The sequence below is a fragment of the Carassius auratus genome, unplaced genomic scaffold, assembly GCF_003368295.1.
Source record: "Carassius auratus strain Wakin unplaced genomic scaffold, ASM336829v1 scaf_tig00215205, whole genome shotgun sequence".
Lineage (NCBI taxonomy): Eukaryota > Metazoa > Chordata > Actinopteri > Cypriniformes > Cyprinidae > Carassius > Carassius auratus.
In genome coordinates this window covers 77,943-148,593 of record NW_020527982.1, presented here as the reverse complement: position 1 = coordinate 148,593, position 70,651 = coordinate 77,943, and the positions used below count along the sequence as shown (strand labels likewise).

Sequence of the window (70,651 nt, the reverse complement as noted above, 5' to 3'; positions counted from 1 at the left end):
ACCAAAAAAAAAAAAAAAAACATGCCTCTTGGATGCAGTCCATATAACTTTTGCACTATATTTAAAGTCTTTTGTAAACAATGGCTGTATGGGAAATAACCTAAACTTGAACACTGTATTCACTGAAGTCATGGCCAATTCATTTTCATTCTGCTAAAAACATCTGCTTTGTGTTCCATATGAGTTTTGAAGTAAATTACATTATGGGTTGCATTATCGTTTTATTTAAAGCCGTTGTGGGTCACACTTTAGTTTGGGGACCAATTCTCACTGTTAATTAACTATTAACTATGAATTTTGTCTCCATAAACTCCTGATTTGCTTATTATTAATTATCTATACAATATGGTCATACAGAATAAGGCATTAATATGTTCTTTAAAAGTATTAATAAACAGACAATTTGCATGCTAATAAGTAACTTAATACTAGTGGTGGGCCGTTATCTGCATTAACGTGCTGCGTTAACGGGAGACTCTTATCGGGCGATACGTAGTAAAAGGGTAGTAAAAAACCTTATTTTGGGCCAAAGTCATCAATAATTTTCAGCGATTTTTATCATATTTTACTGCTGTTTCTATACATGCAGTTTTTATGTTCCAGTAACCAGTGAAAGTGCAATTCTGACTCTCTGCTCATTCATTTAGATATGAGCCTGGTCTTGTTAGTCTGAAATAGCTGCCCGGAGGCGTTGTCAAGATGGCGGCCGAGTGGCACGACTTGCCTAAAAGGAGGGGTCAGCCTTAATAGATGTTCAGGACAGTTGACGGGCCACTGATGCGCATTGTTATGAAAGCTTATCTTTTTCATGTGTTTTTAAGCCTTACCGCTTGTCGATTTAAACATTAAAGCATCCAAACACAAGACGCGGAAAAGCTTAACAGTGTAGCTGGTTACTCGTGCACTGTGTTCAGTGCGCACGCAGAGATAGAGTCACATATCACGGACAGCGACACGGAACCAAGCTCTCTTCTGCGAAGTTCTCCTCGAAGTCCCTCCTGCTCCTGAACGAACAAATACAAATCGCAGTTTGAACAGACAAAAAGATGTGAAAGAGCCCAATTCAGTACTCAAGGTGTTCTGGTGTTCAGGGCTCACGCAGAGAAAGGCGTCTCAAAACGCTTGAACACCGAATTTGCTTATTTTTGCTCTTGTGCAGACAAATACATGTCAAAATATCCACCTTGGAAATTATGCTCGAAAAAACTGTCAGTTATTTCTCAAGTGAGAGTAAACAGTTGAGGAAAAAAATGGGATGTGTATTATATTGGATGCGTTCATCGTCTCTTAAAGTGACCGCGCCTAATTTAGCTACTGGCTGCTGTAATGTTAACCCAAGAAAATTAAAATCACTCACTGCTCTTGACTGAATTACTTTGTAGTTTTAACAGTCAAACCAAAAATTATTCAGACACCAGATATAATTTTTATATATATAGCAAAACTGTAATCATGTGAGAAATGTTGAAGGTGTCTGAATAAATGTAGGTTTGATTGTATATTTCATTTTTACATTGAAGACTATCCAGTGCTATTTTACAATTAATTATTTGGTTTCTGTACCTTGACACATACAAACTTGAAAAAAAAACTTAAACATTGTGTAAATAGCACAAATAAATAAAAATACACAAACATACAAATTAAACAATTTCAAACAGGGCCCACTGGTACAACCTTCACCGGGGCCCCGCTGACCACAGCTACGGCCCTGCTCACGCCTGTTCAACACATACTCCGTCTGCAGTGCGTATGCAGTCCGTGATGCAGCACGGACTTGATGTGCTTTCACACAGGGCGCTTTTGCAGTTTGCTACTCGGTACATAAAACGATCGCTGCACTGCTGCCAACGCAACGCTCCTGGAACGCAACTGGTATCCAATAACATGGGTGTGTAAAAAAATATGCAACGCATACGCACTGCAGACGGAGTATGTGTGAAACAGGCGTATGGTTGTTTGCACCTTGTGCAATGTGGAATTAGTTTACAGCTTTTTAAAGCACTTTGTGATGCGTTTTGAAAACAGGAGATGAGCCCCTTTTCTAATGCACCACCTAGCTTGATAAAACCCTTCTCAAAGACTTACTGTTTGTCAATTTTATTTTGGTAGCATACATATTCTGAATGCCTACGGCAGAATTCGAATGAGCCATTTAAATCTAGATTAATCTAGATTAATTTCAAGATCACAGTGAGATTAATCTAGATTAAAAAAAATTATCTATGCCCACCACTACTTAATACTGAGAATTGGTCCCTAAACTAAAGTGCTACCCGGTTATGTTTAGAACTTTTAAAAAAGAGAAACAGGAAATTCATAAACTCACTGATGAAAACACGACTGTCAGATAGAAAATATGTGGATTGTAAAGCTCTCGTACATAAAGCTCATGAGTTCATGTAGTTGGCTGCTCCTTCAAGAGAAAACAGACAAGTGGAGAGGCAAAGCATGCAAATACTGCTTAGAGGATTACAGAGCAATGAATTGGGCCAGTGTGTTGTAAGTGAAAACATTTTCTCCCATGTGCTTACCGAGGGCCACCCCAGAGTGTTTCTGTGCATGTATGTGCTTGCATGCATGCATGTACGGATGCCAGATCACATGTGTGAATGCTTCAGTTCAAGAGTAAGTGCAGGAAATTGCACTGAAAAGGACTACGGTCCACCTTGTTACCCTGATTTTTTTTGTTCACTCAAAAGCTTCTTTCAAATCCAGTGCTTTTGCATTTTTACTAATTGCCCTATGCAGTGACAGAGTGAGTAAGTTTTTGGGGTCACAACATCAGTGTTTACCCCCTCTGCTCTGGTATGCTGTAACATCATTATATCATTATGGTTACTTTTTGATTTAAATGTTAGCATATGGGTGAAAAGTGCCGCCGATAAAAATAAAAAAAACTCTATCTTAGGCAGGAAAAAATAATCTTAGGCAGTTAGAGTAAAACACTTTGAAAAAGACTCACCTGTGTTGCTCTTTTGGCAGCATAGTTGTGGCAGAGGAAACTTAATCCAATTTAAGGTGACCGCTTATTTCCTCTGTGTCATCTTCTGCACTGGAAACTCAACTTGCAGATCTTGTTTATGACAAACCTGTCACACAAATTGTTATAACTTATGACCTTTTAGACCTTCCCCACACAAGAATCTCTAATCATTGGGTGTACAAGGTTTGTGTCTTTCAAATAATTCTCAGAGATTTCAGATCCACACAGGTATGCTAACAAAAAAACTGTTTAAAAAGTTTGAGGCAAAAGCAATACTTTGACAATTCACACCTGAAATCACTGCTGTTGTGAAGGCTTGTGACCGCCAGTCAGACATCTCAAACAATGAATGTAAAATTAACTCCTTTGTGCATCTGTCAGCATACCCTCTTACCTTGTGTTGGGTTCATGCAGGGTGTTGGCCTTATTAGTCAGTTATAGAACCTAAATTCTACTGAGAATTGCATTTAAATCTATAAATCTCATTTACTTATGAATCTGCAAATGCAGTATTGTTGTTGTGACATTACAGTCTGTGGAGGGAAATCTCCTGACCTCTACTTTGATTCACTGTAATGTTTTCTAAACACATTTTCCGAAGTACATTTCCACACATTGCCTCCCAGTGTCCTCACATCAAACTTTTAGTCTGCAAAACATGCTCAACTTTTCACAATGTGAAACATAGGCTACTAGTTTAATAAAACAAATTAGGCATCGCCTAGGATTAACTAAGAGCACGTACTAATTTTGGGAAAAGTGTCCTCATGGAGGCTACTCTAGTATCCATCTTCTAGACTACATTACCATAAATAATAACCTTGTAACTCCTACATTTTATATAAACAAAAGTTTGTAATACTTGCAGATGCACCCTTCAAAGATTCGCGCCGTTCAGGACATCCCACACAGACTACAATGTTACCTTTCCTCCCCATCCTCAACTCAACCATCCCTGTACGGCAATTAGCCGTGCGGTTGTGTAGTTAAAACTCAATAAATGTAGGCTTAGCTCATAATCCTATACTATGACAAAAAGCAGTGGCGAAAATCACGAGGATGTTACCTCAAACGCCAGAGAGCCGATGATGCAGAGCGCTGGTGTGTGGATCGCGCGAGCCCAGCGGCGTTCGTGTGAAAGCGCGCTACTGGAGTGCATTACTTTACACCCATCGATAACAGTCGACAGAAAAACCACCAGAAAAGTCACTTAAACCTCCGGCATCATATGATCAATGCTTTATGCGATAAAAGATATCGTGTTTTATTTTCGTATAAGTGAAATACATTCTTGAATAAATAGGCTATTACCAATAATAGGCCTAATAAAAATTATATATTTTTTTTTACTTGCGCGAACGTGTAACAGGGAATAAAAATCAGATCTGCAGTGTAAATGCAGTCTTAAACTTGGCCTTGAAAAACTTAGTTTTTGTATAATATAGACTGGTGAACATGAATGCAACCGAAAAATTAATTTGGTAAATGTTCAAGGAATATTTCATAAATGCAAACATATGGAAGGCGAGGAAAAGAAGCACTTACCATATTTCGTGTAACGATATTAGTCACTTTATACCAGGTTTCACTTGTGAAGACTTGATTTGGACAGACGCCTCCTCGTGCGCGTGACAGTTAGGCTGCAGGTAACATCTGTAGATTCCCCGGTGACAGCGACAGCTCCTCCAAAGGGCTTGTATGTCTTGTCAAAGTCATCCCTGACCATGGCTGGACTCCCTTTGGTTGATTTTCCCTACTTTCCGAAAATTTGCCCCCAGTCTCTCGGTGGTATCATTTGACCCATCGGACCGGCACAGATCGGATACAATGCGTGCCGGTTGTGCAGAGCCAAAGACGGCCCCTACTGCATTTAACGACCATGTGACCGGAACTCATAAGCTACAGTAAGTATTGAAGTGTAACTTTCAGAGGGTTTATTCTGGACTGTGGCTATTTGAAAGAGGTCAAAGCACCACGCTGTAAAAGCTACGGGGGCAAATAATAAATGTTTAGATATTCTGATTCTTTATCTACCGTGTGTGTGTGTGTGTTTGAGGTTTTTAGAACAACACAGGTAAATAGACAGTAATGAATGACAGAATTTTCTAAAATATCTAGACTTTATGATGTTATCCTAGGTAAAACGTTGCCTTGCAAGTGTTATGCAGTGTCCTTTTTCATTGCAGGTCTCATTGTGGTCTCAAACCTTCTGGAAACACACCTGCTGCATTCTGATATAACCATACAAAGTCACTTAGGAAACATTTATCTGGCATTTAAAGCACACACACTTTTAACTTTGCCAAACTCTGTTCCTTATTATATATGTTAAGGCAAAAATGATGACTGTTACAATCAAGAGCTAAGCCAAGTGATTTCACTGTTAACTTTTATCAAGGAAAGAACGCTCCATGACAGGCCAGAGCGTTTACAAAATGCAAAGAAGTATTCTCGATATTTTCCATATGCATACAACAAATGTACAGTAAAAAGGATAGTATATTTCTGTTATTCGTAAAATAAAACATTAGTGATAGTTGCCAAATTTTTACGTTATCTGTCTGACAAAATTGACTTTTATAATTGTTCATTACTAAGAAGTATGTTGAAAAAAAAAAAAACTCACCTGTCTCAAATTAAATAATTTCCAGTTGTTAATCATGCATATAAACTATAACTCAAAATGATCCATTAAACTATTCTCTGTGAGGTACTTAATGAATGTTAAATCATTATGGTTATCTTCAGTATTCTGCTTCATGCTAAATGTGATACAACTACTGCCCCCTTCTGAGCACATCATAGTACTTCAACTTAAACACCGCTTACAAAAGACTCAGAATTATTTTCCTTAAATAACACAGTTTATTAACTGGGAAAAAATTGTTCGAACAAACAAAAAAGCAGTAAACACATCTAAACTGTGGAGTATGGTTGAAAGAAGGTACAGATATTGGAAAAGAAATTATTGATTAACCATGTACACAAATATCTGATGGAAGACAAGATTTCATCCAATCATTAAACTTCTATGTTGCTGACAATAGACCACTGAAGTTTTTCAAGCTAGAAATAATAATGATGTTTAAAAACACTGCACGTATTCAATATCTGACCATTAGAAACACACTGAATTTATGATGCCATCTTATGTACAGCCAGTGTAATCGTTCCATGTGTTCTCACCAAAATGTTCCTGCAATGACAGAATTATATTAAGAATCCCATTTAATACTTAAAAAGCGGCAAGAATATTTATTATAAGTCCCATAGTCACAGATAAAATTTTAAGAGCATGGGGGGGAGGGGCAGGTACTTAATGGGATGAAAGCAGCAAAGTTATGAGAATATGCCCTTAGTTCTAAAGAACTACACCCCTGAATTATACAATTTTATTCTTTTTAAATGAAAATACTAAGCATTTAAGATCTGGAGTTTGTTTTATTGTTCTTGGTTATCGCTCAAAATTAAGCTTAACCAAGTTCCCAGAAACTAGCAGATGTTTGTCACTTAGCTTCTTACCCAGAGTCAGACTCCAGACAGACAGTAGGAGAGTCAGTGGGATCTTTGGTTAGAGAAGCGGCTTGCTTGGCCAGCACAGACACAACTCCTCCGTGTTCATCAGAAAGTGAGCCACGGCCTGAGATAAAAAAATATTAAAGAAGTTGACAATTACAATACATGGATCATCCCCAAATTCTGGTGAGCTGTTAAAAAGATTTCAAACATTCAAGATAACCCATATGAGAGAAAATTCTGTAACATTACATTTTATTGAACAACATGTAGAAAAAACACGTAGAACGTGAAGGAAAAAAAGAAACAAACTGTAATAAATGTAGTGTTATTCTAGCATTAATCATATACACTGTTGTAGTTTTCATGAATATTTGTAAAATATATTTTCTAAATTTTTCATTCAGTTCAATTTTCTGTAATTTTAGGGTCTCAATATATCTAAACTTATTTTCTTTTATTATTTTTTTTTCACATAACACATGATATATATATACACACACAGTTTGGGTTTTAAAGTTCCCATTTTGAGTAATAAAAATCTCCCTAGTTTTATGAAAGTAATCTAAACTGAACCACATCAAAACATTTGTGTTTATCTATATTTTTAGCTAAACCTTCCCTTGTACACCTACATAATTATTAACATTAAATTAATGTTGCTGAAAAAAATGCACGGATGTAAACTACTCAAATAACACTATCATCATGACCTAGTGGATGAATGAAACAGAATTATACTTACATCCTAGATTATGGCCTTGAGCGTCTGTGCACAGAACCCCAACAATGGCAGGATTTTTCATTCTAGTGGAAGAAAACAGATTAGTAAAGAAACACACCTAAAACAACTATACATGTTTGGAAAAGAATGCTGTATTTTAACGTACGTGTCATCAAGATGTTGCTCCAGTGAACCCTCCATAAGAGAAGCCTAAATAATATTCTTAAACGAACAGAAAAATTATATATTGTCGAAAGAGTAGCAGCGATATTTGTTATTTCTATTACTTCCGGGATGTCAGCTGACGTTTTTACACACGACTCCAACACTACGGCGCCCTCTAAGGGAAAAATACCAAAAGCGAATGTGATTTAGCGCCATCTCGCTCTAAGTCTATTCTTGTCGGTAAACAAGAAAATACTGTTAGCAGCTTTAACCCTCTACGTGTAGACAGAGATGGGCATAAATAGCCTACATGAAAATGTATTTAAAACAATAATACAAAATACTGTGTGGAAAATGTTTATTTAAATACGAATAGCTACAGTATTTTGTATATAGAAAATATTCAAACTACATGTGAAACTGACCATTCAGTGCAGGTCTCCCCATAGGCTGAAACCTGTCTTGATTTATTCTGGAGAAAGAAAAACAAACAAACACAGATTTCAATGTGTACAATTGGGTAGAAACTTTTGTTTTCATTACCTCATCCCTTGCCCTGCAGGAAATACAAAACTACTTATTTCATGTTAAGTTTATTTTGTTGCATATAAAGTTTATTCAAATTAGAAAGTTTATCTAAAATGTAAAGTTTAACATTAGAATTCATTTAGATAGCGTTTAACACAATTTATTTAAAAATGTTTTTTTGAATGATAAAACCAAAAACACAAGATTATTATTATTATTATTTTGTGATGAATCATTCATCAGTGTCATCACAAATTAAATAGTTGATGACAGACATTGGTTTACCTAATTATTTTGTCTTTACATAAACATACATTGGTGAACACAATTACCTGATTTTGTAAATCTGACTAATTTTTCATTAATCACAAAGTTTGCACTTTGCACATGCTTACATTTACAAAATGAGCCTGCAATATTAGAAATAATGATGAAATGGTTCATGTTAAATACAAACATTAATTAAAAGAAAATGTTTAAAAGGTTCATATGATGCGATTTTATTTTTTTCTTTCTCTTTGGAGTGTTACAAGCTCTTTGTGCATAAAAAAGATCTGTAAAGTTGCAAACACTAAAGTCTCAAATCAAAAGAGGTATTATTTATAGAAGTTAAGAGTCAACAAAAATGCCCTCCAAAAACGCCTCATTTAAACACACCCCCACATGTCTATGTCACGATGTGGGAAGCAGGGCTATGGAGTGCTTCGGCCATGACGTCAAAACCCAGAAATATAAACTGACATCCAAGTAGTATCAATTTATATTTACCACAGACCTTGTTTTACTCATAAATTGAAAAACCACATAATAAAACCCCATATGGAACCCATGGCGAATTAGACGTCACGGCTAGAGCAATGTATTGTTATTTAGTGGATGATAACATATAATTCAGTGGGTAGATACATTTTTCTTTTTCTTTTTTTATAAATAACACGTTCCTAAAGAATTCTTAAAAAAATAAAAATATTTAAAGGGCAAAAACATCCGGTTAACATTTATCTATCATTGTCAATGAGAACTCCCAGGGGAATGTTCACTGTTGATATCTCTCTAGATGACCCCATGCTCTGACCAAAAGCAGAATAAAAGACCAGTCCTGCTCCTCACCATCAATTGTTTTTGAGCAGAAGTTCTTTATCAGACACTGATGCAGTCTTCTCCATTTTGAACTCAAGATAGTGAGGCACTCTCTTTCTGTGTTGTGTGAGCCTTTTTTAAGAATCAGTTCTCACAAAGACAATTTTTTATGTCATATCTGTTATATGCTTATATAGCTGTAGTATCTATTTAGACTAGCCTATATACTATATACTGTGTACAGCCTACCACAGTTTGGGCAACATGTAAGTATAAATCAGGTTATTGAACTCAATATATGCAAATAGAATGCAGAGCACCATCAGACATTTCTGTCTTTCTGGAGCTCATCCGAACAGGTTAAGTTTTCCAGAGTGTGTGCAACCTTTTACTTCTGCTATTACCAAAGACAGACTTGTTAATGGCTTATATTGGTTAATGGGCTTATTGTGCCAAAATTACACATTATTAATATTAATGTGTGCTGGATTATTTAAATAAATAAAAAATAATTATGTTAATATGAAGTTATATATATATATACATTTCTTTATTTTTTTTATCATTTAGTTTAATTTAACATTTTATTTAAGCAATTATTTTCTCTCCATTTTTAGCTCAGTTTTCAAACTACATTTGTTATTAAAGTTATGCTTTAATAACTTTAAAGGCTCTTTAAGCAAACTTGGATTCGGCAACCCTTGATGATTTCTGCTCTGCCCTGTTCAGTTACAGGCAAGCTGGTCTGCTGACGGGACAAAAAGTTGCAATGTAATTACGTGGCCTGGGCGTCAGTGACATCCATCACTTTCAGTGCAGTCAAGTAATGCACTGCTGACTAACCGATGACATTTTCATGCTCTCGCTAAACATAAATCAAATCCTAACAGATAGGACTGACATTCCAGCCTGCTATCCTTCACACCAATTGCCTTCAACTTGGATATTTAATTTAGCTATCATTTTAAGAAAGCGCATTGATTCTGTATAGCTGCATTTCATCACGTATCTCCATCCCAAGAGCTTTGATGATCAGCAGGTCATACAGGCTAAATCCACATTTTCATTTGCTTTTGACACTGATAAAAACAGCGTGGTGGACTTTATAAGGTGCAAGGCCATGGATAATTGTATTTCTTTAAAGTATAGTTAGCTGAAAGCACAATTAAAATACTTGCAAACAGTTTTCATGAATGGCAGGCGTTCCAATTCTGCATAAATCTGCACAGCTTTGTGTGAAGTTCTGTGGTCACTGATGCTAAGTAGGCTTTCTGATGACCTTACATTGACAAAGCAGAAGGATGAGACCAGATTGAAATTGACACGAGAAACTAAAGTTTTAAAGAATCGCTTCATGAGAAATGTATTGTTTGTAGTGAGTAGGTGTCTATGATGAGATGTAATTACCCTTGCTACTGCTGGGTCAAGGAAGTTTTCAGGCTTGAGAGGACATGATGTCGAATGCGTTTAACCGTCTGTGCCTGACTGGCACATTTAAAACCTGTAAATAGGAAATTGTCAGTGAATGACAATGCATGTCATGTCATGGAGTGACTGTAGGCTTAAACGTCTCAAATGAATTGACAAGTGCTTAATTTGTTGTGATTTACCTGCGAGCTGCATCATATTGTCAGGGAGCAAAAATAAACATTTCTCTCATCAACCCCATTTGCTGATGACTCACTTCCTATGACCCTGACTTGTATTGGTATTCTGAAACTTGGCTACAAGTCTGACATTACTTTGGCACTGTAAACAGTGATGAATCCTGTTCAGATCAGAAGGTGATTATGGCTCGTGGACTCCTGTAAAATGAACAAGTGCATAGTAGAGAAGTGAATGAGGAAACGGGGAAAAAACTGCAATATATACACACAAATATATACACATATATATATATATATATATATATATATATATATATATATATATATATATATATATATATAGTGGGTACGGAAAGTATTCAGATCCCCTTAAATGTTCAACTCTTTGTTATATTGCAGCCATTTGCTAAAATCATTTAATTTCATTTTTTCCCCTCATTAATGCACACACAGCACCCCATATTGACATAAAAACACAGAATTGTTGACAATTTTGCACCCTTTTGATCCAATACAGCCATGAGTCTTTTTGGGAAAGATGCAACAAGTTTCGTCCTGTCCCTGCAGCTGAAAAACACGCCCACAGCATGATGCTGCCACCACCACGCTTCACTGTTGGGACTGTATTGGACAGGTGATGTGCCATGGCTGGTTTTCTCCACATATAAAGCTTAGAATTAAGGCCAAAAAGTTCTATCTTGGTCTCATAAGACCAGAGAATCCTTCAGTTTTTTTTTGTTTTTTTTTATCAAACTACATGGGGGATTTCATGTGTCTTGCACTGAGGAGAGGCTTCTGTTGGGCCACTCTGCCATAAAGCCCCGACTGGTGGAGGGCTGCAGTGATGGTTGACTTTCTACAACTTTCTCCTACCTCCTGACTGCATCTCTGGAGCTCAGCCACAGTGATCTTTGGGTTCTTCTTTACCTCTCTCACCAAGGCTCTTCGCCCCCGTTAGCTCAGTTTGGCCGGACGGCCAGCTCTAGGGAGGGTTCTAGTCATCCCAAATGTCTTCCATTTAAGGATTATGGAGGCCATTGTGCTCTTAGGAGCCTTAAGTGCAGCAGACATTTTTTTTTGTAACCTTGGGCAGATCTGTGTCTTGCCACAATTCTGTCTCTGAGCTCCTCAGGCAGTTCCTTTGACCTCATGATTCTCATTCGCTCTGACATGCACTGTGAGCTGGAAGGTCTCATATAGACAGGTGTGTGGCTTTCCTAATCAAGTCCAATCAGTATAATCAAACACAGCTGGACTCAAATGAAGGTGTAGAACCATCTGAAGGATGATCAGAAGAAATGGACAGCACCTGAGTTAAATATATGAGTGTCAGGGTCTGAATACTTAGGACCATGTGATATTTCAGGTTTTCTTTTTTACTAAATTTGCAAAAATGTCAACAATTCTGTGTTTTTCTGTCAATATGGGGTGCTGTGTGTACATTATAATGAGGGATGTACTTAAATGATTTTAGCCAATGGCTTAATGGAGTGAAAAAAGAGTGAAAAATTTAAGGGGGTCTGAATACTTTCCATACCCACTGTATGTATATATATATTACACATTTAAAAAAAACGGTAGCCCTTTATTTTACAGTCCTGTTTCTTATGTACATACTATGTACTTATTATAGTAATTACAATAACTATGTAATAACTAGGTACTATCCTGACCCTACCCCTAAACCTAACCCTACCCCATTTAGTTACCTTGTATTACCAGAACTTTTTTAGATAAATACACTGTAAGTACACTATAAGTACATGTTAGTACACGTACTGTAAAATAAAGTGCAACCAAAAAAACAATACAAAAATAAAACCTAGTTCTTCCACTCATAGATCAACTGTGATTTTAATTAATTTGTAACTTTAGCTGTATTATTATTTTCAATTATATTCACTATAAGATGAGTCGACAATATGAACACATTTCAGGATTCAGTGAAGGAGTACTTGAGCCTTATTAATGGTGCTTTGGGGGCATGAAAGACAAAAAAAGGTTGGCAAATAATGTTTTTCTAAATTTAACTCATGATTAATAACCATAAAAATCAAGTGAAAAATGTGCTACTGTAGCTGATGTCATTAGGAAAGACTTTCTTGAAGTGAAACGTCTATCATCTGGTCTAGCGTCATACAGATAGAGATGAAGAAGTCCCTGCGGAGGTGTGGGAGGGGGTAAGAGAGAGGCGAGGGGAGATAAAGAGAAAGAGGGATGGAGAAAGTAAGAGAGAGACAGAGACAAACCTAAGATACCAAAGACTCCACACTCTGAGAAAGGACGACAAGAACAGCAGAGAAGTGAAATCATCTCAAGGCCATACAAAGTCCTCTGGGAGCTCCACAGGACCGAAACGAGATCAACGGGGAGAATTAGAAAGAGACCAATAAGACCGATCAAGCTCTGTTTAATTGTGTGTATTTGTGTCGCGTCGCTGGTATGAGCAGGGTTTTGATTCTGTCCGTGCTCCTGCTGTCCCTGAGCTGGTGCAGATGTGCCGTCATCACAGGGGTAAGTCTGACATCTTGCAGATGATTTTACTTTTTTTTTTTCTTCATTTAATTGTATTATTTAATTATGTTTCTATTTAAGTTCAGTTATTTAACTGACCATTTGTTTATGTCATTATGGATAATAATCAATTGTATTTAGTTTGGTTTGATAGTAATTAACAGTGAAAAGGAGGTTTACTTATCTCCAAAATGATTCAGTTAATTTATGATTTGCCTTCATTTGGTTTATTCTGGCTAATTGTTTAAAAAACATGTTTGCTTATAAGTTATTATTATGTCAAAATAAATGTAACTTTAAACAAAAAAAAAAAGTATAAATAATTAATTTTTTCCACATTTTCCTACATAAAGCCCAATCATTCTGCATTTCTACCACATATTTTTCCCTACTTTATCAGTTTTTCCCCAGTCTTTTTTGCTCCCACAGCCCCATCATTAACATCCACAATTAACATCCTCCATTTAACTCATGTTTAACTGGATATCATTTATCATTGTCATTTTATGTAGAATATTAAGTAGTACTATTGCTACCTGAGCTTGTTTGACTGTCACAGGTTTTAATGGTTCTGGGGAAAATTATATAAAAACACAGAGAGAGAGAGAGAGAGAGAGAAAGAGAAAACAGAGAAGCATAATTATAATCTACTTATAAATCAAATCCAGTAGAAATGAACCTCTCTCTTTGTACAAATTAACTTATAAATTAACAAAGACTTTTAACAAAGCCAGAGCAAGATCTTTATGTACAGGGAATGAAAGGTATCCAGTATGCGACTGATGTTGTGTTGTGTTTGTGTATCAGGCATGTGACAGAGATGTGCAGTGTGGTGTGGGGCTGTGCTGTGCTGTGAGTCTATGGCTCAGAGGCCTGCGTATGTGCACACCACAGGGACTGGAAGGAGACGAATGTCACCCTTACAGCCACAAGGTATATACAAACACTCACACACAGCCATGAGAAACCCCTCTGGAATATGAAAACTACCCAGGCCTAACTGTTATAAGAACTGAAAGAAAAAAAAAGTTTTAATGCTTTTAGAAGTAAATTTTCATTTTTGGGCAAACAATCACTTTAAGTAAAAACAAGAATGCAATCTCTTTTTAAACAGCTGATTGGATTGTGGAGTAACATTTTCTTCTTATTTTTTTTTCTTCTTACAATTTTTCGTATATTTTATTATTTGTATTTATGTATTAATAATTTTCTTTTTCTTTTTTTTGCATAGTCTAAAAAGAGTATGCCAGGCCTACATTTCATTGCTTGTTGCATGTCATTCAACTTGTACGTGACAAATCAAATCTTGAATCTAAACAGAGGTGATTGCCAGAGAAGACTGAGAAAGGCTTTAAAAGAATCTGCTGATAAGTGTAACTGATATCGATCAAATGTGTCACAGATCAGGGCTGTTTATCTCTGTCAGACGGACTCAGGCTGATTCAGAGATACAGAAGCTTTGCCATTCAGCTCAGGTTACGAGGCGAAAAGAAACAGATTTGGAGTGTTTTTGTGACTCACTGATGACAAAATCTTGTCATCTAAACAGCAAAATCTAAACAGAAACTGAAGCCATAGAGTTTTGTAATGTATCTTGATTAGCTAACCTTACGGCTGGAAAGATTTAATTAAAATGATATCATTACAGCAGTCAGACTTAAAATATTTACACAGAATGTTGTCTTTGAATGTAACAATTTGTGTTTTTTTATTATCAATGCAGTGCTGATAAAAAAAGGTAATTATATGAAATAATAATATTGTGAAGTTGTCTGTGTCTGGACTTCCTTTTAGGTTCCTTTCCCTGGCAAGAGACAACATCACACTTGCCCTTGTCTGCCTCATCTGGTGTGCACCAGGTACAGCGACAACAGATATCGCTGTACCAGCGACTTCAAAAACATAGACTTTTAACACTGGAAAGAGCGGGAGAAAAAGAAGAGTGACAGCACAACTAGATTAATAACAAGTGCCACAGCACTTTTCTGGTCATTTTCGTTTTCACTCTCATGCACTTTGCACTACAAAAATGCTGTTATCCAGTTTCCCCAGAAATGCCAACATACATTATCCACCGTGGCACAAGGTCTACCTCAGAATCACTGGTTTACCTTGGCATCCTTGATAGTAAAAACAAAATAAATTAATCACTTTTCTGTAAGTATACATGCAACAGATATTTTGTAAAGAATGTGCTTAGGAGGGAATCATATTTCTGGATAAATTCATCTTCAACATACTATGAATTTGTTGAAGGCTTGGTAATGGTAATTAAATTATTATCATTCTGACTGGTCTTTGTGCTTTTCTCACAGTGTGAATATGTGCTGTGTGTGTGTGTGTGTGTGTGTGTGTGTGAGCTGTGCCTTTTTAGCTCCATGCATTCACTTTTCATTGCCTTCCCCTTTAATGCTTCTGTAAAAGCAAGTATTATTTTTTGCAAAGACTACAAAAAGATTTAGATTTATTTAAAACATGAACAGTTTTGAGCATAATGCCAAAGCTGACCCTGACTGTTTTTGAAATTCACATCTAATGTTGAAGGTAGACTGAGATCAAATGGGATCATATAATTTAAGATTATAAGCACTATAAGTGTTTCATTAGATGAAATATCTGATGCTTAATAATAAAAATAGGTATTTCTCTCAATACAACTTGTATTTTGGAAATACAAAATACAACAGTAAAATATTAAAATAAAACGCATGATCATTGTTTATGATGCATTAGGGTGTCAACACTAATGAAAACAAAATATTATGCATATAAAAAATATATGCCCCTAAAAATATAGCTAAACATATATTTGTCAAATTTTTACTGTCGAAATGGGAAATGATGTTCATTAGAATATACAGTATAAAACCTTTTCTTTTATGTAAAAATGTGAAATATTAGTGTAACAACAAGAACAGGAAGAATGGTGGTCAACATTCAATTAGCACACAATGTATGACAAAAAGATGACTATTTGTAGTTTCACTTCTGTTTAACAGTTTCTAACTGTTCTGTATTACCAGGTTAATCATTTCTCAATCTAGTTTCAGTTCAATTAAAAAAAATGACTTGAAAGTTCCTCTGAACTCTGTAGTAAATGCAGTGGATTCTCTTCACTTCTGAGACCTGCTGGCAGATCAACATGAACAGGTCAATAAACTGCCTACCTAGGACCTGGATGAAGGCAAAGCAAGAGTGCCATAAAATGTCATTGCTGAATTTATTGGTATGGTTTATGTAAACTGGTAGTCTGGATTCAGTTGAGTGTCCTTGATTACTGCAGTATCCTTTAAATCCTATTTGATACTAACATAATACACTACATAACATGTGTCACCATATCTGTTTATGTTGGCTCGCTCAAAGACTATTTCTAGATTGGCCTTCATTTTGCTGCCTATAAAGTACTGGATTGCAAAAACTGGTTTTAACCTATTTCAACATCTGAACAGAGATTTATGATAGAAATGTTCTCTGTTCATCCAAAACAAAAGTATTGCAATTATAATTATTGCATCACAAATTCCCGTCCTGTGTGTTTCTAAGTCAAACACCCACACGAGTCAAAAACCCAAACTGTTCACTTCAAATTGAGTAAAGAGAAACACATTTTTAAATAATACACATTTTACTATATAGAAAGTTTCTGGCATTAATCATCATAATGTCATTTTCAAGAATAAAATAATTACTATATATCAGTACAATGTTGCATTAAAAATATAGATTTAAAAATCTTGTAAGAAACAAATCCCTCAAATAAAACAAAAATAACAAATCATAGCATTGAATACATTGAACACAAACACTGCAATTGTTTATGCTGATGTTCTCATAATAGTGGAATATTCTACGGTTTCCTTTACTGTGACCGTACATCTTGAAGAAGCATTGGCGTATTTTGGGCTGTGTATCTGCAAATTGGCATAAAGTTCAGATGGATCCTGGTGGGGCTTAAACTCCACCATAGAATAGATAATGCCGTCCTGCTCCTGTGGGGAGATGTTGAACAGACAGGGTTTGATGTCATTTCAGAAACCATCCATCTATATCAAGCCATGTTCACAAATGTAGAATCAAATTTTCCCTTGTATGGATGATGAAGCTGATTACAGATCAGCATCCTATAAACAAGCTGTAAATTAACTAATAATTCACCAAATCTTGCTTTTACTCTAGAGTATTATTCATTAACAAAATGATTCATAAAGAGTCTCTACACTTAAATGTCATATCTGCTGGGTGTTTAGCTGTTTTGTAATCTCTTTGCTAAGATACTGAACACATGTGGTTATGAGTCAATGGAGAAGATACAGTATGTACAAACTGCTTACCAGGGTGGCGTTAGCAGAACCACAGATTTCACTTTTATCTGAGGGCCAAAAAAAAAGAAAGAAAATGTATTCAGTTAAAAAAATCCTTAGGTGATTATTAAAAATAATCATTGTCCGTCCACCTACCTGTGGATTTTTTCCTCCTGGTCTTTAGAAAATACACGAGCAGTATCATTGAGATGACAGCAAACACCAGACCACTTAAAACAGCAGCTAGACTGTAGTATGTTCTCCAGCTGTCACTGCTTAATGTAGAGTTACACAGATTAACAACTGTTAAAAGATGTAATTGTTAGGGCTTCATATTTGTGACATGATTTACCCGAGGGTCTCTGCGTCACTCTCAGAAACAGTGGGTGCAGAGGGAGAAGAAGACGGCCAGACGGCTGGTTTAATGGCCGATTTTGGCAAGAGAGCAGCAGTGTTTACCCCACTCAGATCTACTTATGGAAAAAAAATATTAACATTTTTTTTTTAAGATTAATTGGATTATTATTATTGTTCTTATTCTTAATCGGATTACAAACTGTTACAAACTAATTACAGAAGTATAACCTCCAACTGGGTATGACCAACATATAGTTCATAAGAGACAAGATGAGAAAAATATTTCTTAAACCATAATTAATGGATGTTTCTATTAAACTGAACATCAAATGACAGTAAATCTTACCAGAAACGGTGACTTCCACAAACTCATATGTTTTAGGGAACCCACTGAAACCACATCCGTACGTGCCAGCATCCATTAGACTCAGATCTGTAATTATTACTTCAAATTCTCCAATATTATTTGTGATGAATATTCTTCCTTGATACATGGGCGTAAATTGTCCTTTATTATTCACAAAGAGGTAGCACATTGACCGATTTAGCTTACAGCAAAATCTTTCATGACTTTGATAGGATGGGTTAAATAAATATTTTAAAATAATTCTCTCTGATGAAGAAAGCACGCTGAGTCCTTCTGTTGAATTCATTCCTGTAAAACAATTACTGAACATTAATGCTTTCTTAGTTTAAAGATGATTGAGATGATAGACAATCCCATTGTCCCCCTTTCAGTGCTGCTTAAAATATTGAGTTTAATTTGTAGTGTTGTTATGAAAATTATACAATTATATTATTATCAAAATCACACACATTTAAGTACCAATAAAAAAATTAAGGTTAACCCACAAACATTTTTTAAATTCAGTTAAAATAGGTAAAATGTCTGCTATTAAATTTAAAAAGAGAATTACATATAAACATGGATTCACTCAGATCCATAATCCATAACCACAGAAAAACAATAGTATTCTCACCGCTTTTCAAGAGGACAAGAAGAAAGAAAATCAGCTTCATTTCCCCTTTCTTGTTCAGATATTCTGGAGTGACTTTGGTTGACTTTATGATCTTATCCTGTCAAATTGAGGAAACACCTATCAAACGTAAGACCATGACGAACAACCCAGAGAAAAGGGAAGTGTGGCCTTTTGAAAAAAACATTCTGACTGCTCTCTCAGTAGTTTATGAATCATTGCAACACTTAAACATGATGTGTTATCTTGACCACGTTATATCCAATCATACTTCCTTAAATGCTACCTTAAATCGCCTGTTGGGCTTGAATAGTGGTTGAAGAGCTGTAAAAGATTTTTGTTCATCATAGTGAATCTCTAAATTCCAGTTCAAGTTCTCCATCGTACCTTCAGTCCAGTTACTCCACCAAACTATAAAGCGTAAGGCTTGTCTTAAATGGAAGCAACAAAAAAAAAAAAAAAAAAAAAATGCAACAAGTTATTGTCACAAAATTGTCACAAAATATTCCAAAATACATTCTCACAGCTGGAGGGTTTTAGTGTACTGCTACTCAGCTAAAGTAACAAATTTGTGGACTCTGTAAAAGTAAAAAGTGTTTAGATGTGTATTAGTAATCTGGCCCCTTGGTATAAAGAAGAAAAAGTGCCGGCCCTCGACACTATCAAAGTTGCCCATCCTTGATTTAATGTATAATGTCTCATTTATACAGAGGAAAATTCAAAACGGAGTACAAATACTTACTTTTTCCTACCTATTAATAAAAGTATTGTTAGATTTGTAATCCATAAAACACTGGCTGCCAACAGAATAAAACAAAAAACAAAAACAAAAACAAATAACAAACTTATTTTTTTGTTTATTCACATCTGTTCTCATCTTTCCTGTTTTTGAGAATGTTCTAGAATCAACCGTCATAGTCATAATCATAAGCCATTTTTCCATCATTCATCCGAGAAGAGAATCACAGTGAGAATTTAGGCAACACTTTAATATGTAACATTAATAACTTTAACAGACATTATATAATGCTTAATGGAGCGTTATATAATATATATTCAAAAAGTTTGAATTGAGAGATCATGTGCTTGTTAAGGTTTTCTTATAAATGTATTAAACATTACATAATGTTTAACAAATCAGTATTCTATATAAGTTAAAATGCTTAAATGCAACAGGTCAATATGTTTAATTTATATTGTTTTTATGAATAAACAAGTATTTTCTCTTATTTTCCCCTCTTTATTTATGATTCAAGGAATATCTGGTTTAATGATGTACTGTAGAGTAGTATACTAATGTGAGTGATTATGAATTATAACACTCAATAAATAAATAGAAAAAGATAAATTGCACCAACATGACAATCTATAGTCTTTAGCAAGCATTTAGCTAAACTTAACCAGCCACTCTTTACACAAACCTTGTAACATTAGCTAAAAGTCCAATGCCCATAAAGATACTAAATTATTAGTAATAGTTTCTAAACATTTACAAATTAGAATAGTTCCAGCTTTAGATTGGCGTCTGCAAAAACAAGCACAAATGATTAATAAATGATTAGTAAAATAAATTCAGGTCCATCGGGGCACTTTTTTGCCATCGAGATGATTTCTCATAAAGGTACTAATGATTACTAAACATTGACAAACATTTGCAAATGATGAATAATGTCCACTTCAGACTGGGTACTGCACAAACATGAACAAGTAATTAATAGATTATTTGTTAAGATGTGTAAATAGAGGTCTACACAACAAACAACATTTGCTGACATTTGTAAGCATTTCAATTTACATTAAATATTCATGTTATGTTAATCATTAGGTAACGTTTAGTAAGGTCATTAGTAAACATTAACAAGAACATTATCTCTATGTGAATATATATTAATAAATTATTTTATTATAGATTAGAATTTATTTTGTTTTATTGATGAATCTGTAATGTACTACACACGAAGAATGAGCCAGTAGATGTTTTTCAAGCTGCGGTCACAGAACATTTGAATCTGCTACAACCTTTCAAAGGACATGCTAGTCTAAAAATTTTTACAGTTAGGGAACATGACTTACAGAAAATGTCAGAATTGTGGGGTGAAATGTCTCTTTAAGAGTTAGAGTTACTGAATTTCTCTGCATTGGCTGTGGAGGGAGAAGAAGAGGGCCAGAGTGCTGGTTTGATGGAGGATATCTCTAGTAGGAGAGATGTGTTTATGCCACACTGAGATTCTTTAAGTCTTACAGTCAATAATATAATCATTATTTCACAATTTATTATTTAATAATTATAAGAATATCATCTCCAAATAAGCATGACAAACATATAGCATATAATACATTGAAAGTAACAATATTCATACTTCTGATACATCAGAAATATTTCTTTTAACCTCACACAGCTATGCATTCATTTCTAAGATGTTGAAAAAGACAGCAAGACGTCTTCTTAATGTCTAAAATTGTGCGTGTATATATGTATGTTGTATTATATTCAGCTCCCTTGTGTCATGTGCAACAGCTTTGTAAAATCAGTAGCGAGATGAATTTAAGAAAACCAACGCTTAGTTCAGATAAAGAGGTTTATTTGATTGATTTGATATCCATTTTAGGTTCCTTTCTGTAGCCATCTGAAAGAAAAAGCAAACCTCTAAAACTTAAAAAGCTAATGATGAAACGTCACATTTTATGTAAAATGAATATAAATAATCAACCCTCCCTTATATAAGCACTTTAGCTATGGCTAGGACCTCAATCCTCCAGTCTACGGTTTACACACTGTCACTGAAGTAGCATCCATTGTAGTACATCACAGCAACATATAGAATTAAATACATGGATTCTCTATACAGGCTGCTCTTGGCTTTCATGTTTCTTTTTCATTACAAGGCAAAACACTGTAGGCACAAAAAGATAAACTGCTTTAAATATTTACAAAGGCAAGAGTCGTCTCCTTTTCAGAGAGGATCTAACTGTACATTCACCCGCTTACTGAACAATTTAAGTCTGTGAAACAATTTTGTTACTTAGTATCCACTGCAGTCATCTGAAGCGGAGACGGGCTTCAGATGAATCTCTGTTTGTGTCTTGTTTCTACTGCTCAGTAAAAGTGATGACGTCATACTGGATGCCCTGCTGCTGCAGCTGCTCCAGTTGTTCAGGTGTGGCCTCGGTGTAAACCGTCTGAGTCTGAGCCATGGCTGCGTCTGCAACAGCTGCACACACAAACCAGACAAATCACCAACAAATCACCAGAAGGTGTTTGTTATTGGCGCTGTGAGTGAATAAACCTAAGTGTGAAGGTGTAAGGGCATACCAGTGACAGCGGAATGGGCGGCTGCCTCCAGGTCCTCAGGGTCGACAATCTGCTGCTCGGCAGTGATGGGGACGTACTGGATCTGTCCATCCTGAGACAGGGCAATCTGACACACGACACAGAAGAGATTTACACTTGAACCAGCTTGAGATAATGATTATGCAGCTCATTCTTATTCACTGTTAAATTACTAAAAAAGCGACAGTTCAGACTATTACACTGTTAAACCAAGATTACCACTTCAATATATTACGTTCTTTCAAGCTTTCTATTTATCAAACAATACTGAAAAAAATGTGCATGTTTTCAACAAAAATATTAAGCACTCAATACTAATAATAATCTGAATATTAGAATGATTTCTGAAAGACCATGTGCAACTGAAGACTAGAGCAATTACTGCTAAAATTCAGCTTTACCATTACAGGAATAAATTACATTTAAAAAGATATTAAAATAGAACAGAATAGAACAGTTATTTTAAATTTTAATAATATTTCATAGAGCGCCCTCTGGCGGTAATGTTTTCTCTTGGTTCATTTGTCTTGGCTCTTTTCTCTTCGCCAAGTCGCCAAGTCCTGATTTTGCCGAGTTAGATGTGTGAATGATATTATGTTTCTCATTCATGTCATTTCATTAAAATAGCATTTAGATTCTAAATGCTATTTTAATGAAATGATATGAATGTTTTAGAACAACATTTTACTCGAAAAATATATTCTTGACCATTTCCCTACACCTAAACCTAACCCTAACCATGAGTAATCCCTATAATCAGAGGAAATAATAGATGAATGACACTGATGTACAAGCAACAAACAGTGATTTTAAGCGTATACTTCACAAAATCTATAAACTGGTTCTTCAAATCTGATTGGTTAAACACAATGTTGTTCCAGGGACACCAAAGATGTTGTCCCAGGAACATGTCTCACTTGGTAAAATCAGGTTCTGCATAAGTCGCACCTGACTATAAATCGTAGGACCAGCCAAACTATGAAAAAAAAGTAGGGGTGCTCCGATCACGATCGGCCGATCGTTAATGCGCATCTCGTCAGTAAAGCCGGTTTTCTAATCAGCGGTTAATTCCATCAGGTGCGTGATTTCACATAGAGCAGCTGTTACTACACAGAGCCATTGTTAACTGAGAAGATGCGCCAATAAACGCTGAAAATTAACGTGATTTGCGCATCTTCTCTATTAACAACGGCTCTGTGTAGTATCGGCCGATCGTGATCGGAGCACCCCTATAAAAAAGTGTGACTTATAGTCCGGAAAATACGGTGTATATATATAAAACATAAAACATGTTTGTATTCTGCTCTGGCTTCAACCTGTTGCTCCTGCAGAAACGTTCCATCATGCTCGTACTGAATGTGAGCAATCCGCCCATCCTCCATCTGCAATTCACAATCAGATTTTTTTTTTGTCAGAATTATACTATAACTATAACATCCTACATACCAGAAAAACAGAAAGAGCTTATTCTAACCTGAATGTGGTTTCCTTCAGATACCACCACATACTCCCGTGGGAGCAGGTGCTGAACTCCATCCTGAGAGATGATATACTGGACCTGAGAAAGTACAGGACAGAAGAGGGCATTCAACAGGAGTACAAATTAAGGTCTTGAATTTGTTTGCTGATTATACACACACACACACACACACACACACACTCACTCACACACTACAGCTCAAAAGTTTTTTTAAGGATTTTTTTATAAATATATGAAAGTGTAAAAAAAAAAACTCCAAAAGTTTAACTGTAGTGCATATATATTTTTTGCTGGTTTTCTGAATAAAGCCTCAGTTGTAAAATGAGTCGTACCTCAGTGACCTGATTGTCTCCAGTCATTAAGTGTTGTACCGTCTGTCCATCTACTGTTGTGATCTCATGAATATATGTCGCTTCCTCCTGAGAAATATAGAATTTTGTCAAAAACAAGATGCCAAACCCTCTACATTACACATACATTCATATTTAATAAGCTGCTCTATAATTGGCCAAAAAGAGTCGATCACATTGAGGATGCGAATGAGAAGCAAATGTGCAATACCTGGTCAGAAAGAGTCTGATCCTGAGCCACAATGATGTGTTCCTGACCCAAAGCCTGCTGCAGTCTCTCCGGACTGATGACTGCCTGACCGGCCTGCAGATCTGAACAACACAGGAAAAAGAAATATTATAAAAGCTTAAGTAAAAATAAAAAAATGACAATGTCAAACAATCCGAACAGTACTGTGTGAATCTATTATGTCTAAATAAACAAAATAGAGTCTAACTATCAGAGACAGTACTTACTCTGCAGTGTGGCTAAAGCTTCTTCATCACTATTGACGATGATGGTCTGCTGAGAGGGGACCGAGCGGGTTTTCCGGGGCGAGGGTTCCTGAGTGTGAAGCCTCTCCATGTGGAACTTCAGATGGCCGTTCCGGTTAAACCTTAAAGAGAAACTCAGAGCACTGAGAGGCTGCGGAGGTCTGCGTGTATGTGCCTTGCTTACATCAAGTAGTGGAAGTGTTGTTTAGCCAGTAATGTAAACACCACAATTCTCTAATTTTCTTTGTAATGATAATTTCACAATTGCTCCCTTACCTTTGGCCACAGACCTGACAGGCGTAAGGCTTTTCGTTGGTGTGTGTCATCATGTGGCGTCTCAGGTCTTTCTTGTTTTTAGAGGCAAAACTGCAGCTGTTGCATTTATGAGGCCTCAAATATGCGTGCATGGCCATGTGAGACTAGAATGATAAAAATAGACATACTGTGAAAAGTACTTAACACAAGTAGAAAAAGTTCAGAAAAACTCATAGGCACTGAATTAAAACATGACCAACACACCTTGACTTCTGGCCAAGAAGGTGCTGTGAAGTCACAGTCGGGACATTTGAATGTTTTGGGATCTATGTGCGCCCTCTTGTGGTTCTCCATGTCCGAGCGGCCGTGGAAAGCCTCCATACAGATGCGGCAGGAGAAGCGTTTGGTGTTGAGCTGTTGAGAAGTGGGTGATGGACACAGGGAAGGGGAACCTGGAGCTTCACTGCTCAGCTGCAGGAGGAGAATGTTGTCAGTGAATCTATCCACTGAGAGGGAGCACAATTAGTTATTCCACCTGTGAAGTAACAAAACCGAGTCTCACCTCTACCTGCTGCAGGACTCCATCTGTCAAGCTTGAGCTCAAATAAAACTTCTCTTTATTCTCTTTGAGAGGTGTAGAGATGGACAAGGGCTCGGTGCTCACTTCCATGATCTGAGGCTCTTCTGAGGGCTCCTCTAAACAGCTGCCAAACGCACATCTTTTAGGATCATCTTAAAGGTTTTTTTTCATGTTAAAGGCTTTACAGTGGGTGTTTTTGACATTCGGTAGTACCTGTGTGTCGTTTCTTCAGAAGCTTGCTCCACCACACTGAAATCTGCTCCCTCATATGTACCGATGCCAATCTGTGTCACCTCCTGCGACACACCTGTTGTCTCCTCTTGCTCCATGGTCCCTGTAGCGGTCTCAAATGCCTCCTGCACCAGAGTGTCCCCGTTCTCTGACACATGGAATGTGACGATCTTTTGAGGCTGCAAGGACGAGCCCTCACTCCCAGAGCCAGCTCCGGTCCATGAACCCGTCTCCAGGGTCTTACCATCTGGTTTCAACACTGCCACCTGAGAAGAGTGATCAGTTTATCACAGAAAATAAAAAATCTGGGTGATAGAAAAATATAGAATATATTTATATAGTCACATCATTTCAGTTCAACATTGTGAGGAGTTTAAGAGATATAGATGAAGAAATATAATCATCTATAATAATAAAGAGGCTGATATTATGGATAACTAATAATTACTAAATATTTATTGCATTGTACATGATCTACAATATGCCGGCTTTTGGCAAAAATAATCTTGTAATTCAACCAGCTAAGTATTGTGTGTAAAGCATCTCTGATGAATCTGTTTTTAAATAATTTATACTTTGTAATACTCCATCGCAAAACATTTTTTATTGTTTTCTATTATACGTTTTATTGCTTATTGTTATAGTAAAAATATAACAACCTTATATAAGAATATTTACCTATATTTATTTATTTTTTTACTTTGCTTTTCTTATAACGTAGGCCCGTTATACATTCAACTAACAGAACCAATCCAGATATGTTTAATGGAAAGTACTTAATATATATTTTTGTTATTTTACTATAAATGTAACCCTAAAATAGCTTTTTTGGCGTTTTGTAGAGTTGCATCTGAAATCTGTACACTTTAATAGAAAGTATGTCATACACATTATGTATTTATAATATTATTTTATATTCGAGGAGATGATGCGAGTGTTTCAGTACAGTACCTGCAGTTCTCTGGCGTTCCTCATGTTTAGCAGCAGATCGAGAGCATTCTGGGCTGAGAGGTCTGTAGTCTGGGCTGTGAGAGAGGGTAAAGATTCAATGTAACACTGTAAGCTTAATATTAATAAGGTGAATGATATTCATAACCACACTAACTTAATATTTTAAGTGGGTCCAATCACTGACCCACTGATCACTTTTCTACTGACCTTCCTCGTAAATGATAGTAGTGTTTCCCAGTTCATCTTGAGATACAGATGTGTTCTCTAAGGTCTCCATGGTTTGGAAAGTAATGGGGTCCACTGTTACCTTTAGTTGTAAAAACGAATATTATATATATATACGTAATATATACGTATATGGAGATGTTGGGATTTTCTTCAGTTCAGATACAAGGGCTTTAAAAGGCATATCAATGTACTTACAATGGTCTCTTGAAATCCATTGGTTTCGTTCTGTAATCTCAGCTCCTCAATCTGCTGCATACTGAAAGCAGGCGTCTGGCGCCGGCGAATTGGCTCTTCTGGATGGGATTGGCTCCACTCATCGAAGGCCTCGGGATGGCGACACTGCACATGCAGCCGCAGGTTCTTCCTGTGTCTGGTCGTGAAGTGGCACATGTCGCATGAGAAGGGCTTTTCACCTGATCAGATGGTGAAGATGGACAGGTATCTTCAGAAAACCTTCCTTCTGCCAAACAATTTAACGTTCTAATGATTACACAACTCACCAGTGTGTTTAATGGCAATGTGGGACACCAGGAAATCCTCTTTACTCGTGGAGTATTTGCACTCTTCGCATTTGAACGGTTTGTCGCTGGTGTGGGACAGCTGGTGATTAAGCAGGTGCTTTTTGTCATTGCAGGTGTACTCACAGAACTCACACTTAAACCTGATGCAGGAGAAATGAAAAATAGCAAGCTTTACTTTACTTTATGTTTCACAGTGGAGTTCAGTTTTTAAGAGGAACAGACATCTCACTTACATGCTGTTGCCACAATTCTGTATGTGTGTGAGAAGATGCATTTTAAAAGTGTAGCGCTTCTTGAAGGATTTCCCACACTGCAAAGCAAACACATTTATACTAGTGTGAACATGGCAGATATACAGGGCACATTTCACAAAAACATTGTAAGCCAATATAGATCACAGTGACTTTTTTATCTGTGTTAGCGACAATGTGCTAAGGCTTATTTACCGATTCATCAAAACTAGTTTAATTAAGAAAATTTAAAGAAGAACTTTACCTTGTCACACATGTGAGGTTTCTCTGTGCTGTGTGTCTTCATGTGCTGCGTCAGGCGTTTCTGCATGGGGTACACTCGACAGCAGATGGGGCATGGAAATTCGGACACTTTAGGAACCTGTGAAGGTTTGACACAAGACTGCTGTTGCATAAAAAGCTATCCCTATCAAACAACTCTAAGCTAACTTTATCTGATACATCATGTCAATAAAGACAATTTCCTTGAAACATGAATGATTGTTTGTTCACATATGGTTCACATCTTTGACCTCACCATGTCTGTCTTCCGACTCCTAAAGGAGAGGAAAAAAGACCATTAATAAACACTTTAGACATGTTATGTCATGTGTAAATTTGAAATTAATAAAAACAAATGTATATAGATGACCTCAAGGGGTTTGACAAAATAAAATTCACAACAATCGATTCATCAAAAAGGAGGCATGCTGAATTCTTACTTGCTTTTGTTGTGGACAGCTGAGTGCCGGATCACGTCTTTCTTATAAACACTGGAGTAATCACACACCTCACATTTGTATGGTTTCGTACCTTCATGATTGAACATGTGCTCCTACAGGACAAATACATCAATTTTATAGTTGTATAAATTAGACATTAGCACATATTACACAAACATTTCAAATTTAATATAAAAAACAAACAAACTAAAACTTTACAAATACCTAATAATTTAACTAATAAAAGTGAATAAAATACATTTTTATGGATTTATAGATTGTCAGATGAAGGAATCTAGTTCTTACCTTCAGTGAGGACCACCGTTTGCAGCGGTAGCTGCACTGCAGGCACTTAAAGCATTCAGGGTCATTTCCCTCATGAGAATCCACATGGAATCTGAGATCCTCTTGCGACAGAAAGCGAGAACCACAGATCCAGCAGTTATGAGGCCTTAGCAGAGGCTTGAGGGATCTGTAGTACTTGCTAAAAAGTTAAATGAGTGTTTAAAAATGGACAAGGATTTCTAAGATAAGATTTTGTGTCCAACAGACAAGACATGGATGATCAAAGAATAGCATGGGTATTACTTACTTGCGATTCATGAACTTTTTGTACTTCTTTTGAAGGAATCTCTTAGAAGGCCGGCCTCGTTTTTTGGGTAAAAACTCCAGGTCATCAGGGCCTGTGTTTGACGAGGGATCTTTGTTTTCTGAATCTGACTGGCTGACGACTGGTTCCACTGCTGCACCATTGGATAGAGAGGAAGATCCATTCTCCAGTCCAGAGGAACTTGCTTCTTCAGGAGCTTGAGGGTCCTCTGCATTGTTTGTTTGAGAAGCCGCTACTGACTCTTGTTTCATGCAAAGGTGAAAATAAGAGTTATCTCAGATCTATGAGATAAGTTGTGAAGTAGATTTATGACTTGAATGTTAGTGTGTTTTAAATGTAATATTTTATTCAACTTCTTAGACCTGAAAAGCTTAAGACCTGAGTCAGGAAGGAATTTGCGGGGTGGCCCCACTATCCTGCGGGGCCGTTTCCGTGAGGAAGAGGAAGAGGATGAAGAGCAGGAAGGAGGAGGAGTGCAGTGACTGGAAGCCAATCTGGACCTGGCCTCTTCATCAGCTGGCTTATAATCACTGTCACCTGAATGCAGATAATAAAAAATAATTTTAAAAAGGAAATGAAATATAGAGTATGCAAACTGCTCTCCACTGACCTTGATCATCAAGAGCGCCTGCATCAATGATGTCATCTTCTTCCTCTTCTGGAGGCTCCTCCTTCTTGACCTCAGCGACCGCTCGTGCCCTACTCTCGGATTTTCGAGGACGCCCCCGCCCACGTTTCTTTTGGCCCGGAACACCTACATGAGATAACAAATTCTGAACAAGAGCATCTTAACAGAACTGCATACATAAGCAAGACATCCCTATTTTTGTTTTAAGTTATTGCACTTTTGTTTATTAAGTGAGGCCAGAGAAGAACTGGCCCTACAAGTGAGTCTCATTTCTCCCAAAGTTTTTTTCTCCATTTCTGTAACTTGATAGGTTTTGGGGTCCTTTCCACCCTTGCCTCTGGTTTGCTTAGTTAGGGTTTAACAGACTCTTAATATTCAGTAATAATATCAGTTTGACTGCACTGACATTAACGTATGAGAACAGAAGATGAACTGAACTTGAGCTGGATGATGTTTTCTGTAGAGCTAATTGTACCTGAATCAAACTTATAACGGATTAACTTTACACAATTATTGAACTGAACTGAACCAACACTGAACTGACATGAGCTCAATTATGACGCTATTGTATTTTTAGAGATGCTTTACATGAGATGTTGATGAAGCTTGCATTATTTGCTGCTCAATTTCCAATTTCCAGTTCTGCTGCTTTTAAATGTGCTAAATAAATATATTTTGACATGATTTGACTAAAAAGCCTTTGTGGCCATCATGTGCCCTTAAAGTTTCAAATACATTTTCTTAAGCATAAAGTATTACTCCATTTTGCACAGGGGCAGATATTAAAAACAAAGAGTTGAATTTACATTTGAAAAAGAGAAAATTAGCACCTCCTTCTTTACCTGGTGGTTTAAAGTGTTTGTCTCTCATGTGGTTGATGAGCGTATCCTTGGAGACACTTTTATACGGGCACATCTTACACTTAAACTGCTGTACGATCACCACCTCCATCATTTCCTCTAGCTCAGCCATGTCTGGGGTTCTGTGCCCAGACTCAACCACCACCCCAGACTCCACCACTTCGGGCTCTGGATGGGTGGAATATGTCCCACTGCTACTTATGTATGGGCAGGGCAAGTTATCATTGCAGTCCATTTGATCAGTGAGCTGGGATCCGACGGTGTCAGCCAGTGAGTGCCGAACTGCACCCTCGTCGGCATATAGCGAGCCCTGGGGCAGATAGGAGTGCTGGGGCTCGTCTACCGCACTTCCTTCCTGCTCTGATGCTGAGACATGCTCCCTATCATCCATGCTGCTGTCGATATACCGTGAATGCTGCGGCCGCTCCACACCCTCGGCACTGTACTCCACGTAGTCATCACTGCACTCCACGACGTACCGGGAGGAGCAAAACGAACGCCTCTGAGGGCTACTGTTCGTACCACTGCACTCTGCTGCGTAACGCCCAAGAGGTTCTTCCGAGTCGGCCATATTGTAGTTGGTGACCCCTGAATGACGTGGGGTCTGGTCTGGTTCAGCTCCTGAGCACTCGATGTAGCGGGCCTCTCTGGTCTGGTCTGGGTCTTCTTCTCCACTCCACTCTGTGTACTGGGAATGCTGCGGCTGGTCTGGGCGACTGCAGCTGCTGCTGCCATCGTCGTGCTCACGGTATCCGGAGTGTCCAGGCTGGTCGGGTTCCACACTGCCCTGCGGGTTATCTGACAGGTCTGCCTGGTCCAAGCACGTTGAGGTGGGTCCATCAGCAAGTGCTTCAACGGCAATGCGGCTTGACAGTGCAGAGGAAGACATCTGAGCCACCATAGGAGCTCCTATACACAGTGAACAAAGGTAACGGCTATTTGAATACCCAAGAACTACCCCTCTTTCATCATTATTTACTCATGTTGTTCTAAATCTGTATGCATTTTCTTCTATGCAACACATAAGAGGATATTTTGAAGAACGTTGGTAACTAAACACTTTTGGTTCCCACTGATTCCATTCCATTTTTTTCCCTTCAGTGGAAGTCAATGGGACCTGAAACTATTCAGGGTCCCAACATTCCTCAAAATATGTTGTTGGTTTTTTACATACAGGTTTGAAATGGAAAGAGGGTGAGTAATTTCATTTTTACACAGACTATCCCTTTAAGTCAATTTGAAATGTTGAAAAGGATTTGGTCATTCAGCATAGTTAATCTTAACCGTTCTGACTCCAAGGCCCATTTGGAACACACTGTTTTTAATCACTTATTCAAAAGAAGCACCTACTCATGGAGTATGCAATTTTACATACAGCCCTTAATCTCAAACTCTAGGGATCTTTCGTACCGTCATCAGGACCTTGGAGTATCAGATACTGTGTGGTCTCTGCACTACCATCCTCTGCACTTGTAACTGCAATACATCCTGCAAAATAGGTATAGAAACACAGTATTTATATTGAATACTACATAAACATAAAGATGACAATGTTTACCATATTGAACTGGTAGACATTGTCCTTTTATCATACTTTGGGTGTGATATAAAAGGAGAGGCAAGAGGTTTCTCTACCGTTCATGATGTCGGGTCCAATGGTGGATTCAATGATCTTGTCAATAGCTGAGCCGAGATCAGAGGATGTGGAAGCGGTGGAATCAGAAACCATCATTCCTCCTTCAGAGACAGCACTGGAGTGGACCAGGACCTGGACAGACTCTGACACCAGGACCGACTGTGTCACTGTGGAGACGCTGGACACACTGGTTGACTGGGCCACAGAAGAGGAGTCTGGGAGATTAACTCTTCGCACATCTGTACTGGAGCTTGTCTCCGGGATAAAAACCTAAAGTGCATCCCAAAAAATTAACCTTGATGTGAATTACAAACTTACACGCGGAGATATAAATGTGTGGGTTGATTGTCTTACCACAATTCCCTCAGAGCTCTGTCCTACGTGACAGTCTGATTCTGGGGCCGTGGCAGGAGGAGCCGCCGCATCGCTGCTATCAGCAGACATGGCTTCTGAAGACTCCATGCCCATCCCGCTCTCCGACGGCTCCTCCATCCCAGAATGCCCCACATCGCTGCTGCTCTCCACCTCCATCTCCTCAGAGTCCATCTCTGCTCTGTGGGAAAGTGTCTGACTCTCAGTAATACAGCACTAAATTGGACATTGTCTCCTACATGAAACATTCAAGGGCATGGCCGATGAGTGGACAAGCGTGAAAAGTGTAATGAAGTTTAATCATTTTATTGAAAAATTTATTTATTTTATTTTGATTTATTAACGTGATTTTGTGGAAGGTCAATATTTGAATATTTATATTAAGTATATTTTAAAGTTTAAAGCTTATACTGTTTTATTTTTAACTTTGGACTCAAGTAAAAAGAAACAGGTAACACTTTAGAATATTGATCTATTAGTTAATGTTAGTTCATTTATTAATGAACATGAACAGAACAATACACTTGTATTTATTTAATTTACCTATTTATTTATATATTGATTTATACATTTACTTATTCCTACATTTCGTTATTTTCACATGTATTTTCTTTGTCTGTAGGGTAATGAGGAGGGTGAGTTTTACGGCAGGAAAATCAATCAAGACGAGGAGTAAGATCTGAGGCCACAGTGGTTCCTTGATATTGATATTAAATGTCTTCACTGGTGATATGAGATTTTAGCCTCACTGGACATTTAGATCAACAAGCAAGTCATGTACAATTATTGTATTTCATTTGGGCACCACAAGGTGTCCATGCGGCCTCAAAGCTTACAATTCGCCTACTCTGACTCATTGCTATTTATTAAAATGATAATAATAATAATAATAATAATAATAAATCACTAAATTTAGAAATAAAAGGAAAAAATAACTACATGTGGAAAAAATATATACATAAATAGGGAAATAAAAGTATAGTTTGCATATATTTTTTTTTTAGTATTCCATTACTTTCATTTGTTTGTATATACTGTACATATATATATATATATACACACACACACACACACACACACACACACACCCACACACACACACACACACACACACACAATTTTTCCTTTTTTTTTTTTTTTACATTTCTTTGTATATTTATGTATTTATTTATTTCTATTTTGTTTTCAGGTTTGGCATTCCATAAATCAGAATATGAACTCTAAAATGCACATCAGTTTTTCTCCCCAGCTGGCGTTAGCCAATAAGATTTCAGTGAAAGTGGAGAAGGGAAGAGTTCACATATACGTCTTAGCTGACGTAATGTTAAGTTACCGCCTCGAGAGGGAACCATTATGAAGAAAACGTTTAATGTGGTTTAATGGAAGAAGATAGCAGTATGAAAAGGTCTTCATTAACCCACATTTTTCTTTATAATGACATTTTAGAGCTTTCTGCTTTTTTTTTCGGCTTAGCTGCCTTCCTGTATGTAGAATATTTTATAATAAGCTGTATATTGAATTTGGCCTTTTTATATATTTATTTTTTTCAAATCATTATAAGCATTTATTCTATGGAGGGAGAAAACACATAACGTGCAATTTTGTGCATTGTGTTCATATTCTGGGCTTGTCTGTAAACAGTATGCTTTATTAATTATGCAGTACTGAATTTGTCCCTCCAGTGTCAGTGTTTTAGTACATTGACCCACATTAAGCATTTCAGAATGTCCCAGAACGATGCCTTGAACTAAGCACTGACCGTATTTCTTCATACTTGAGTCCAAGTTCAAAATAACACTCTATGAACTGCTCCATTGTGAATGTATGGATCTGTTTCAACCACCGCAGGCTGTAAAGTTTGCACAAATTCATGAAGTCAATTTTTCATTTATTCACAGAAGTATAGATCCACCTGCAGATTTTCTGAAGAATTTGCACAAGAGAATTGTTGCAATCAAGTTGTACAACCAGATTTCTAAATAAACTAGAAATTTCAAAATTATTTATTGCATCACATTTATTGCATTTTATATTTTGTGTTGCATTGTTTTATTGTTATTTCATACCCTACAGTAGTGTCAAATTCTCCCAGGGTAGGGATGGACAATACCCACTGATCTATATATATAACTGTATTATAGATCAGTGGCAATATCACTTATTTTGTTTTCGATACGATACCGATATTTTTCAAGTAAATATCATCAATAATGATACTTCAGAACTTAACTTTTAAATTATGAAATTTACAAAATTATTAAATTAATAGGAAAATGGATAATGATTACCACCTAACTTTGTTTAAAATACATTTTAACATTCAATGCACCTTAATTGTAACTTATTAGGTTATATTTTTGTTTACACATGGTTCAAATGTTTTTTTGTTTACACATGATTCAAATCTACAAATACTACAGTTATGATCTATGGTCACTCAATTTAGCAAAACCATGATTAATTTTCATAAGGGACTGCCAGTGACAGGCTGTTGCATGCATAAAAACCTTTTTATTCTGACAGTGTATGATTTCCAAGTTTTTTGTCGTTGTTTCTGTACGCTGACATCGGTTATTCATCCAATGCAATGTTGTACGCATTATTAAAATAATTTTGATACATAATAATAAAAAAACTTGTAAATAAAACACAAAAATAATATTGATATTTTTCAATACTCTTGTCAGTATCGATACATCGATAATTCGGATCGATACACCCATCTCTACCCCGGGGATGAATAATTATCGTCTTGGTCTTGTGATGGCACCTTTCTAGGTCACTCAAGCACATTATAAGCTTACCAGCAAAACCACAAGTGTGGTCCAGGTATAAAATGCACTCGAGTTACAGAAAAAACATAATCTAAAACGTTTGATTTCTCACATGTGCTCAACCGATATCAGTCCCTCCCCACCAGAACACCCGTCCAGTTGTGCTTGGGACATTAAGTCTTTCTCTTTACTGAAACGTATCAATGACAAAGGGGTTCTGGTTTTTGCTCAACATTACACGTTCTGATGTTGAGCACACCAACAATGTAATGAAGAACATGTCACTATATCAGATGCTAATATAACACCCGAGTCGTCTCACGGACTGCCACTGCTCTTTGATAGTTTCAATTTCTAAACACTAGCGCGTGTGTGTGCTGCCCTTCGTTCTGCCTGCTCGCGCAGCGCCATTTTCCCTCCCGCCGCTCCAAGTTATTTTTTCCGCTCAGGCGATATGAAGAACCGCTCGGGGACCTCGAGGGCCTGCACGAGCAGGGAGAGCCAGTTCGCCCGAATGTTTTTCTCTTGCCCATCATGGAAGAAACTGTATTTGTTCACAATTTTACACCATCATTTTGAGCTAGGATTTTTTCTTACCTTGAATGGACGATCGGGTTGCTCTTCGGGCACGCGAATGAGGCGAAATAAAATAGATCTTTGAAAGCGAATTGTTGGTCTGGTTTCTAGTCGGGCGCCATCAGCGTCTCCTCGCTTCCTGTCCTCAAAGCTGGCCGGAACTCATTTATCCGCCAGGGGGACAGACGAGAGGGAGAAACCCTTAATCTGTTTTATAATGTATCTCGATTTATTTTTTAAGTGATGTCATATTTACAGAACATGAATATTGACAATCTAGATTAATATTTTTTAGTGTTTTGTCAAATAATGGTGAGAACTGGAGGACTATTGCTCGCAGAGGATGAAACCACCGAGTGTCTCGCGGATTAATATGAACCCAGTTGTTTATCCTAACATTCTCATTTATAATTATATGATAGGCCTTAAATATTATTTTTATTTCACAGATTAAATATGAGAGGGGTTATTTATTATAAAGGAGTTAATTTACATTCTTTTAAATCTGTGCCGCGGATATAAATGAGATGTGCTGTCATTCTTCGAAAACTACAACTAACATATTTTGACCGTTAAAAAAGAATAACATTAATGAAAATCGGGAAAATCGAGTTTTGGTAAATTATTTAGCAGCATTAAAATGACACCGAGATTGCTCTTTTGTCAGTATTTTTTTATGTCATTTATGTATCAAATATTATATGAAAAGTAATTGTTCTATTTATTTTATCAGTAATTTTATTTCAGTTTCAACTGTATTTTGTATCAAAATGCTAACTGTTGTAATAAAATGTGTGTGTGTGTGTGTGTGTACATTAATGGCTACTGCACAAATGTGACACTTGAAATCTTTTAATATTAACTAGCTGCTAAATGTCAAATATTAGTGGGGCAACAGTTTTAAATTGTCTGCAGTTATTCGATTTCGAATATTAAATAGCATTTCAAACCGATTTGTATTTTTGTGAAAACTTGTTATATAGAACAAATTCAGCATTTTGCAGTATTTTCAGATTCTTAAAGTTATAATAATGATCAGTTGCACAAGGAATGAATGGTCTTGTTTACACATTTATTGAGTAATCATACACAATGCAACAAACAAATACAAATATAAATAAGTGGAATGTGGAACATTAAATTAATAGTATTGTATCACTTACACCAGGCAAATGATTTCACAATACACCAAAATCTGGACTTAATAACAACTCAATATTAGCTCTAAGGCTAAAAATAAACCTTTGCTTTAAAAACCATATGAGTGGGGTCAACACTGAGAAAATGATGCTTTGCTAACAAATGCATTTATGCTACAATTTTCCCTGAGGTGATGCCACTCAAAAACAAACTTAATTCCTAGAATTAGACTGGCAGTGCCTCATTACAGTTTTATAGAACAAGATTAGTTTCTCTCATTGTGCTGTTAAGAAACTCATCAGGAACAAAGCAGTTATAGAGTAAGCGGAAAATAAATTATAAGACCACGTTAAAGCTGACAGACAAATATGCTTAACATCCTGTTTCATGTACCTATGATCCTTTCAGTGCTAAATCAGTTCTTTCACTATAACAGTTAAAGACCAAATCTCCATAACAGACTTTAAATTTAATACATTCTGTCTTCCTCACTTCATTTTACACTGAAGAGAAATGGTTTCCCTGTTAAAAAGGGCTCTGTCATCAGGTTAGGATGTTGGACGCTTTCACTGTGCACATTTAAGGAGGTCGTACCTCACATAACCAACTCGGTCAACCTGCCTTTTGGCATTCATTCTCCAGTAGAAATTCTCTCGGCAGAAGTAAAAGGATCCTGGAAAATAAAATAAAAAAATAGCAGAAACAAATGTCATTTGCTTGATCAAATAAATCAGAGTAGTTAATCTGTCTCATTTTAATATAATCTCACTTACTCTTGTAGAGGAACACATCATGTGAATCAGGGGGAACTCCACCAAAAACTGCATCAGTGAATTGAGGGTATCCTTTGTCTATGGTCTGAGCCTTTAAATCGAGTCTGTGACAATAAATAAGAGGTAAGAATACTGTGGGAAAACTACAGTTACAGAGCTTTACACTTTCTAATTACCTCTTGCACATTATAGTCCTGCAGCAAGGTTCACTTACCTCCAGAAGTTCTCTCCATTAAACAGCAGCACCTTGCCTTTTCCTCTCTGTGTGGCACCCTCCACTTTGTCCAAGCTGCTTGGCAGGCCGAGCTTCTCGATTTTACGTGGTCCAAGAACCTCATTTCCAGTATAAACCCAGAACTGTTTTCCTGTGTGCATGAGATACAGTTGAAAAAATATATATATACATACCTCTAATATATCTTAATTGGAACATGTTTGGAAATAATATCAAAATATCGCAACCTGGTAAGTACCTGCAAAAAAGTAGATCTTCTGTGTTTGCTGGTCCTCAAAGGCAGTGTTGATGACCTTTGGCAGGGCAGGCCACTTCTTAGATGTCAAGAAAGGACCTTCGCGGTCTCCTTTTTTTGAGTTCTTCCAGTAGTGCCTTTAAGAGAGAATTGAGCATAATAAAGTTTGTTTTCTGAGTTACATTTGTTAGTACATGTTTCTAATTATACAGAATTATAGCGCATACCCATCCTTGAAGAAATGAAGCTCTTTCTGTATTTCAGTGATGGTATCAAATTCATTGATTTGGCAGACATCCTGTGAAGGGTCTACATGAACTGTGGTAGAAACAGTGGTTGTTTTCTCACTAGGGGTGGGTTTAGTTGGCAGAATCGAAGAGGAAGTGGTGAACTGTGGCTCCGGAGGAGTGGGATTAGGGCCAGTATTAGATCCTGAAAAACAACAACAATTAAATAATACAGCTATAAGACCAGAACTGTACAAGACTCTTGGGGTTTCAACATCAAAAATCTTGAATTTTGAATAAGAAAATACATAGTAAACCCTAACAATCAGTAAGTGATGGACGGTTTAATTGGATAAATACCATAAAGATACTGAATGCCATCAATATCATCACGATTCAGAGGGAAATCCTTTATGTATTTGTACATGGGATACATCAGAGCGTCTTTGATGTTGGAGTGGTCCAAGCCAAGCGCATGTCCAAACTCATGAGCAGCCACCAGAAACAGACTGTATCCTGTGAGAGAAAAGACCTGTTAGCCAATGTCTCACTTTTCATATTTTTATAGTGCCTGAAGGAGATGATTATCACTTACCCTTATCAGGGCAAAATCCCCATTTTTTATCTGTGTCATAATTGCTGGTAGTTGCACACCAGAGTCTACCATCATCACGGCCTTCACTGGTGCAAGCAGAGTATTGGTTTCCAAGGAAGGTGAACGGAAACTGGCATGGGTCACCTGCTGAATTACCACCAATCACGGCTGTATCTGTAAGGGGAGGTATTATAGCATTTTAATATGTGTATATATTTGACTTGATTAAAGTTTCAGGGTTAAGACTTAAGGTATGAGAGCTGCTTACCTCTGTTAGGGCAGAATCCATACTTCTTATCAGTGTCAAAGTTGCCTGTAGTGGCACACCAGCGATACCCATCATTTCGTCCTTCTGTAGTGCATTTGTCATATTTCACCCCCAGAAACACGAAGGGGAAAGAACATGGCGCTCCATCGCTGTTCCCGCCAAATGTGAAGAGAACTGGAAGAAAACAGAGACAGAATGTTAGCCGTGCTCATAATAATAAATGATTTATAAATAAATCCACATCTAAAGGTCAAAGGAATTAAAGCCCATTACTGGAACACTTACGCTCACTGGGGCAGAAGCCATATATCTTGTCCTTGTCATAGTCTTTGGTGGTTGCGCACCAGGGGAGATCATCTGTGCGCCCCTCTGTGGTGCAGCTGGAGTAAGATTTTCCCTCAAACAGGAAGGGGAAGTGACACAGTGCACCCTCTGCGTTACCATAGTAGGTTTTAATCGCTGAAAGAGACACATCAATGTCATTGTCTTCTCCACAAATTTTAAGACAGGGTATACAGGGGTAAACATGTTGACCTGACGTGAGCTATACATTTTTTTTATATATTTTATATATTTATATATATATATATATATATAAGAGCTCATTGCATTATTTCTGAAAACAATTAAGTGTGATATTATAAAGACAGTATGTTTCCAAATTGAATTAAGTGGCTTTTTTATTGTCATCGGGTGGAACACAAAGCAAATAATAAGAGCTATGCATGTATTATCTAAGGACTAATTTATACCACATAGGAATTAATAATACTATATACTCAAAACTGTAGAGGGAGCTAATGTTACACTATGGATCCCATGCAACTGTTAGAGAGTATGATGATGCATGGTGTTTAAATTACTTACTGTATATATTAAATACATACAGTGAAAATGGGGTGTACTGAAATATGAATGAAGAATCATTCTTACCTGGTCCAGTGCCGAGGGTCCAGTATTCATCATCATCAAAATGGGCATCCCCCTGTATTCCCTTTCCTGGGGGATAGGCGTGAGCCAGCAGCCCATCTTTCCCATCAAAAGGGTAGGGATCGCCGTGATCTGAAACAAAACAACAGCTCAGTCAAACTCATTCAAACAGTGGTCAATCTGAAAAAACGTTAAAGTATTACAAAAACCAACTCACCTCCAACCCCAAAGGAGATCATGATGTCAGCAGTGCCGTCAAAGAGACGCGTGAACTTCAGAGGGGTAACATCACTCCAGACTTTGAAAGCTCTGGCAAAGGCGTCATCGATCACAGAGGCGTCCATGTCGGGTGAGTAGTTCACAACCCTGCATATCAAAACAACACATTGGCATATAGCGTGTTCATTACAAACCTATGAGATGTGTCGATTAATAGTTAAGGTGTCAGTGGTGTAGATAATATCCCACCTGTATGAAACATCATTGCTATCCCACTTCAGGTCTCCTGTGAAAGTTTGATAGTTGCGGATGTCTGGGACCCCACAGCGAGGCTGCTTCATGGCATCAACCGTGGCCTTGTCAAGCGAGCCGGTCTCATCCAGCCCGAGCTGCCTCTGGAGCTTCCTCAGTGCTTTAGAATTGGACATGTCTTCCGGCAGTCCACTCTTCTGGAGAACATCTGTGTAGCCATAACGCTTCAGGTATTCCTGGAGTCAAATATTTAAATAGGATATTTATACAGAATAATAAAATCAACTGCAATGTACGATTTCAAAAGTAGATGGTTGAAAGGAAATATTAAAAAAAAATAAAAAAATGAACTAAAACTTGATATACTCACAGCTGCCAGCTGTACGTCTGTCATGTTCTTGATTACATCATGAGGGAACGCCACATACACAGATTTGAGCGGCACACACCAGGATGTTAAAGAACAGGTTCCAAGAACCAGAAACGCCAGGACTCCAAGTCTCATGATTAGTGCTTCAAGTCGCTGATCAAGTCAAATTTGATAAGAAAGCAGAATCTAAACTTGAACAAGAGGGAGAACAAGAAATGTTGTTTCTTCTTCTCCTGATCTTCCCGTCTTCTCTGGTGCCCTGAAGGCAGTATTTATATGGTCCCCTGGCCTTAGTCACTGAGCACCCACCCACCGTCATTTTAACACTCCCACTTACTAGTGCATGCCCACTGAAAAGGAGTGATTTATTTCATCCATTCAAAAAGAAGGGGCTTTCCAAAAACCTCACATGAAGCTTGAAGACACTAACGATAACAAAAAATAAAATATGAACATAAGTATCAAAGCATATTTGAATATAAATATAATACATTTAATAAACATAAATATGTAATATATATATATATAGTTTAAAAACAACTGGCCATATGAACATGACTGTATTTGTGTAAAAGAAAAGTTAAATAAATAAATAGTACATATTTTTATCAACTGGATTTCTTTAGCAATTGGTTGTACGAGTATAAAAGTACTTAAGAACAAGAATTATAAATAAATAAATAAATAAATAAATAATAAATAAATTTGCTTTATGAGTATTAACATATTTATGGAAAACAAATAAAAATGAGTGTATATATGAGTGTACATGTACAAAAATATAAATTTTGTTTAATTTCTTTTCACAGTTGTGGAAGGTAATGCAGGTAATGAGCACCAGAGAAAGTTGCTTTTGGATTGTTTCCTGTCAAACTTTGGTGCCAGGTAGGTGCCAGGTAAGCAGCCTTGTCGCCTTATTTTTCACCAGCATTGATTAAGCTGAGTGACGAAAACATACAAAGTGTCTTGCCAACCTTAACTTAAAACGTTGTGCAAGAGTATTCATCTGTGCTGTGTTGACATACTGTACAGGTTCTGAGCAGTTTTGTGCCCAGAAGCAGAGGAAATCCTAATCCATAAATGGCCATAAATTACCCTAGTTTCTGCAAATAATGCAGAAGCCATCAGCTGTTTAGGTCAGAATAAGTTGGCTAATCATGCTTTGCAAATGAGGATCTAAGAGTGTTGTTAAATGATGCAAAACAAAATCATTACCTAATTTCCTTATTTTGGTTTGTGTGCGTTTTTGGGAAATTCAGTTACACACACCACACGTAATGTTAAACACTGATGATAGATTTGATATCACTACCTTTTCTAGGTATAGACATCATCAAATCCATCAGTACATTAATAAACAGTGACACAAACTAAAACAGGAAAGACTTCACGCCTGGCGTATTGCTAAAAGTATCTCTTATTTCTCTATTTTGGACATTAAAATTCATTTCCTCTCTCAATGTACGCTTGATAATGAATCAGCAGCTATAGTGAGGGCGGTGACTGCCTGTACGTTTGCTCTTTTAAGGACACAAATTAAATTAGTATTTTGTTTTTCATTAACTTGTATCATGTTATTTTAAGAATAGAATACAGAATAAGGTAGGGAAAAGTGTATTATAGTTTTTAAACCAAACAAACTCAAAGACACTCTAAGGGTGTAAAGAACCATAGTGGGACAAATCTGAACATTTTGTAATTGCTTCTGACACAACAGTAAAACCAGATTGTATTAAGACATTCTTTGTGATCGAAACACTTCTGACACAAATGCAATATCCTTTTTATTATTTCATCAGGAGTGTTGATCAAAAACAGCCATTAAAACACTTTCAACATCATAATAACACAGATTCTTGATTGCACATAATTAGACAACATGAGAAACCAGGAAAGAGCAGCATTTCGAAATTCAAATGTAAAACTTTTTTACAGCTGCCTTACGTTCACACATTAGTGTCAGTGTTTTCACATAAATGAGCCCATATCTGCTTCTGAGGATTCATATGTTGTTTACTGAAATTGGTAAAATTGTTGGTCATTTTCAGTTTTAGTGGACGCCATGGGTAAGGGACCATGTTTGAGCATTTTGTGCCATGACAAAAAAACATTTCAGGACAAGTGGATTCAAGTTGAGGTTTAGTTTTGTCACTTGCATGTTTGTCCCGCAGATTTTTTGAAAGTGGTTTAGAAATATAATCTGTATATATGTAGGCCCACTATGTTTCTGTTTTACCTGAATTTAGAGTGAACTGATATAGAAAACATGATTTATATCAAACATATTGAGAGCATTTGATCAGAAATAGTTTTACATACTTTTATGGTCCACTGTAATGACTATATCCTGTGGGTGATTGTTGTATTGGAAAATTTTAAAATCCTTTAAAAGGATAATAAAAAATGCAATATAATGAGGTCAGTTTTTAACCAGTGTGTGTGTGTGTCTGGGCATTGGTGTGTGAGTTTTAAATTTGGGGTGTGTCACTAACATAATGGTGAGTGAGTGAGTAAGTAATTATTAGGAGGTGTGTTCAAAATGTGCAATTCCTGAGACAATTTTGTAAGTTCTTCTCAAATATCTATCTATTCATAGTACTGTATGAGAGATTCATTAGATCATTTAAATTCAAATATAAGTTTAGTCCCGTATATTTGTATAATACTAGCTATATATCTATACATAATCCATATATAAATAAAACAACAATATGTCCTAAAACATTTTTAATCATGTTGAGGTATAGTAAGTCCAAAAGAAGACTAGTTTAAAGCATCAATTATGCACAATATTCTCATTAGACAGCAAGGGAGTGACTCTTTAAATTTACAGACAAAACAAGGGAAATATATTGGTGTTTATGTTTTTGTGACATACTGTATGGTTGGCATTTGATGTGGAGAGCTCTGTTGTTCATTTGAAATCTGGTCATGAAAACCTTTTAGAGGACGAAATTTCCTACGATGAGGAGAAATGTCAAACGTAGAACAACACAAGAAATTAATTTCAAAAAGATTTAGCATAACAACAATAACATACTTAAATGCATGCAAGCAACATTTAGAAAAGCAACCAAAATCCACAAAACATAGCAAAATTTGCTGATGTGGTCCCATTTGGTCATATGGTATTTTCATATTCTGACTTGCTGACATTCATGGTAATCCTGATCCTGATAACTATTAATAAACTTGGTTAATTTACTGGACATGTTTTTACAGTCATTTATGCACAATCTTACAGGCGCTACTATTTCCATCAGTCACATTTCCAGATTTCACAAAACCTATCCAGACTGCTTACGTGGAAACATCTGTATCTGTTTAAGTACGGCATCAAGTGAGTAATGAAAGATGGCTCCAGGGCACAGAATGACAGTGTTTTTACTATTTTACACCCAAAAAAGGCCTAGAACACCCCCAGCATGTTTTGCTGGGAACAAAATATATCAACCTGCCTTGTTTGGCAACAATAAATTTACCCAATATTGAAAAAAAAAAAAAAAAACATTTCTCACACAATATATGTTTCAAGAGGAAACCACAGTACACAGGTTATTGCATTAAGAGATGAGGATGAGGTGTGTCATCAATGTGAATGTGACTCTGCAAAAACACTGAAAAGATCCTGTGTGAAAACAGGTGTGAGCTCCTCTACGCTATTGTTGTTCACTCGTTGAGTAGATGTAAGGAACGTCAGCGACAAGTCTGCCTCTTCTCAAACTCTCAGGGTGAAGCATGAAAATAATTATGTTTTAAATGTCACAGGCAGAGATTGCTAGCAATAAAACAACCACAGCTACATAGTCTGCCCTGCCCTGGTCTTCCAGCCAAAGCCTACACAGACTCTGAACCCTCACACTTGGCTCTGTCCTGCTCCAGCAGGCTGCTTTTTAGGAAAACAATGCTCTAATAATATTTTATGATATGTTTGGCCCATGGTATTTGTGTTTTCGAAATGGCTGAACAACCTAATAAACTGTTCATAAATCATTGAGAGTAATTTTGTATTGTTTTTATCACCAGTGACCACTAGTAAAATGGAGGGCTGAACCCCAGCCATGTATTCTATAAAAAGATGCTTGTATAATTCAGCTAATTGAATGGGAATACATCATCCAGCAGAACTTATAGCATATTGTTATATATGATACAGGAGTTCTATTACTTAATTATTGAGAAATGGTTTAAAATGTCATAGGATTGTACTCCCACACAAGAAAATTGGAACAGCAGAAAATTATAGTCCACCTAAACCATGTTTAAAGCAAGATCACATTTACAGGTGCATCTAAATAAATTAGAACGTTGTGGAAAAGTTCATTTATTTCAGTAATTCAACTCATATTCAGATTCTTTATGTGGTTCAGGTCTGGTGAGTTTGCTGGCCAGTCAAGCACACCAACACCAAGGACATTTAGCCAACTCTTGTTGCTTTTGGCAGTGTGGGCAGGTGCCAAATCCTGCTGAAAAATGAAATCAACATCTTCAAAAAGGTGCTCAGCAGAAGGAAGCATGAAGTGCTCCAAAATTTCTTGGTAAATGGGTGCAGTGACTTTAGTTTTCAAAAAACACAATAGACCAAAACCAGCAGATGACATTGAACCCCAAATCATCACAGACTGTGGAAACTTAACACTGGACTTCAAGCAACTTGGGCTTTGAGCTTCTCCACCCTTCCTCCAGACTCTAGGACCTTGGTTTACAGATGAAATACAAAACTTGCTCTCATCTGAGAAGAGGACTTTGGACCGCTGGGCAACAATCCAGTTCTTCTTCTCCTTAGCCCAGGTAAGACGCCTCTGATGTTGTCTGTGGTGCAGGAGTGGCTTCCCTGACAGCAAGCAGTTTCGGTCCAGATTTGGCCCACATCTGGCCCACATGGATTTCATGCGGGCCAGATGTGGGCCGGATCTGGGCCGACACTATGTTGCTATCTGGGTTGACAAGAGGAATACAACAACTGTAGCCAAATTCCTTGACACGTCCATATGCCTTGACCCCAGCCTCAGTCCATTACAAAGTTCACTCAAATTCTTGAATCGATTTTGCTTGACAGTCCTCATAAGGCTGCGGTTCTCTCGGTTGGTTGTGCACCTTTTTCTTCCACACTTTTTCCTTCTACTCAACTTTCTGTTAACACGCTTGGAGCATGTTAACAGCACTCTGAACAGCCAGCTTCTTTGGCAATACATGTTTGTGGCTTACCCTCCTTGTGAAAGGTGTCAATGATTGTCTTCTGGACAGCTGTCAGATCAGCCTGTCAGCCTGTCAGTCTTCCCCATGATTGTGTAGCTTGGTGAACCATACTGAGAGACCATTTTGAAGTCACAGGAAACTTTTGATGATGTTTTTTAAGTTGATTAGCCGATAGGCATGTCACCATATTCTATTTTGTTGGGTTTTTGTTAAATCTGAGCTAAAATCATGACAATTAAAATAACCAAAGACTTAAACTACTTCAGTCTGTGTGCATAGAATTTATTTAATACACAAGTTTCACCATTTTAGTTGAATTACTGAAATAAATGAACTTTTCCACAACATTCTCATTTATTGAGATTCGCCTGTATCTGCCTCCATTTTTAAGAGCAATACCCGCAATTCAAAATCCAATCAACAGCCCATGCATAGAACCTAATTTTTTAAATAATTAATTATACTCAAATGTACATCATAATATGGAAGAAAAGAACACATAACTTTATTCAGCAATACCATATTGACAACTGTACTGTGTTGCTGTGTGAACAAAGCCTATGCGAATCAAGTGAATCATTTTAGACACACCATCTGCTGCAGTGTTGACATACTTTTCCAGTTGCAGGGGAAAAAAGAAGTGTTAGACCAAGTTACTCTGCTGGTAATAATAAGCAAAAAGACGCATTGGTTTCTGCTTTGCTACTAGCGTGACAGGTGTTTGCATAAGAGGTTGAATCATTTCCTGTGGCTATTACAGTATGTGATGACATTATAGGAGGTAAGTGGGGATTTTTTTTTTTGGGTCCAAAACAGAGGGGGTATGATATGAGCCAATAATAGAAGTTTATGTCAACAATTACCATGGCTCAATATGGAACACCATGATTCCTAAAATCTACTCCGTCAGTATGATCATGATGTATCCCGAGTCCAGATTTCTCAACTCAACTCAGCTCTAACAGTCACCATCCGTCACCATCAAGTTCTTTGCAGTTTCAGAATGTGATGGATTGACACTGACTCTCACCTGTCAATCCTTCCTTTGAGAGAGCCATCATCCTGATAAATCAGCCTACTTTTACTTCCACCCCTACATACAATGGATATACCCTGCAGCAGGTCCTTTGGCAATTTTGTAAATATGTAATATTGTGCTGCTTCCACGCATTCTTGTCAGCACAGATCTCCAATCAAAAATATTTGTACATAACAATAATTGATAATAATTGTGCTCCAAATCAGCATATTAGGATGGTTCCTTAATAATCATCATGTGACATGGGCAATGTGGCAGTTGAAAATTCAGCTTTGCCATTATATGTATACATTACATTTTAAAATATATCAAATAATAAAATAAAAAAAAACTGTTACTTTTTTATCAAATAAATGCAGCCATTTAAGATTCTTAAATATTCTAAATTTGCTGCTACACAAGTACACACAAGTACACACACACACACACACACACACACACACACACACACATATATATATATATATATATATATATATATATATATATATATATATATATATAAATGCTTAAATCAGTCTAAACTGTTTGGCTGGTTTAAGCTGGAAGTAGCTGGTTTTAGCTGGTCTCAGAGCCCGACCAACAAAAGAAGTGGCCAAATCCTCTCTAAAACCAACCTGCTGACCAGATTTGAACAGGCTGGGTGTCCAGCTATGACCAGCCAACTGGCTTAGGCAGGTTTTAGCTCTTTTATTTATTCATTTATTTTTTTCACCAGAAATAATGCATTCAGATCAGTATCTAAGAGGGGTGTAGTACACAGAAGTCACCTTTCAGTATCTACTGAGTTTTTGGGGACACAGTTTGATATGAGTTCAGTAGAACAGGGATTGTATTTTTTTATTTAATTTGAACAGTAGTAATACATATATGTAGCATGAGCAGCTGTTTTTTTACTATTATTATTTGTATTAGCAAAAACAGAATGGTCTGACTTTAGTTAGAACAACAAACTATGACAATGATAATCTCAAGTACTGATTATGACCAAATTTATTTGTCATCTGACTGCATGAACTGAAACATGACAGTTCAGGCCCAATCTAAACCAATAAAATATGCACTAACCAAACAAATAATACACACAGTAGCACACAAAATCACAATATTATGAAATCATGAAATTATTTATAAGTTCAACTGAAGAAGGTCAAAACTAAATATAGTCACTGCACAAAAAGCTTACAATCAAATGTAAAGAATTATTATTTAGAGCCTAAGGTGTCATGTCAAACTAGGATGAAAAGAAAAAAAAAACATTACAAAAATTAGGTCTGTGTTCCGAAGGATCAGTGAGTCAAAGGGCTGGTGTTGATAAATCCAAGATGACTCTTCTGTCTGGCTGGAGAGAACTTCTGCAAATCTTTTCATAGATCAGGACTCGCTGCAATGATTCATTTAAAGCCCTGAGAAATTAGGTGTTCACTTCTCAGACTGATATTGTTTTCTGAATTTATTTTGTGCAAAAGAGATACGTTTTCATTATATCAGTCTAAACAGCATAATAAAAACAATAATAAAAACAAACTAGTGTCTGAAATTTTTAAAACAGTAACATCATTAGATACAAGAACAGTAATATTATTGAGGCCAAAGTTTACAAGAACACGTGTGAAGGTAAAATAAAATAAATAAGGTGGTGTGCAAAAACACAACAGATGTTTTTTTTTTTTTTTTTGCTTAGCATGAACCAATAAACTTTGTAAACTTTACACAATATCGAGAATTGACTGTCAACCCACAGCAGCCACAAGCTGAATTTAGCAAGACCTGTAGCAATCGGTGGGTTTATATCTTCATTTCCAGTAAAACCACACTCATAGAAAGAGGGAGAGAACTAACTGCAGTGTATATTTCTGACTTCAGAAAATCAGTTTAAAGGGCATTTAGGTCACATTCAAGTGAGAATGTAAAAACATGAAAAACAAAGTGTGATGGGTACTAAATGTATTTTTTCTTTTTTTAGATGTTTCCAATGGTAGTCAGTGTTGAGCGAGAGAAGTGTGGTTTGAGCGGAAATGGTTTTTCAAGTTGGCAAAGGAAAGCAGCTGTAAACTGTTGATCACTCACTGCTGCAGTGAGAGGGATGCACCATAAAGCTTGATTAACCCACATATAATTAGAGGTTATTTAACATGTTGGGATACACAGGACTACGCCTTTATAACAGTTTAAATGGGTTTATTTTTTTCCCCTCTGTGAGCAATGTCTGAGATGCATAAAATTCAGAGATGTCTTCTGGGAGAAAATATCAAGTATTTATATCTTTTAACCATTGATTTTGTGAGGTTTCAGAAAACAAAACACCCACAACATTCATAATCTTTTTGACCTGTTTAGTATCAACATAATCCCCCCCAGTGTCCACCACATCCACCAAGTTTCAACTTTATGTTTAAAACAACAGTTCCTCTCAAGGCAGCAGGTTGGGGAATTCTCGGCTTGAGTCATGAGCAGCTGCTAGCACAGCCAAACACATACAGGTCCTGACAAGGTGAAGTCAGGTGAATTTTTGCACGTGTTTGTGTGAGGCTGGATGAGTGGTTACTCAAAGGTGAGCATTTATTTGGACCGGTAATATGTAACTCTGTGTGTAAAAATATGTGGCTGTGCACCAACAAAAAAACACATATGTGTGCTGACACAACACAAACACACTAGGTTATGAAGGAGAAATAAGTACTTAAAACACTATAGGTACAGTTATAAGCCAACACAGGTTGATTTTAAGTCAAGTCAAGTCACTTTTATTTATATAGCGCTTTTCACAATATAGATTTTAACAAAGCAACTGAACAGTATTAAATAGGAAAATAGTGTGTGAATAATCAAAAAAGGCAGTTCATCATTGAATTCAATGATGTCATCATCCAGCTCAGTTCAGTTTAACTAGTATCTGTGCAATCAAGTCAACAAAATCGCTGGAGACTAAATGTCCCCAACTAAGCGAGCCAGAGGTGAAAGTGGCAAGGAACCTAAACTCCATCTGTGACAGAATGGAGAAAAAACCTTGGGAGAAACCAGGCTCGGTCGGGGGCCAGTTCTCCTCTGGCCAGATGAACCAGCATTTCAATTCCAGGCTGTAGCAAAGTCAGATTATGCAGAAGAATCATCTGTTTCCTGTGGTCTTGTCCTGATGGCCGTCTAAGAGACAAGGTCTTAATGTGGATCTGTCTCTGGGGCTCATAGTTGTCCTGGTCTCCACAGACATTCAGGACTGTAGAGATCCTGAAGTGCTGATCCACCATCTGGTTTGGATATGTACTGGATCCAGGTGACTACAGTGACCCTCTGATTTGGATACAGACTGGATCTGGTGGCTACGGTGACCTCGGAATAAGACAGAAACAGACTAACGTTTGCGTAGTTTTCCGGTTATTACATGCAGTTTTTAGGTCCAATAATTAATACCTCTGTTTTTTCAGAATTTATCAGTAAGAAATTACTCCTCATCCAGGTTTTTATATTGACTATGCATTCCATTAATTTGTCAAATTGGTGTGTTTCTCCGGGACTCAAAGAAATATAGAGCTGAGTATCATCAGCATAACAGTGAAAGCTAACACTGTGCTTCCTGATGATATCTCCCAGGGGTAACATGTAAAGTTTGAAAAGTAACGGCCCTAGTACTGAGCCTTGAGGTACTCCATACTGCACTTGTGATCGAATATGATACCTCGTCATTCAGTGCAATGAATTGATGGAGGTTAGATAAGTACAGGGCCGTTTGAAGGAATTTGGGGGCCCCAAGCAAAATGGACATAGAAGCCCCCCGACAACAGCCCCCCCCCACACACACACACGCAAAGCCTACAGGAACCACAGCATAGCCATACAGTTTAAGTTCAACTGCACCTTATATAAATTAAAAAAAGTTTACAATGCAAATACTGCTTTAAAAAATTTCTGGTGGGAATTCAATAGTGATTTGCACTGTTTTTTTTTGTTCTTCTAATAATATGACAGCACATACTTAGTTTAAACTCTGGGCTGTGCAGGATATCAGCTATAATTATAGAGCTTGTGGTACCTTGTGCTTTATAGAGGAAAAATCAGCACTGAGAAGTGATGCATCTGTTGATGTTAAGGATGAAGTTGATGGTGTAGCTGGGAAATAATTGAAACAAAAATCTGAAATTACCTGTGAAGTACGTTTTACCATTTCACTGTTAGCATATTGAAAGAGGTCACTATTACCAGCTCAGGGGTGCGTTAAATGAACAACTAAGTTTCCTTTTTTAGATTTTTTTTTTAAAATGCATAGTATGCAATGCATACATAAAAAAAAAAAAAAAAACATTTAATCATTAATAATTGTTTCTCTGTCTGTACTACTTGTACTTTGAACAATGACAATAAAGTTGACAGATGAATTAAGTGCATTTAAGTGCCATTCAGGTGGGTTTTTAAATAAAGCATTTTCTGAGATGCACATTAAACACCAAACATTAATTTATCTTTTAATTATCTTTTAATTATATTAATTATTGAAAATTAAGCAAACTAAAGTTTTTTTTAAGAGCAGTTCATGAGCCATCAAATCAAAACACTGCTGACTCCTTGTAGTCTGCGATTTCTGATCTGCGTTTTCCTAATCCCGTAAAAAAAAAACAAAAAACATATTACAGTAACCATATTCCTTCCGTTCGAAAAAAAAAAAGCAGAGATCACTTGACTTGGTTGGCCTGCTGCTGTCAGCGACAACTGAGAGGGGCCCCCTTGAGGGGGATCCCGATAACAGTGTCATTACATGTTACTGCATTGACGATCAAAGGGGCGCTCACACAGTGTCGTTGCATTTTATTCTTAACCAGTCGTTGTCTTGGGGCCCCAGGTCAGCTCGGGGCCCCAAGCAATTGCTTGGTTTGCCTGCCTTGTTGCGACGGGCCTGGATAAGTATGATTTGAACCATGCTAATGCACTTCCATTAATGACAGCAAAGTTTTCTAGTCTATTCAAGAGAATGTTGTGGTGAATTTTGAACACACCACTAAGATCAAATAGCAGCAATAGAGAGATACAACCACCATCAGATGATAAGAGGAGGTCATTTGTAACTCTAAGGAGAGCAGCCTCAGTACTATGATACGGTCTAAATCCTGATACCATTTTTCTCTAAGAATGAATATAATTGTGAGGAGACTACCTTATACTTGACAGAAGATGAAGATTTGAGAACAGTCAGTGAGTAACTAGTTCTTTGGGGTCTAGTTCTGTTTTTCTTTTTGATGAGAGGCTTAATAACAGCCATTTTGAAAGTTTTGGGGACATGTCCTAATGACAATGACGAATTAATAATAGTCAGAAGAGGATCTATGACTTCTGGAAGACCCTCTTTTAGGAGCTTAGATGGAATAGGGTCTAACATACATGTTATTGGTTTAGATGGAACTGTTATTTTTAACAGTTATTTTAGTTAACTGTTTGTTTTTCTATACTTTATAGCTTTTCCATTTACAAAGATAATTGCATTGTGCATTTCAAATTTCAAACAGAGAGATTCATATAAAATGAACGAACATATAAACATATGTTTTAATAAATTAATAATTGTATAATTACAATAACTTATCAAAATAATCATTTTTATTATTTTTTAAATAATGATAACTATTAATTTTAGAGTAATGTAAGGATGTTGTTAGAGTATGTTTTATTGTTTTTAGCATTTGACAGCTGTCGAATGTTGAGAGACAGCAGGATAACAGTCATAACAATCGAGGTAAATTCCTGGTTTTCCTAATGCAACACATTATAATAAATCTCCCACATTCTGAAAGGGACATATGCAGGAGTCTCCAAATATTTTCCTGTGATACTCAAAAAAAAAAAAAAAAGAAAAAGAAAGAAAAAGAAAAATGGAACTCCAGCAACATGTAATCCAGCGAGGGCAACATCTAACATTGTTGACAACTGAATTGTCATTTTCAGGCCCTAAAACATTCTGATCAAATCTGTTTCAACATAAAACGTTGAAAACAGATAAAAAAGACTGTGGCACATTTTGGGTTAAAAATAATGAAGCATTCAGATATAATTGAGGTCATGTTGAAGTTTATGTCAAAGTACTCCAGAAGTTATTCAGACACATTAAATTTGAGCACTAAAACAGGCTGTTTACACCTCTGGTGTGTCAGGATGCAAAGGTGGTTACCCGAAACTAAATCGCACTGTCTAAAATCTGTTTACATTAATTGGCCTATTAAATGTTTTATTTATTTACTTATTTAATGCATGAATACACCTGTAGAGGGCACTGTGTATCTCTAAATAACTTTGAGAACAAATCATTAATACGCAAAGAGCTGCATATGAAGCCAAGAATATTGCCATTTATTGTAACTATTTCATTTTAAACAATCAAAATTTTAGCAGAAAGCAGTTTTATACAGTCTATCAAGTACCAACTGTTTAATCTGACAGTCTCTGCCATCTGTTCCAGAAATACAAAAAAAGGGGAGGGGGTGGGGGGTTTGAAATCACTCACATCTAACACAACTGACATGATAGAGACACACAGTCAGTCAGAATGGTTTTGAAATGCATAACACATGAATCTTCTAAATACTCCAGTATAGGTTTGTGTATGCATGTGTGTTTTTGTATACTTGAGCATGATATTTTGAGGATGCCAACGGATGCTGAGGTGCTGGAAATACCAGGAAAAGTGCTTCATTAAACCAACAGCTGCAACCTCACTGCCCTCTATGTGTGCTAAACTGAGAGGAGAAACTGTACTAGACGTGTGTTTATTTAGTGCTTATCATCCTTTTGTGTCAAATGAATGCAGATTATGAAGATTGGCTTTAAGTAAGATGGTTAAGGGAAGTATGCTAGATTGTTTTTTCAAACTTTAATGTGTGTGCCAGCATTTGCGTCATCAATTTAATAACAAAATTAATTTAATGTTCTCCTTTTATACCTCACAGCATTTTATAGATTGGCTTGTTTGCTGGTCTCTCTGCTCCACTGTTTCCTTCTGTTCAGGCCTTTTAAGCCTGATGTATGCTCCATTAATATTGCACTGTACTATTGATCTGCTCTGTTGACAACCTGAACCTGGCCCATAATATCTCTGTATTTTCATAATTTTTCATGGTGCTTGTTTGACAATCTTAGATTCAGAAGTCAGATGTTATCTTACACAAATAATAATAATAATAATAATAATAATAATAAATGTTTTCATTTTTCATCAATGTTTTGTTGATGTTATGTTGGTAAATATGGTATTAACACTTCAATATATTAACTACAAATTCTTAGTAGGATATTCTGAAATCCTGGAGGATTTCTCTTTCTGATGCTTTAAATGCAGCCAAAAGTTCCTTTCTGGAACATTTAGTTTTCAACATCATTGAATTGGCTGTGATGTAGTGATGTTTATTCAAGCTTAAGCCTGAATAAATTATTGGAGCTTCGACTAGAAACACCTTTACCTCATTCATGCCTGCTGACCCAACTTAATTAGATAAGAGTGGGGGGGGGGGGTATTCTTTGCCGGCACTCATGTGTGTCAGGGCTGTTTCTCTTATGCACTACTGGAGGCCATTTCAGATTAGACTGCAGTCCTTAATTAGAAAAAACACAGGTAAGATAGTCTGAAAACATTCTGTCTGTTCTGGTGATGAGAACAGTAAGCACTGCATCATTCACGGATGCATGGGTATATAAAGACTAAAAGAAATGTTATAGGTAATAAGCAATGCTGAAGCAGTGCTTAAAACTGTATTTTATTAAAGCAATTAAAAAAATCCTGTCTAGCTATGTTGAAATTATGACAATTCATGAATTTTCTCTCATTAACTCATTACAATGTCTAGAGGCTATTTAACATCCAATCTTTTTTCTTAAAACCTTACATATTTTGACAAGTCATCCTGCTTCAGTGATTCAAAATAAATATAATAACAAATAAATATGAAAAACATTTATTAGTCGTGACTAATGGCCCTGCCCTTGAAAACCAATGACAATATCTGCTTAGAATCATGTTACAGAGGTAAGTGTGTGTGTTTGGCTACTTTCAAAAAAATCTATAGACTCAAATATCACCCTTCTTGCATATAGCTTCAGAGGTATAACACTGATATTATCGGTGTGGAACACAAGACGACTTCCTTTCCATACATTACACTGATGTCATGGACCTTCTCACTGATTCCCACACATTTGTAAGGTTAATCCACTATTAAACACATTATGAAAGCAATCGACCTTGCTGACTTTTCATGTACCATATATAAGTATGTAAGAAGGAGGCATTGGAAATGTGCAAAAATAAATAAAATAAATCTTAAATTTTTTTGTTGATGTCTAAAAACAAACTACTTAAGGGGATGGTTCACCCAAAAAGGAAAATTATGTCATTAATAACTCACCCTCATGTCGTTCCAAACCCGTTAGACCTCCGTTCGTCTTCAGAACCCAGTTTAAGATATTTTAGATTTAGTCCAAGAGCTCTCAGTCCCTGTCACGCTGTCAGTCTCTGTTTTCCTGGGTGTCCACTAGTGAGCTCACTTCTCCTTAGACACTTCACCATAGGCACTATAATTCCTCTAGTCTGGTCCTGTCTTCACAGTAATTGCACTCCAATTAATCGCACAGGTGCAGGCATTCTATTGTCACCTTATAAATACCTGTCTTTCCCTGTTGTTTGTATGGAGTCCTTACCCTTCGTGTACCTATGTTCTCGTCTCCCGAGACTTACCCTAACCTTCTCGTCCGCCGAGTTCCCGTTCCGTTTTTATCCGGTTCCCTCTTTTGTTTTGTTTTGTTTGTCGCTTTGGACTGTTTATGTTGGATTACCCTTTTGTCAAATAAATGTACCTGCTTTTGGATCGCTCCCTCTCCTCGTGTTTTTCCTGGTGCACGATCATCACAGTCCCTCCATTGAAACTGTGCACGGTATACAGTCCATGTCCAGAAAGGTAAGAAAAACATCATCAAAGTAGTCCATGTGACATCAGAGGGTCAGTTAGAGTTTGTTGAAGCATCAAAAATACATTTTGGTCCAAAAATAGCAAAAACTACGACTTTATTCAGCATTGTCTTCTCTTCCGGGTCTGTTTACCGCGTTCACTGCAGTGTAGTGATATCCGCAGCAGGATTTAGTGACCAAGAACAGCTTTTAACTCACTTTAACTTCTTCTACTTAATTCCTTTCATTATTAACAGTTTCATTGCCATCATATATGTATTATGTAATTGCAAAAAGTAGAAAATTAGTCACAACAAAAACGGTCTGCCACTTGATAGATTTCATCCCACATATTTCCATTCAACACTACAACAGCATTCACCCACTGTCATCTTAACAATACCTAATCGCTAAAATTCATAGACATTTGTTAACACCGAGTATGTTCGACTAAATATGGGCAATTATATGACACAATAGACCGTGATTGTGCTTAAAATGATCTTCAACCACAAAATACACATCCATGATGAACTACAGTGATAAAAGCTTAGGTTTGGAGAGCAGGGGCACAGAGAGCAAAGAGATCTTTGTGTTTTCTGAACCATGTTCACAGCTCTTCATGATTCCGGTCTCTCAAGGATGCTGTTTATGCTGCCATGCTCTAAAAACAGATTTTCCCAATAGACCGTTTGGTCTCTGCCACCATAGAAATACATCCAGCACTGTGGTTCACTTTCAGTTTACATGTTAGACCTGTTGACAAGAGGTGTGTCTTTTCAAGGAGAAACCTGTTGAGCCAGTCTGGTGAGCTCTCTGTCAGAGAGATGCGGACAGCTGACTTTTTAAAAGACAGATATAGAAAACAGTAGGGATAATTAGAAAACAGTAGGGATATTTACATCTTCAAGCATCGTACAAGTACACTTTCATCAGCAATACAAATTAAGACCTTATTGAAGACTGAATTAACCTGCTCTCCTAGGAAATGACAATCCGGAACTTCACCATTGAGTACGATGCCTTAAATGATCGCAACACCTTCAGCAATGGGGATATATTGGCGGGCAGAGTTATCATGGAGGTGTCAAAGGAAACCAAAATCAAAGCTTTGACTGTCAAGGTGAAAGGCAAGGCTGATGTGTCATGGACTGAGTCACATGGGGAACAAAGTGTGACATACTGGGATAAAGAGAAGTATTTCTCACAAACTCAATCTGTTTTACCGGAGGATAGCAGAAATGGTAATATGTTGGTAATTGTAATGTTGTTATAAACATTCATCTGTTCAAAACAAACTTTACATTTAATTTCATGTAGTGTATTAAAAAGACAATATAAAGCTATAAATGGGAAAAATATAAAATACTGAACAACATTATGATTATGTAATGTGGTATGTAATTCTGTGTATGTTATTTGTAGGTGAACTGTTTTGGATCAGTAAGATTTTTTTTATGTTTATTGTTTCAAAATAGTACTTTGATTCAGTAAAGGGCACATTAAATCGATCAAATGTGAGAGTAAAGACACTTATAATATCACAAAATATTTCAAACATATTCATATTTCATTTAAATGCTGTTCTTTTAAACTTTCTATATCAAATAATTCTGAAAAAAATGTATCATTGTTTCCACAAAAAATATATATATATATATTAAGCAGCTATTTTCACTATTATCAACTACTTTCAGCATTGATTGTCTGTATTATTATTATTTTTTGCTAGGCTCTGTTACTCTTGTGGCTGGCAGACATGTCTTCCCTTTTGCTTTTCAGCTTCCTTACCAGTAAGTCATCACCTTGTCCTGCAGGCATTCAGTCTGGCTTTTAGATGTGACTTATAGATAGACAGTATATAATTATTGATTCCTGAGAGAAAATCAATCTTTGAAACAGTCTGTTACTTTTTGAAATGTAGTCAATATTTCAATGTGCTATATACTGTAAGTTAAAATATTGATCTATCATATTATGCAAGTTTTTCTCTCTGAAGACTGTTAGCCTTTCACACAAAATCTCCCTCTCTCTTCCTCAGGGGCACACCTTCATCTTTTAAAGGTGCTCATGGTAAAATCCATTACCGACTTTTGGCCAATTTGAGCAGGTCTATGCGTGCAGCGAGCAAAGCGGAAGCAAAGTTCACCTTCGTAGCCAGAGCTGATTATGATCAGTCAACACTGATGGTACGATCACAATCATTATCAGCTAGAACAGAGAAAATATTTAAAGCCTCTATTTCATGAAACACAATACAGACCTATGTGGCCCGATTATAATAATTAAACTCAGTGATGACAATTTTAATGGTAAAAGGGCCTTAAGACTACATTGCCCTGTTGTCAAAACACAGAAAAAAGTTACTTTGTAAAGTTGAGATTAACATGAACAGATGTAACTTTATGAAAGTTAAGTATCACTAAAACATTCATCCTCTGCAGGCGCCTCAACATGGCAGTAAAGACAAAAATGTCATATTTTTTGCCTCTGGAAATATTTCGATGAATATTTTCTTGCCAAAGACAGGCTATCAGCAAGGTACCCAAACAAAATAGCCAACATTTTAGTAAATTAATGGATATCAATTTAAAATAGCATCATATAACATAGAAAACCGCTTTGATTCATTTGACAAGCTGTAATACAATGTTTTTATATCAAACAGGTGAAAGACTAGTCGTCAATGGTGAGATAGTAAACAGCTCCACTCGAAAAATTGTGCCAAAGTACATTATCTACCAGAAGCAAAGCTTCTTTGCAGGAGGCAATAGAGCTGTTCACACCACACAGATACTGAAGGAGAAGGGAGAGCCTTTAATGTCCTCCACCAGAGAGAATCTGTCGAAAGTATTAGCCCTTCCCACAGAGATCAGCACCACCATCCAGAACTGCCGAATCCTCAAAGTAGAGTATAGACTGAAGGTAGGTACCCGAAAACAAGATAAGCCTCCAACAGGTTTCCAGTCTAGTTTGATTTCTTTTTAGCAGCAAAAATGGTTTGGTGTACTTTGCATTTAGGAATGTTGCCTTTTTTATAATCCGTTTTTTGTGTTTTCATGAAACAAAGGAATGGGAATAAAAGGCAATGTCACTCAAGCTAGTGTTTGAATACATGTTACTTTAAATAAGAAACGTTCATGAATAAATTATGCTTTTTTTTTCTCACTGTTCAATTTCTGCGCAAGTTGCTGTCTTGAAATCATCTACAGTATAGTTTGTTCTTTCTGTTGCAGGTTATTTTGGATGTATCATTCACTAAAAACCCTTTGATTAAACTCCCGTTGATTGTACTGCCTCTAAATGGCGGGACCTCATCCAAATCGCTGGAGGCAGGACTGCAACAAGATCTGGCCAAAATGAATATCTGAAATTAATACAAGCAATGAGCACTAGTTTTGTTTACACTTTTTTTTTTTTTTTTTACTTATTGTATCAGATACAATAATCAATTGTTTATTATCAAAAATATGAAAACATGAATAAAATAAGTAAAAATGCTATATACTGTACAAACACATACACACACACAGACAAACATATATATATAGAGAGAGAGAGAGAGAGTCATCGTTTACTCACCCCTATGTTGTTCCACACCTGTATGACTTTCTTTTTTGCGAAAAACAAAACAAAAACTTTTTTAAATAAAAGAACCATTTATTTAGGTGGACTACACTGTACCTTAAAAATACTGAGATTTGTAGGTTTTTTTTTTAAATAATTGTATTTAACATAAAATAATTTATCTTAAAACTCTCCTGACTTTAATAAACACTCCTGTATTCATTCATAATACATAAAATGCATGTATACTATTTGCACAAATATGCCAAAAAAGTTGTACTGACCATACAAAAAGTGCACAATAATGCAAAAATAAATAAATAAAACATAAATGCACGTATCCCTGAGACTGTAATGGTCTCTAATGTTGGCTGTATTCTCCTTGTAACCTCATTTGTTATTAGATCAGCTCAGTTAATTCAACTAAAGGGGAGAGCATGTCATATTCCTTTTACAAAGCGAGCATGTGAAGAGATATGGAACATCAGAATGGCATTTACCCTGACAACTAAGCCCCCTCGCTGACATAAATACGGAGGAAGTCTCTGCCTGTCAACCTGGAGGCCACTGAGCTCCGATGGATATCTTTTACACAGCAACCTTTCTGCACCAGTATCCCGCTGCTCTTTGCTGTGTGCACTAACTCTCTGCTTCTCAATTCAGTGTTCAACAGACACTTTAGTGTAGTATGAAGGATGTGGAATCAATAATACAGCTAATCTGTGACCTCTGATCCCCCAGCAAAAGATGAAATACAGAATATGTCTGAGCTTTGTAAATTAAGGACACTGAATTTATCTGTTCCATCGGAAGAACCCTTTAATATATTTGAGCAAAGTGTATAAAAAACACTATTCTTTAGAAATAATAAAACAAATTACATATTTGTGGAGAAAAATCTCTAATCACGGTTTACAAGACCAACATTTAAATATCCATTTCATTTGTTTTCTACAAGCATTATTACTGTGAAAGATCAGCAGTCATGTTTCAATGACAGTGATTGGATGGGTTTAGTGTTTCTCCTCCCCCTGCTGGACAACAAACGCCGTTACTTCTCACTTATTTGACTTGACAGTTTAATAGTATCTGTTCTCTGGTGCTCGCCGTGTAATTTTAGTAATTCACTTATTGAGTAGAAATCTTTAACTGCTGCGTGTGTAGGCTTGTATCGTCAGTAAATAATGCCACAACATTAGACAAAGCTCACGGGAGGCTGAACATGGACATTTTATTGAAAACCATTGCTTCAATCTGATTACAGGAGACGCGAGGTCGTTTTCTTTTCTTTGAGAACATACTCAAATAGGTTAACTGGGGCAGCATAACTGAATCATTGCATTTGTTCAGCTAAAGCAGATGACCTTTAATTAATCTTTAACATTAAGGCAATACTGCATGGTGACATTTACTGTGTAATCTCCTGTTTGAGCCTTCTCAAGTTTGTCGAATGGCTAATCCTAAATTGCAGTTTCCTAGGGAATACCTTTTTGTTATTGACCAAATTAACGGATACACTGCTAACTAAATAACAACAGATCAGCTGGAATATCACACAGTTGAGTGTAAATTGAGGTACCATATGAACGTTCCTCAGAAGACAGCATGGTGATTCCATATAGTTGGCCTACAGCATGTTGCTTATTTTAATGTCAAAGAGACATGGGCTGTTTCTCAGATCTAAGAAGGCAAAGAAAGGACTCATGAGGATGCATAAATGTTTATGAGCTGTCACGTATTTGTGAGCTTGGAGCAGAAATCGATCAAGTTAGAACTAGAGAACTGTAAAGCTTCCAGGCCTCCTTACATCGTCACTCTGTGATGCCAAGCTGGGATTTTGGTTCAATGGTTTAAATCTCTCAAGTCTACAATGGATGCATCCTTCAATATCAAGAACACATCCGGGTACTTTTATGAATCCGCCGTACTTGCATTCTTCAGTATTAGAATTAAACTCCGGCAGTTAATGATGATGTAGAATGAGAACACAAGGACACATAAGAACACATTTTGAGAAATGGCCATATGTTATTATTCGGGCCAGTGCTGTACTGAAACATACTGTGGTTGGTTGCTTTAAATGCCTATCAGATGGTCACATCCTGCCTAAGTGAGTGGCTCTTGGTTACAATAAGTTGCAGTGTGGACCAGATTTATGCAATTCAGTCTAAGGACTGGCTTTGCGAGATTAGTATAATAACATAAAGAGAATTGTGACATCTTGGCACTAGATGTGAAGGCTATCAGTTTGCTACAGGATGGATGAATTGTAAACCACATTTCCTTCTCCAGGTCTGATTCTATTATGAGATTCAGATTAGGCATTTTCTTTACGGATCACAAACTGCAGGAAGAGAAAGAGAGAGGTCTGTCGGTGTGACTGAGCTAGAGCGGTCAGAGCACCTCATTAGGTCCAGCATTTAACCTGTGTTTGAGCAAATCTGTGAGCAGACAGCTGCTACTAATGAGAAGTAGTAATGAGCAGCTGATTTAAAGTCTGTGAACAGACACGGGCCGAAGGGAACTGGTATAGATTCAGACACTCAATCGACTGTAGACTATTTGTCCTAAAATATAGGCCATGAAATTAATATGGGTTTACGACAAAAATTATTATGACTTACTATTATATAATAATATCCAAGCTATGGTCTTTGGTATTCAGATAATAGATATTTTCAATAATCTAATCTAATCTGATATGATATAGATATGAAATGATATAGATATGATAATCAATAAATATATAATTTTGTACATTTATTTAAAAAGTGGAAAATAAATTAGCTAAAAAATTCGTATTAAAAAAATATGCGTTGCAGTGGAAATTGTTGTACATAAAAAAAGAGAAATAAAGGAAGACTTGCTTTTTCTCTAATTGTGTGATGAGCAATGAATTGTATGATGAACTTCAGATAAGGCAATCAATTACACTCATTTAAATGTGAGATTTGTACAAGCTGCTCTTGACATAGGTGAATGAGAAAAGCAGATCTGAATCAGTGAGAAGAAAATCTAAACTATGGATGGATGGCAGGGTGAACTGGGAAAACAGCAAAGCAGTTGAACACCTCATTTTTCTTCCAAATTAAAAAGGAGATTTGATAACAAACAGTAACCACTAGAGATGCTAGACAGTACCTATTTATTTCTCATAAAGATGGCAGGCCCGTTTCACTTCAGCTATAGTTAATAGCATGTGGAAGTTCGGTGTCACACATATGACATGCTGGGAATAAAATGTTCCCTACAGGAAGGATGCTTCAGTATTTGCTTTGCTACAGGGATTATGGACGCTGTTTTAGCTTTACATTCAAATATGGGTGCTTTGCATTTTAAGGGTTTTACACATTCTGTAACACGGTTCGGTCATTTAGATGTATGGAATGACTGCATGCTCTCATAAGCAGAAGAATTCTGCTCATATAGTTATTCAGGAAGTCAGGCATGAACAGCTGTTTGTCTGGTTGGAGGGGGAAATGAATTTGAAGAAAAAAGTGAGAAAGTAAGGACCATCTGTTGGCTTTTTTTGCAGACAGAATACATTTTCAGCTGTTCCCAATAAATGACTTCAATTTGTTGTGTTCAATGATGCAAATCACAAGTCCTTGAGTATTTGTAGGATTTTTAAATAAGTTGCACTGTTTGCTAACTAAAAATGTTCTTGCACTCAATCATGATAAACTAAATCTGAAATGGAACAAAATCAGAATATGCATGTAAGGGTCAGAGCAGAAAGGTTTTTATGAAATGGAGAAAAAAATTCTGCAAGCATTAGACGTAATAATGTGTGAAGATGATTTTTTGTTTAGTTTTATCCTTTTCTCTCTAATTAGCTAGAGCTAGACAGTTTGGGGTTGAAGTTGAGTGGAAGCCATGCATGCTGTATCCCTGAACAATGAAACAAAGATACATTTGTGCTGTGCTCAGAATTCTGCATCTGCACATTTGTAATACTTAAGAGATTTTGTTGCTGATATATGAATGCTTCTTACCTGAACATGTGGCAGAATCTGTCTAGTGATATCAAGATCAATGGACCATTATGTTATTATTTTGTTAGTTAATAATAACATATATATATATATAAACCTTTCTATGTTTGCCTTTGGGGCCTAAAATTGGGACAGATATTCCCACATGGCACTGGGCAAGCTTTTGCAGGTCATATGGCTGGTATTTTCTTGCTCTTTGCTGTGGGGATTGTTCCAGCCTCAGGCAGCCTGGACTCAGCTTTCTGAGGAAAATCCTTGAGAAATATTTGATGTGTGAGTAATGCTGATGGCAGGTTTACAGGCTGAGCTGTGCCCAATTCTTACACATTCTGTTCCAGTATTTTCTCAGTTGATTTCTGCTGTTTGGAATGTTTTGCAGTGGTCCACATAAGTGCGGTTGTCACATTATGAGAGGAAACTGCATATTATATTATATTAGCAAATATTTAGCATATTTTCAGCAATGCTGCTTTTACCGTCTCTCTTTTGTTCATTCCGTGAACTGGTGAAAGAGGTTGAATTAAAATTACAGTTAAGAGAATATGACACATCCCACACAGAAAAAAGAGTGCAGATAACTATTTTGGTAACCACCCTCATACGGACTAGGTGTGATATATGTTTTGAACTGCATGTGTCAACCAACAGCATGCCCACCTACACCCATATTAAAACAATGCTGTTTGGTTCCCCTGACCAATTTAGTCATCATTTACTTGTTCCAAACTTGGGTATGAATTTCTTTTTTCTGTTGGACATAAAATAATATATTCTGAAGAGCAAACAGCTGATGGTAACCATTGTTCCACTAATATGAAAGTCAATGGGGACATTCAACTGTTCCCCAACTCTTCAAAATATCTTTAGTGATCAGAAGAATAAATGATGACCCTTTTTTATATTTGGGTAAACTAAAACTAAAAGCTCCCTTTAATTTCTACATTTTCACTCCTCTTTCAAACCAATGCAAAGCATGCTGGGAACTGGAAATCCCCTGCCCAGATTCAGCAGTGCAACACAAATTACTAATGGATTAAGTAAAATTCCGTTTCAAATTGAATGTAATCAAAATAAATTCTCACAAACTGTTGAATAGCCGTACTGAACTGATGTAAAGGTCTGTTGAGAAAAAGGCCTTGGTTACATACAGACAGAAATATAGAACAATGTGGAATCAGCATTTTAGGTTTTATTCAGGTTACTAAGGCAACGGTTCTCCCAGGTGAAAAAAAGTACTAAATGTACTAAAGTTGAGGGGAACTCCAGTGAGACAGATCACCAGAGGATTATATCAGGCTACTAATGGATTCAGTGAACCCCTGGGTCCTCAGGCTTGTGCTGTATCTTAATAGGTACCTCTTCTTTGATACAAGCCTGCAGATCAGTGTGATCTCACTTAATGTGATTATTCAGCAGCATGCTAACTTTTGTCTCCATTACCAGACAGGTGGAGCACGAACACCCAAGAGCTGTGACAAACAGCACAATCCTTAGGACTGAAAACATAGTAAGAACAGGATTGTTCTCCTTTTTTTAAAGGGCAGTCCTGGCTCACTTGATGCCCTACTGTTCATGAAATAACACAACACCCGAAAAAGCACGAAAAACACACTATAAAGGATAAGATGGGGCACCTTAAGATCACAGAGCATTTACTTCTATATTGCATATCGTCCCCTTGGAATTATAAGGTTCTATCTGCATTCCGAGTAGTTTTGAGATATTGAGCTTCAAAGTTTTTGTGTTCCATTCGACTGTATAGATAAAACATTTTAGTTTTTTAAATAAAAAGTCCCATAATGTACCCAACATTAAAAAATCTATCACATAATGTAAATACGTTGACACAGAATAAGAATATGTGAATAACTCAATTTTGACAAAAATGTCAGATAGAACCTCATAATTCTAAGGGGACGATATGTAAAATTGATCATTATTTTTGTGTTCCACGGGAAAAACCAATTCTAACAATACATGGTTGATAGATTTCAGTTAAAAGCAAACAACTTGTGGAAAGTGTCACTCCAATGTAGACATGCATCTATCTATCTATGTAATAATAAATGCTGCTCTTTTAAACTTTCCATTCATAAAAGAATCCTGAAAAAATGAATTATGCAAAACCGTTTTCGGTTATCATTTGTTTATAATGGTAGTGCACTCAAATACTTTTTTAATAGTTGCATTTAAAATAATGTTTCTGTTTCTCAATCTGACTCCTGGGGCCCTCAAGCATTTCGCATTTCAAACGTCTCTCCTCTCACCTCATCTGCTCCTCTGTAGAGAGCTCCATGACCTTAATTGTGCTTGGCAGATTACTGAGACACCAAAAACAACAACAACAACATCAAAAAGTAAGAATGAGAAGCACATTATCACACAGCTCAGATCAGCCTGCTCTCTGAAAACATACACCTATGTTATAGGATCCTGTACCTCAAATGGAATATATATATGATCCTGTACCTCAAATGGAAAAAACGTGGCACTAGCAACAACAAGGTCATGAATTTGACTACCACGGAATGCACATACTGATTACAATTATAGCTTGAGTGCACCATAAATAAACTGCCATGTGCAATGAATCCTGTTTACTCTCTGGCTCTCCACAAATTCTAATTGCCAATATTCCTGCAATTAATTGCATTTCTCAATAGCAAAGACTAATATGAAAAACAACCTAGATGTGAGATTGGATATGCTTTCGTCAAGTCTCATACGTCATCTGATGACTCTTGCTGACACTGGATAAGCATAATTTATTAATATTTAGAATTTTCCCAAACCTTTTCATCTTCAGCGTCATCTCACCCAGTGAAAAATAGCTTTCAGGTCACACCATAATACTCTTTGTTCTGGTGTTGTGTCTTTTGTGAGTTATAAATAACTTAATTTCCTCCAGAGGGGGCTGAGGCTAGAAAAAGCTCTCCCACCTCTTCCTCAAAGTGTGAAAGCTACAGTACACCCAAGATTTCACTGCAAGGGGTAAAGGGACAACCCAGCCGCCTCATTCAAAATAAATCACCTTTGCCCTGAATACTGAACATTGAACATTTACTAGCTAGCTAAAATATACCTACAGTAAAATTAAACATCCTTAAACACTATTGTGAAAATGTGTCTTGTTGGTGCAGGCAGGCTTCATTGGAGATCATTTATTCTGTTTTAGCAGGTCAGGTGTAAACCCAGTAGAGGTGCTAGACTAATTTGTGCTTCAGAGTGAGTGCCCCTCCAGCCTAAAATAGAGGATGACAGTTAATTATAAAAACAAATCTCACACTATTCTGATGAAACTAACTGTGCATAGATTTTTTTTTTTCTCGCACTGTTTTTATGGAGTGCAGTGTGCTACTGTCTCCACCCATAGGCAGACTAGGCTGCATTCTCATTACCGTTTTATGAGGCCCAGGGCACAATAAGTCTGCAGAGCTAGTGTACGAACTGAGCTGCTATCCGAAGATCTTCACTTCACACAGTCTCTCATGCAATAAAAGTACCATAAAAATGACAGTGCGAAAAAGAAAATGCAAAGCAAAAGGTATCTTGAGCCAGTATTCAATGATGTTGTGCAGGTCCTGCTTCACCACCGTATGAGCCAGATTCAGCTGATTACTTGAAAAGCTGCTCAGAGAATTTATTTAGGAAATAAAATACAGGTAAACTTTTGGATTTATACAATTCTGCTGGACTGTGTTGTACTAATGATGCAGTCAGAAACCACTGGGTGGATATTTGCTGCTTAGCATGACTCCATTAGCCCCTGGTGATAGAGCCTGTAACTACATCTAAAAAAGCAATTTAATAAAGCAATTTTATATTTTTGCCAAAGCCGTAGGTTGGCGTGATTTCAAATGAATAAATTATAGTTAATTCATCAATTTATTTAGCCTTAAATGTCTTGTAAATGTTTCTGTGCCAAGATTATAAATTTTGTTGTGGTTGATCTTGGAGTTGGCTGGTTCGTTTCATGGCATAGAAATCTTAAGCAAGAATTTGATGACATGTCAGTGGAGAGAAATTGGAAAACTGTCTTGCAAGTCACCCATGCTGCTAAAAAACGGGACAATCCCTGTAAATTGTGCTCTACTCAAGGAGCAGGAAACCTTGATTTGCTCATTGTTGCGTGTAACCAGATAAAAATATCAGAAAAAACCTGCACATTACAAAAATATCTTCTGCTTTTAATATTAATATACATACATAATGTATATTTGCTGGTGTTGAAAATAAATGTAATTGTAATATTTTATCCACTAAGGAGTCATGCAGTAGGAATGCTGCCATGGAAAATAATAGGAATGCTGATGTGTTTATTTGTCCATGTTTTACAGCACGCCTTGTCAGATACATTTATCAGTAAAAAAAAAAAAAAGAGTCTGTTCTGAAAATACCTACTATTTACCTTGTGGAATTGCATGGAACTGAACAAAAAGAAACATTTTAAAAAATTAATCAACTGCCAATTAAATGAAAACTCAATTTTCTGTAAAGAGCCATCACAATTTTCATTCTGCTACAGTGAGGCAGCCAGAGAGTCAGATTGCAGTTTGACTGGCCTATTGCTGCAGAAAGCAGTGTTAACACGACTGAAAAAAATGCACAGCAAAGCCTGGGAACAGAGATGAACACTTGTCTTATCACACCCATTGAGTGATAAAAACATCACACAACTGTGAGTTCTCGAGAGTTAGTACCTAACAAACACTGGCTAGGAACCCATGACATCACCAGGGGTTATCACTGAGGAATGCACTCTCTCTCTCACACATTCTTTCTTTCTTTCTGTGGCTTTCTCATATCAAATTAGACCTGAGGCAGAAGTCCTGAGTTGTTGCTGACTGAAAGTATGAACAAATGGTGTGGAACATGTTTTTGTTTGGTTAGATATAAATTGCTATGTACTTGCGGCCTCTAGACAGAACCATTATCATTATCAAATTACAAATCAGCTGGAGCCATAGAGCCTGTTACATTAAAGAAAAACACCAGAAGGACTGCTTTGACCCTTATGCTTGCTGATATGTTAAAAACATTTTTAGACAGGTGTATGGGGGGCAGGGGGGGGGGATGGTGTCACCGTCAGCAAAACAACACAGCATTAACTCAGCGTGTTGGAAGAAATGCGATGTAAATATGGAATCAAGGTTGCATATTACTGAAGCGAAGCTGTGAGCATCTCTCAACACATTAAAATCTGTTACAGCTAGGATCCAGACTGACCTGAAGCCCTTCTGTGTTAGTTGCATCATGGCAATGGCTTTTTTTCCTCTTCACTGTTCTGCAAACCCTCCTACTGAAAAGAACAGCACTGCATGATATCAACCATTTTCAGAGAAAGAAAAAAAACAAACTTCACCAGATTTAATATGCAAAGTCAGATTTGCATGACCATGAATCAAAGAAAGGAATTTACTTCAATGTCCCGTTTCAGGGAAATTCATCTTTGACAAGCATGACATGGCCAGTACACAACATACAACTCATATAGCACAGTACATGACATACAATAAGTTATGCATAACCAAAACTATTAAAAGCATATATAACATCTCAGTTTTGCAATTGGCATGAAATTTTTTTTGTAGTTTTTGAGTCCTCAGACATCTCCATGAGGTTAAAATGTTAAAATACTCATGTAAAATATGTCTTCCGCAACTATTTTCTTATAGCCTGTCTTAAATAAGATACCTCATACATCTCCTGGACAGGTCGTTTCTTTTCCCAACCTACTATTTTGAGAGCAGTATTGACAAGTCAAGCAAGTTTCGATTTTGATTGGACAGTCAAGATTCCATACCATGTACCATATCTTATCAAACTCTCAAAAACAGATGTATAGAACAGAAATAAAATCTTCTGATTTACCCCAAATACTTTTAACCTTCGCAAAAAAAAAAAAAAATTACCTCTGTTGCAATTTGTTGACTATGCTTGTTTACCAGCTAGACAAGCACCAAGCCATCTAAGACTGTGGTTAAAGTAGTTGCAAATGCTATGGATAATTAAGCATGTGCAAATAAAACAAGTGCATTTAGACAGGCAGGAAATGAGTTTTCAACATTGGTAATAATAAGAAATTAGAAAGATCTGATTTCTGAAAGATCACGTGTGACTGAAGACTTCAGAAAATTCAGCTTTGCCATTACAAGATCCAGACTGACTTGCTGTGTTAGTGGTATCATGGCAATGGAGCTGTCAATTGTGTAGTGGCACTGCTTTATTCAAATCCTTTGTTTAATTTAAAAATCCACTTGACTGAGGGGGGCACATGCTTCAATTTGAATGGGCTTGATGCTTCTTGTCCCTTCATTAGATTCCTTGAACAAAACGGAAGATAATGTGTCTGCACGCTAGTTATTGACTGCACTGTCGAGAGATGCAATCTGATATTGAATTTGTACTGAATCACTGTGAATTATTGACTGCTTTATTTTTAGGTAGCGGCGCATTTATAATTAATCAAATAATGACTGCCCATGTTTGACGCACTGGGCTGTGATGCAATTTCAGGAGGTTTGATTTCAGAGGCACTGAACTTGAATGAATGAGAGAGAAAGGGGCATTGTCGCTGCTGGATTAGTAGTCTTGTAGTCTTCAGTACAAGAAGAGGGTGTCCGGCGCTCAGAAGAGGAAAACACTTCACATATGGATGAACAACTGTGTCAAATGCAGGTTTCAACAGACCCTCAAACACACTCACACAGACGATGCACAAATGTCATGTACTAAATGCAGGAGGACAGTCCCAGAGAGGGCTTCATTTTGCAACACCCTGCTTAGCCAGGCAGACTGAAATGCCCCTCAAAGAGCAAGTCAGTCAATCTTGATGTTGATAGATGGCAGACTAGAATAGAGGCATCTCAGTCTCTCAGGCCTGTCTGTCTGACAAGTCTGCTGATTGCAAACCTTATAGTTTCATGCTAGACCTTCACTGATGTCTGATGAATATTGCACTTAATCTATATAAATCACTAGTTCCAATCAAATTGGCTTGTCTATGCAATTTCAAATCTTTAAAAGATATTTACCGTTTGTTTGAGGGACCTAGTATCATGTGAGCAAAATTTCTGAAAACAGAGCTGTACATTTTTCTTATATAGATATTTTCTTGTAT

At 36.8% G+C, this 70,651-nt stretch overlaps 7 protein-coding genes across 11 annotated transcripts in view; 2 read left to right on the top strand and 5 right to left on the bottom strand.

Moving 5' to 3' along the window:
• The window catches only part of LOC113093920 (monocarboxylate transporter 5-like), a 16,081-nt gene extending 11,048 nt beyond the window's left edge, over positions 1–5,033 (bottom strand). The window contains exons 1-2 of the mRNA XM_026259519.1: positions 4,532–5,033; positions 2,966–3,092 (exon numbers count right to left, since the gene is read on the bottom strand). Coding sequence (XP_026115304.1) covers positions 2,966–2,988 — 23 coding nt within the window. The 5' untranslated portion in view covers positions 2,989–3,092; positions 4,532–5,033. The remainder of the gene's footprint in view (positions 1–2,965; positions 3,093–4,531) is intronic.
• A 325-nt stretch (positions 5,034–5,358) lies between these two features.
• lamtor5 (late endosomal/lysosomal adaptor, MAPK and MTOR activator 5) lies at positions 5,359–7,547 on the bottom strand. Its single transcript, XM_026259558.1, has 4 exons — positions 7,393–7,547; positions 7,248–7,309; positions 6,509–6,626; positions 5,359–6,182 (listed from the first exon to the last, which is right to left on the bottom strand). The coding sequence occupies exons 1-4, from the start codon at positions 7,425–7,427 to the stop codon at positions 6,122–6,124; spliced, it is 276 nt and encodes a 91-aa protein (XP_026115343.1). The 5' UTR covers positions 7,428–7,547; the 3' UTR covers positions 5,359–6,121.
• A 5,306-nt stretch (positions 7,548–12,853) lies between these two features.
• On the top strand, positions 12,854–15,316 carry LOC113093953 (prokineticin-1-like). The gene is made up of 3 exons (XM_026259568.1): positions 12,854–13,120; positions 13,928–14,053; positions 14,915–15,316. Exons 1-3 carry the CDS (start codon positions 13,049–13,051, stop codon positions 15,032–15,034), a joined length of 318 nt encoding a protein of 105 aa, XP_026115353.1. The 5' UTR covers positions 12,854–13,048; the 3' UTR covers positions 15,035–15,316.
• A 795-nt stretch (positions 15,317–16,111) lies between these two features.
• Positions 16,112–18,885, bottom strand: LOC113093930 (uncharacterized). 3 transcript variants are annotated; one of them, XM_026259530.1, is made up of 6 exons: positions 18,762–18,885; positions 18,128–18,436; positions 17,777–17,897; positions 17,581–17,696; positions 17,455–17,492; positions 16,112–17,112 (listed from the first exon to the last, which is right to left on the bottom strand). In XM_026259530.1, exons 1-6 carry the CDS (start codon positions 18,799–18,801, stop codon positions 16,939–16,941), a joined length of 798 nt encoding a protein of 265 aa, XP_026115315.1. In that variant the 5' UTR covers positions 18,802–18,885; the 3' UTR covers positions 16,112–16,938. The 3 variants fall into 3 exon arrangements, with proteins under 3 accessions (XP_026115315.1, XP_026115313.1, XP_026115314.1); XM_026259528.1 differs by having other exon boundaries at positions 17,581–17,699; positions 18,762–18,875; XM_026259529.1 differs by having other exon boundaries at positions 16,116–17,112; positions 17,581–17,699; positions 17,777–17,894; positions 18,762–18,873.
• A 2,438-nt stretch (positions 18,886–21,323) lies between these two features.
• LOC113093912 (zinc finger protein 335-like) lies at positions 21,324–36,292 on the bottom strand. Of its 3 annotated transcripts, none has more exons than XM_026259494.1 (28): positions 35,589–36,292; positions 32,200–32,398; positions 31,845–32,115; positions 31,620–31,697; positions 30,192–31,118; positions 29,332–29,475; positions 29,100–29,258; positions 28,704–28,962; positions 28,418–28,595; positions 28,112–28,224; positions 27,928–27,946; positions 27,655–27,792; positions 27,393–27,469; positions 27,139–27,299; positions 26,834–27,051; positions 26,618–26,717; positions 26,411–26,484; positions 25,442–25,725; positions 25,211–25,349; positions 24,913–25,119; positions 24,670–24,812; positions 24,376–24,515; positions 24,131–24,231; positions 23,902–23,988; positions 23,564–23,647; positions 23,406–23,471; positions 22,072–22,177; positions 21,324–21,970 (listed from the first exon to the last, which is right to left on the bottom strand). In XM_026259494.1, the coding sequence occupies exons 2-28, from the start codon at positions 32,389–32,391 to the stop codon at positions 21,849–21,851; spliced, it is 4,587 nt and encodes a 1,528-aa protein (XP_026115279.1). In that variant the 5' UTR covers positions 32,392–32,398; positions 35,589–36,292; the 3' UTR covers positions 21,324–21,848. The 3 variants fall into 3 exon arrangements, with proteins under 3 accessions (XP_026115279.1, XP_026115278.1, XP_026115280.1); XM_026259493.1 differs by having other exon boundaries at positions 25,211–25,352; positions 35,589–36,291; XM_026259495.1 differs by having other exon boundaries at positions 25,211–25,352; positions 27,655–27,771; positions 35,589–36,289.
• Positions 36,293–36,618: 326 nt separating this feature from the next.
• Positions 36,619–41,031, bottom strand: LOC113093908 (matrix metalloproteinase-9). Its single transcript, XM_026259485.1, has 13 exons — positions 40,812–41,031; positions 40,439–40,677; positions 40,188–40,336; positions 39,974–40,102; positions 39,326–39,499; positions 39,041–39,214; positions 38,773–38,946; positions 38,538–38,693; positions 38,178–38,382; positions 37,954–38,087; positions 37,695–37,845; positions 37,481–37,584; positions 36,619–37,380 (listed from the first exon to the last, which is right to left on the bottom strand). Exons 1-13 carry the CDS (start codon positions 40,944–40,946, stop codon positions 37,274–37,276), a joined length of 2,031 nt encoding a protein of 676 aa, XP_026115270.1. The 5' UTR covers positions 40,947–41,031; the 3' UTR covers positions 36,619–37,273.
• Positions 41,032–56,782: 15,751 nt separating this feature from the next.
• LOC113093941 (arrestin domain-containing protein 3-like) lies at positions 56,783–59,503 on the top strand. Its single transcript, XM_026259551.1, has 6 exons — positions 56,783–57,213; positions 57,702–57,762; positions 58,011–58,158; positions 58,414–58,510; positions 58,638–58,894; positions 59,206–59,503. Exons 1-6 carry the CDS (start codon positions 56,958–56,960, stop codon positions 59,338–59,340), a joined length of 954 nt encoding a protein of 317 aa, XP_026115336.1. The 5' UTR covers positions 56,783–56,957; the 3' UTR covers positions 59,341–59,503.
• Positions 59,504–70,651: the final 11,148 nt, after the last annotated feature.

Excerpts from the sequence above, each read along its gene's own strand:
- LOC113093912 (XM_026259493.1), bottom strand. The coding sequence starts at position 32,391 with ATGGACTCTGAGGAGATGGAGGTGGAGAGCAGCAGCGATGTGGGGCAT. Across the intron at positions 31,119-31,619 it reads ACTCCAAGGTCCTGATGACG|GAGCTCCTATGGTGGCTCAG; the intron begins GTACGAAAGATC and ends CACTGTGTATAG. Across the intron at positions 29,476-30,191 it reads CAAACACTTTAAACCACCAG|GTGTTCCGGGCCAAAAGAAA; the intron begins GTAAAGAAGGAG and ends TATCTCATGTAG.
- LOC113093908 (XM_026259485.1), bottom strand. The coding sequence starts at position 40,946 with ATGAGACTTGGAGTCCTGGCGTTTCTGGTTCTTGGAACCTGTTCTTTA. Across the intron at positions 39,500-39,973 it reads GACCCTCGGCACTGGACCAG|CGATTAAAACCTACTATGGT; the intron begins GTAAGAATGATT and ends TGTCTCTTTCAG. Across the intron at positions 38,694-38,772 it reads GGGATTTTGCCCTGATAAGG|GATACAGTCTGTTTCTGGTG; the intron begins GTAAGTGATAAT and ends TTTCTCTCACAG.
- LOC113093941 (XM_026259551.1), top strand. The coding sequence starts at position 56,958 with ATGACAATCCGGAACTTCACCATTGAGTACGATGCCTTAAATGATCGC. Across the intron at positions 58,159-58,413 it reads ATGATCAGTCAACACTGATG|GCGCCTCAACATGGCAGTAA; the intron begins GTACGATCACAA and ends CATCCTCTGCAG. Across the intron at positions 58,511-58,637 it reads AAAGACAGGCTATCAGCAAG|GTGAAAGACTAGTCGTCAAT; the intron begins GTACCCAAACAA and ends TATATCAAACAG.
- LOC113093953 (XM_026259568.1), top strand. The coding sequence starts at position 13,049 with ATGAGCAGGGTTTTGATTCTGTCCGTGCTCCTGCTGTCCCTGAGCTGG. Across the intron at positions 13,121-13,927 it reads GATGTGCCGTCATCACAGGG|GCATGTGACAGAGATGTGCA; the intron begins GTAAGTCTGACA and ends TTTGTGTATCAG. Across the intron at positions 14,054-14,914 it reads GTCACCCTTACAGCCACAAG|GTTCCTTTCCCTGGCAAGAG; the intron begins GTATATACAAAC and ends ACTTCCTTTTAG.
- LOC113093930 (XM_026259528.1), bottom strand. The coding sequence starts at position 18,801 with ATGAAGCTGATTTTCTTTCTTCTTGTCCTCTTGAAAAGCG. Across the intron at positions 17,898-18,127 it reads TGTGGAAGTCACCGTTTCTG|TAGATCTGAGTGGGGTAAAC; the intron begins GTAAGATTTACT and ends TTTTTCCATAAG. Across the intron at positions 17,113-17,454 it reads GTTCTGCTAACGCCACCCTG|GAGCAGGACGGCATTATCTA; the intron begins GTAAGCAGTTTG and ends ATCTCCCCACAG.
- lamtor5 (XM_026259558.1), bottom strand. The coding sequence starts at position 7,427 with ATGGAGGGTTCACTGGAGCAACATCTTGATGACAC. Across the intron at positions 7,310-7,392 it reads GAGCAACATCTTGATGACAC|AATGAAAAATCCTGCCATTG; the intron begins GTACGTTAAAAT and ends TTCTTCCACTAG. Across the intron at positions 6,627-7,247 it reads TCAAGGCCATAATCTAGGAT|GCCGTGGCTCACTTTCTGAT; the intron begins GTAAGTATAATT and ends TTTTTATCTCAG.